Below are 72089 nucleotides of genomic sequence, written 5' to 3'. Positions count from 1 at the left end.
ATTCCCTCCCCCTCCCTCCATCCCACACTTCTTTGGTGATTTACTTTGATATATTTGTTTATGTACCTCCTGCATTTTAAAGAGGCTCCGTCCTCCAGTATTACATACCCTCTGATTGATCACATTAGTTGCTTCACTATAGGGCCCTTTCTATAGCTCAACCTCTTCCTGTTGCCCTTTTCCTCCTAGTTATTGCTGATTAAGAGAAGCGTCTGATTTATATTTTCTGCGATATTTCTCTGTGCATGCTGCGTTGCAAGTACCAATCCCACTCTTGATGGTCCCAGTAGTGGCCTGGCTACTCAGTGGACTGATCCAGACCTCGCTGGCTCACGCAGCGGCCTTGCCTCATGGGAGGACCCAGTTCTGGTCTCGCTGGCCCCTGAACCGGTCAAACCCCTAAGCTGGCTTTGGTACCAACCTTGGAGGCCGCAGGAGTGAACTTGCCTCACGCCAGGCTCCGATGCTGGCCATTGGCCCCTGCACCGGTCTAACCCCTTGGCAGGATTCCAATCCCGGCCTTGGAGGCCCCAACACTGGTAATGCCTCACGGCAGGCTCCGATGCCGGCCTCACTGGCCCCAGCACCGGCCTAACCCCTTGACAGGCTCTTAAACTGGCCTCAGAGGCCCCAGTACCGGCCTTGCCTCATGGCAGGCTCCGATGCCGGCCTCGCTGGCCCCAGCAGCGGCCTAACCCCTCGGCAGGCTCCGATCCCAGCCTCGGAGGCCCCAGCACTGGTCATGCCTCAAGGCAGGCTCCGATGCCGGCCTCGCTGGCCCCAGCACCGGCCTAACCCCTTGGCAGGCTCTTATCCTGGCCTCGGAGGCCCCAGTACTGGCCTTGCCTCACGGCAGGCTCCGATGCCGGCCTCGCTGGCCCCAGCACTGGCCTAACCCCTCGGCATGCTCCGATCCCGGCCTCGGAGGCCCCAGCACTGGTCATGCCTCACGGCAGGCTCCGATGCCGGCCTCGTTGGCCCCAGCACCGGCCTAACCCCTCGGCAAGCTCTTATCCTGGCCTCGGAGGCCCCAGTACCGGCCTTGCCTCAAGGCAGGCTCCGATGCCGGCCTCGCTGGCCCCAGCAGCGGCCTAACCCCTCGGCAGGCTCCGATCCCGGCCTCGGAGGCCCCAGCACTGGTCATGCCTCAAGGAAGGCTCCGATGCCGGCCTCGCTGGCCCCAGCACCGGCCTAACCCCTTGGCAGGCTCTTATCCTGGCCTCGGAGGCCCCAGTACTGGCCTTGCCTCACGGCAGGCTCCGATGCCGGCCTCGCTGGCCCCAGCACCGGCCTAACCCCTCGGCAGGCTCTTGTCCTGGCCTCGGAGGCCCCAGTACCGGCCTTGCCTCAAGGCAGGCTCCGATGCCGGCCTCGCTGGCCCCAGCAGCGGCCTAACCCCTCGGCAGGCTCCGATCCCGGCCTCGGAGGCCCCAGCACTGGTCATGCCTCAAGGAAGGCTCCGATGCCGGCCTCGCTGGCCCCAGCACCGGCCTAACCCCTTGGCAGGCTCTTATCCTGGCCTCGGAGGCCCCAGTACCGGCCTTGCCTCACGGCAGGCTCCGATGCCGGCCTCGCTGGCCCCAGCACCGGCCTAGCCCCTTGGCAGGCTCTTATCCTGGCCTCGGAGGCCCCAGTACCGGCCTTGCCTCACGGCAGGCTCCGATGCCGGCCTCGCTGACCCCAGCACCGGCCTAACCCCTCGGCATGCTCCGATCCCGGCCTCGGAGGCCCCAGCACTGGTCATGCCTCACGGCAGGCTCCGCTGCCGGCCTCGTTGGCCCCAGCACCGGCCTAACCCCTCGGCAAGCTCTTATCCTGGCCTCGGAGGCCCCAGTACCGGCCTTGCCTCACGGCAGGCTCCGATGCCGGCCTCGCTGGCCCCAGCACCGACCTAACCCCTCGGCAGGCTCTTATCCTGGCCTCGAGGCCCCAGTACCGGCCTTGCCTCAAGGCAGGCTCCGCTGCCGGCCTCGTTGGCCCCAGCAGCGGCCTAACCCCTCGGCATTTCCGATCCCGGCCTCGGAGGCCCCAGCACTGGTCATGCCTCAAGGCAGGCTCCGATGCCGGCCTCGCTGGCCCCAGCACCGGCCTAACCCCTCAGCAGGCTCTTATCCTGGCCTAGAGGCCCCAGTACCGGCCTTGCCTCAAGGCAGGCTCCGATGCCGGCCTCACTGGCCCCAGCACTGGCCTAACCCCTCGGCAGGCTCTTATCCAGGCCTCGGAGGCCCCAGTACCGGCCTTGCCTCACGGCAGGCTTTGATGCCGGCCTCGCTGGCCCCAGCAGCGGCCTAACCCCTCGGCAGGCTCCGATCCCAGCCTCGGATGCCCCAGCACTGGTCATGCCTCAAGGCAGGCTCCGATGCCGGCCTCGCTGGCCCCAGCACCGGCCTAGCCCCTTGGCAGGCTCTTATCCTGGCCTCGGAGGCCCCAGTACCGGCCTTGCCTCACGGCAGGCTCCGATGCCGGCCTCGCTGGCCCCAGCACCGGCCTAACCCCTCGGCATGCTCCGATCCCGGCCTCGGAGGCCCCAGCACTGGTCATGCCTCACGGCAGGCTCCGCTGCCGGCCTCGTTGGCCCCAGCACCGGCCTAACCCCTCGGCAAGCTCTTATCCTGGCCTCGGAGGCCCCAGTACCGGCCTTGCCTCACGGCAGGCTCCGATGCCGGCCTCGCTGACCCCAGCACCGGCCTAACCCCTCAGCAGGCTCTTATCCTGGCCTAGAGGCCCCAGTACCGGCCTTGCCTCAAGGCAGGCTCCGATGCCGGCCTCACTGGCCCCAGCACTGGCCTAACCCCTCGGCAGGCTCTTATCCAGGCCTCGGAGGCCCCAGTACCGGCCTTGCCTCACGGCAGGCTCCGATGCCGGCCTCGCTGGCCCCAGCAGCGGCCTAACCCCTCGGCAGGCTCCGATCCCAGCCTCGGAGGCCCCAGCACTGGTCATGCCTCAAGGCAGGCTCCGATGCCGGCCTCGCTGGCCCCAGCACCGGCCTAGCCCCTTGGCAGGCTCTTATCCTGGCCTCGGAGGCCCCAGTACCGGCCTTGCCTCACGGCAGGCTCCGATGCCGGCCTCGCTGGCCCCAGCACCGGCCTAACCCCTCGGCATGCTCCGATCCCGGCCTCGGAGGCCCCAGCACTGGTCATGCCTCACGGCAGGCTCTGCTGCCGGCCTCGTTGGCCCCAGCACAGGCCTAACCCCTCGGCAAGCTCTTATCCTGGCCTCGGAGGCCCCAGTACCGGCCGTGCCTCACGGCAGGCTCCGATGCCGGCCTCGCTGGCCCCAGCACCGGCCTAACCCCTCGGCAGGCTCTTATCCTGGCCTCGAGGCCCCAGTACCGGCCTTGCCTCAAGGCAGGCTCCGATGCCGACCTCGCTGGCCCCAGCACCGGCCTATCCCCTCAGCAGGCTCTTATCCTGGCCTCGGAGGCCCCAGTACCGGCCTTGCCTCACGGCAGGCTCCGATGCCGGCCTCACTGGCCCCAGCAGCGGCCTAACCCCTCGGCAGGCTCCGATCCCGGCCTCAGAGGCCCCAGTACCGGCCTTGCCTCAAGGCAGGCTCCGATGCCGGCCTCGCTGGCCCCAGCAGCGGCCTAACCCCTCGGCAGGCTCCGATCCCGGCCTCGGAGGCCCCAGCACTGGTCATGCCTCAAGGCAGGCTCCGATGCCGGCCTCGCTGGCCCCAGCACCGGCCTAACCCCTCAGCAGGCTCTTATCCTGGCCTCGGAGGCCCCAGCACCGGCCTAACCCCTCGGCAGGCTCTTATCCTGGCCTCGGAGGCCCAAGTACCGGCCTTGCCTCATGGCAGGCTCTGATGCCAGCCTCGCTGGCCCCAGCACCGGCCTAACCCCTCAGCAGGCTCCGGTCCCATCCTCGGGGGCCCCAACACTGGCCTTGCCTCACGGCAGGCTCCGATGCCGGCCTCGCTGACCCCAGCATCGGCCTAACCCCTCAGCATGTTCCGGACCCGACCTCGGAGGCCCTAGCACAAGCCTTGCATCATGGCAGGCTCCAATGCCGGCCTCGCTGGCCCCAGCATCGGTCTAACCCCTCTGCAGGTTACAATCCCGCCACGGAGGCCTCAGTAGTGGCCCTGCCTCACAGCAAGCTCCGATGTCGGCCACTGGCCCCGGCGCCCGCCTAACCCCTCAGCAGGTTCCGATCACTGTCTCTGTGGTTAGTATTTCAAAGGTTCCAGTTGTAATGTATCAGATCTCTGCCTCCCCCGAATATTGGCCACTGGCATTGCCACTGCCTCCACCGTTTCAAATCCTTCCCAGGCTCTTTTTCCACTCTGAATGTTGTCCAGTGTTCCTAAGCATGCGTGATGGTAGCATTCGACATTTGGTGTAATTTCTCCAAAAAAATAAAGTTGGTAAGATCCGGTTTCTGCTTCTCCTGAATACAAGTCTCTACCACCATTGCGAAGAATTCTTTCAACACCGCATTTCTCCTTGGTCTCCGCTAAACTCTCTCCTTATATGTGATGTCTGAGATTCTTAACAATATAGAGAAATAGCAGTCCTCTTTCACGGCGAATTTTTCCATAAGTTCCAGTGCATTTAGATAAGTTTTGTCTGCATCTCCAGTGTCCTGGCATCCATAACGGCTTTCTTACCACCTCTCCGATATTTTTCTTTATCTTTTTCTGTTCTGGGCCCGGTTTCTCCAGGGGTCTGGCGTGCTACTCGCAGTTCGGCCGGGACCCAGAGTCCCGCGATCCGGGCCCCAGCTGGCGTGCCCTGTGCTAGACCCCCGCCCAGAACCCAGCGTCTTACTGGGCCTTGTTTCTCCAGGGGTCTGGCGTGCTACTCGCAGTTCGGCCTGGGGCCCAGAGTCCCGCGACCCGGGCCCCATCTGGCGTGCCCAGCCCGCGACCCCTGCCCAGAACCCAGCGTCTTACTGGGTCTGGTTTCTCCAGGGGTCTGGCGTGCTACGCGCAGTTCGGCAGGGGCCCAGAGTCCCGCGACCCGGGCCCCATCTGGCGTGCCCAGCCCGCGACCCCCGCCCAGAACCCAGCGTCTTACTGGGCCTTGTTTCTCCAGGGGTCTGGCGTGCTACTCGCAGTTCGGCCTGGGGCCCAGAGTCCCGCGACCCGGGCCCCATCTGGCGTGCCCAGCCCGCGACCCCTGCCCAGAACCCAGCGTCTTACTGGGTCTGGTTTCTCCAGGGGTCTGGCGTGCTACGCGCAGTTCGGCAGGGGCCCAGAGTCCCGCGACCCGGGCCCCATCTGGCGTGCCCAGCCCGCGACCCCCGCCCAGAACCCAGCGTCTTACTGGGTCCGGTTTCTCCAGGGGTCTGGCGTGCTACGCGCAGTTCGGCAGGGGCCCAGAGTCCCGCGACCCGGGCCCCATTAGGCGTGCCCCGCCCGCGACCCCCGCCCAGAACCCAGCGTCTTACTGGGCCTGGTTTCTCCAGGGGTCTGGCGTGCTACGCGCAGTTCGGCCCGGGGCCCAGGGTCCCGCGACCCAGGCCCCGGCTTTTGTGCGCCGCGCGCGACCCCTGCCCAGAACCCAGCGTCTTACTGGGCCTGGTTTCTCCAGGGATCTGGCGTGCTACGCGCAGTTCGGCAGGGGCCCAGAGTCCCGCGACCCGGGCCCCATTAGGCGTGCCCAGCCCGCGACCCCAGCCCAGAACCCAGCGTCTTACTTGGCCTGGTTTCTCCAGGGGTCTGGCGTGCTACGCGCAGTTCGGTCTGGGGCCCAGAGTCCCGCGACCCGGGCCCCATCTGGCGTGCCCAGCCCGCGACCCCCGCCCAGAACCCAGCGTCTTACTGGGTCTGGTTTCTCCAGGGGTCTGGCGTGCTACGCGCAGTTCGGCAGGGGCCCAGAGTCCCGCGACCCGGGCCCCATCTGGCGTGCCCAGCCCGCGACCCCTGCCCAGAACCCAGCGTCTTACTGGGCCTGGTTTCTCCAGGGGTCTGGCGTGCTACGCGCAGTTCGGCAGGGGCCCAGAGTCCCGCGACCCGGGCCCCTACTAGTGTAATAATTTGGAGTGGCGAGAAGTTACATTTCTATGTCCCCCAATTTTTTCTCCTATAATGGAAAAATTGAAAATTCAAATAATTTCAAAGCACCAGAATACATGAATGTTAATTTATTAAAAGCTTTGCCACTGGTAAATTGCTTGACAGATTATTTTCTAAGGATATATAATTAACTACATTATGGTGTTGTTAAGTCAGTTTATCTGTATTTATCACTCTGAAAAGAGCTCCATTTCTAACAAAAATAGCAGACAATATAACCTCAAACCCCTCTACTATAAATGTTGAGGGAAAAAAAATTATTTGTTTCCATGTTGATGTAAAAAGCTTCAAGAGAATATAGTTCCATCCTAACATACTTCTTGAGGCCATCACTGAGTTAAGGCCTTGCCAAGGTAAATTGAATTCAAAATGATGACAGGCCTTTCCAAGGAAAGATGAGGAAAGTGAATTGTTCCACTTTAGGCAGAGAAGAAAGAGGCAGTCACCACCAGGCAGGTGTATTAGTCATGATTCTCCAATAGAAGATAGGTAGAGATCCTTTGCCTGTTTCTGATCTTAGACAAACAGCCCCCCCACACACACAGCAGTACTGAGAATTGAACCCAGGAGCATTATAACACTGAGCTACATCCCCAGACCTTTTTAAAATTTTAGTTTGAAATGGGGTCTTGCTAAATTGTTCAGGCTGGCCCTAAACTTGTGATTCTTCTGCCTCAACCTCCGAAATAGTTGGGTTTACAGGTGTGCACTACTATACCTGGCTCCTGTTTTAAAACAATTAACTAAGTAGTTAGGTACGAGTTTTTAATACTTACAAGGTCGAGAAAACTGACTATTACAGTATTTTGTAGATAATTTTTCTGTTGAAGATTTCTCTTATTCTTAATTTGCTGAGTTTTTAATCAGGAATGGATTACTATCAAGTACTTTTTCTGTCTCTTTAGATGATCACGATTATTGATGGTAAATTACATCAAGGACTGAATCTTGAGCTAACTTTGCATTCTGGAGTTTAACTCTACCTAGTCATGGTGTATTATATCTTTTATGCATTGCTTGCTTTGTTTTCTCATATTTTATTGATGAGCTTTGTTTCGATGTACCTGAGAGATATTGACTTACCTTTCCTATATTGATAATGCCTTTCTTGTAATATCTCATTTTTTTTAAAATAAGGGAAATATTGGTCACAATATTATTACTTATCCCTTTAAAGTCTGTAAGGGCTATTGGTGATATCTCCTTTTCATTCCTGATATTGGTGGTTAGTATCATCTCTATTTTATTTTACTGGTCTTTTAAAATGATCAGGTTTTGCTTCTACTTTTACTGTTGTTTTTCTGATTTCTATTTTTCTAAAAAATCTCCTGGCCAGGTGTGGCGGCGCACGCTTGTAATCTCTGCGCTTGGGAGGCAGAGACAGGAGGATCGCACAGGTTCGAAGCCAGCCTCACTGGCTTAAGAGACCTTGCTTCCAAATAAAAATATAAAAAATAGGTGTCTGGAAGTGTAACCCAGAGGTGGAAGGGTTTCCAGGAACCCCAGTACCACCAAAAAAAAAAAAAAAAAAAAAAAATCTCCTGCTTTTCATTATTTTATTCCCTCTGCTATGTGTTTTTGATACTTTTTTTTTTAATTTTTTTTTTACTGTACTCACTACATTGCCCAGACTGGTCTCAAACATCCTCCGGTCTCAGCCTCCTGAGGTGTGCACAATGCCAGGCTCCTTTCTCTGGTTTTAACTGGAGCTTATGTCACTTTCTTATCAAGCACAATTTGATGCTATTACTTTTCTTTGACACTGCGTTAGCTACATGTCATAAATTATGGCACACTGTGATTAGTTTAAAGTAATTTCCATTGCAATATTTCCCTTCCCCCATTAGTTATTTAGAAGAGTCCCTCATTTAACTTTTAAGTATTGGAGGACTGTACAGATACAGTTATGTAATTGTTTCTCATTTAATTTCATCATGGTCAGAAACCATAAAGTACACAAATATAAAATATATGATTAAAATTCTTAGAAATTTATTAAGAGTTGTTTTATAAAATAGAAATGGTCGATCTTGGACAATATTCCATGTCCATTCAGCATTTGGGAGGCTGAGACCGGAGGATGTGGTTATCTTTGGCAGTGGAGTATGCGTGGGTGCCTAGAAACTGGAAAAGAGGTCCTAGAGGACTTGGGAAGGGGGCTAGTAATGTTCTGCTTCTTGATTTAGTTGCTGGCCACACAGGTGTTTGTCTGCTTTGTAAAGAATTATCAAGCTATATATTTATGATTGAGCAATTTTTGGTATGCATACCAACTAACAATAAGCTTAAAAAGATATACTTACTGAGATCCCAACGACATAACAAAACACACAAAAAGAAAGGCATGTTTTGAAAAAAAAATTGATGTTCTAGGAAAAAAAAGCACAAGTCTTGGAAATAAACATGATAATTAAATAGTAAATAAGCCGGGCACAGTGGCGCACGCTTGTAATCCCAGCATCTGGGAAGCTGAGACAGGAGGATTGTGGTTCATGGACAGTCTCAGCTACTTAGTGAGGCCCTTTGCAACTCAGTGAGACCCTGTTTGAAAATAAAGAATAAAAAATAGGGCAGGGGGTGTAGTTTGAAGGTAGAATGCCCCTGGGTTCCATCCCCAGTACTGAAAAGAAAAAAAGAAAGAAAGAAAGAAAGAAAGAAAGAAAGAAAGAAAGAAAAAGAAAATAGCAGGAAGAATTCTTCATTTGAAAAAATGTTTGAGGAAATTTCCCAGAATATAGCATGCAGGGATAAAAAGATAGAAAATATGGAAGACACATAGAACAAAACATTATGAGAGGATTACTAGCTGGAAGAAGATGTGATATGTAGAGAAACAAAGGATGGAAATTTCCCAGGATTGGTGAACAAGATGACAATCCAAATTCACGAGGGATGAGTTTCTGAGCAGAGCAGACACAAATGGCCTGCTCCTGGAAACCTACCCCTTGGCTTCTGAAAAGGTTCTTAGGCTAGCCTGCCTCCTTTGTTTTACAGGTGCAGTGGCACAGGCACATAAGACAGGAGGATCACAGTTAGGGGGCCAGTGCACGGTATCTTAGCTTTTTATTACATATATACATATGGGATGGGAGTATAGTTCAACAGTAGAATGTTCCTGGGTTTGCTCCCACTGCCACCGAAGAAGAGAAAAGAGAACAACGAAAAAAGATGGGCTGAGGTCCAAAAATTTAGTCAACTTGCCTGGGATCAAAGAGCTGATTAAAAGAGAGCAGAAACAATCTTAAAATGTATTTGAAAAATAATGACAAAGTCAGGCATGGTGCCTATAATTCCAGTACTTGGGAGGCCGAGACAGGATTGGGGGTTCGAATCTAGCCTTAGCAACTTAATGAGGCCCTCCACCACTCAGTGAGCCCCTGTTTCAAAATAGGGTTGGGGATGCAGCCCCTGGGCCCAATCCCCAGTGTAAGTGTGTGTGTGTGTGTGTGTGTGTGTGTGTGTGTGTGTGTGTAGGACCAGAGCAAAACAATTTCCTCTATATAACTTCAGTTCCTCTGCTGGTAACACCACTTGTAATAGCAATCTGAGGGTATTCTTTTCACAGATTTTAATTCAGAAGTTGACAGATGAGAGCATTACTAATCAAATGCCATGTAATAAGTGCCCAACAAATGGTATTAAATAAGTGATTAGGGCAATTAGGGCTGCTCACATAGACCTTAAGAAAAAGAGCTTCAAGACAGTCATTCTATTTACGTTTTAAGTACAAGGCCAACTAACAATAAGCTTAAAAAGATATACTTACTGAGATCCCAACGACATAACACATAAGTACAAGGAATTATTTCAGTGCTTAAACTTCCTACCTATTATCTACCTCTATTAAATGTTTCAATATTTTGAGCTTTTGAACTGTATCTTTTCTATTATATACATCATAATATAAGGTAAATTACTTTCTCTGAAACAGAATAATCCATCGGCTCATGCACCTCTAAATGCCTACTGTAAGTGTGATACAAATTTCAAACTAGTCAGCATGAAATGAACTGAAGGCCTATTAGAAAGCACCATTTTCTCATATGAATCATTTCTGATATAAATCAGTGGCTTGTCTTCATTCAAGTATTTAAGGAAAAGATCTAGATAGGAAAATGTGAATTTAGTCATTATTAAACATTTTGCAATTTTGAATTTGTGGAGAGCAAATTTCTATTATTTTAAAGCTCATGGATTTTAAGACCCTTAATAAAGTAATTCTATAACAACTTTTGAAAACCTTAGGTTAAGACAGTATTTTCCAGTCATACAAAGGCTTAAAAGTGTCAAAAGGAAGTGATTTGGTATGTTCCAGGTTGAAACATTTCCGGGAATTTCAAATTTTTCTTTTGTATATAAGTAAAACAAATGTATTATGTCAAGAATATATTAGACACAAATATTTAATATTTTGATTAAACTGAAAAGAAGTTGGTACTTACGTAACAGACTCTTATGAGAAAAATAATTTTTTGTGGATGAATTCTGAACTTTCAAAGCACCTTATATTAGTTTCAACTGCTTATGAAAGTTGAGAATATTTTAGCTGGGCGTGGTGGCGCACGCTCGTAATCCCAGCATTTGGGAGGCTGAGACCAGAGGATCGCGGTTCCCGGACAGCCTCAGCTACTTAGTGAGGCCCTCTGCAACTCAGTGAGACCCTGTTTCAAAATAAAGAATAAAAAAATTGGGCAGGGGGTGTGGCTCGGAGGTCAAATGCCCCTGGGTTCCGTCCCCAGACCCACAAAAAAAAAAAAAAAAAAAAAAATTGAGAATATTTTAAGGTTTCACTGTTTCAAACACTCACACATCTGACAAGAGCAAAAGGCAAGGAATTACTGAAATAAGTCAGAAAACTTAGATAGCAAATATGAAAACAACTAAAACAAAAAAGAGCATGAAAAATACTGCCATCAAGCATTTTTGCATACACAACTCATGTAGACGTATAAAGAAACCATTAAAATATTTATTTATATAAATGAACAAAGTTTACAGATCCATCCCACAACAGCAGACTCAGAAACTTTGATTTGTCTCTTACACTTACTAAAACAGTGACAACATATAAAACCCCACACAAATGGGGACACTGTGAAATGGTACAACTCTTTGGGAACGCAGGAAGGCAGAAGTAAACCATACAGGTGTTCACAACATTTCATTTAACAATCCCACTCCAAGAATGTTATCCTAAAAAAAAATTACCTAAGGATTCCATATGAAAATGCTTTAAATAACGAGAAGTAGATTACTAAAATAATCATTATCAAAACTAAATACAAAAATAATGAGAAGTAGATTATTAAAATAATCATTACCAAAACTAAATACAAATAGATAATATGAAATGAAAAACCATTGATACAAAACTGTGGGTGCCTGATGGGTGTGCTGGTGCACACCTGTAATCCCGGCCAGTAGAGAAGCCGAGGCAGGAGGAAGGAGGGCTGGAAGTTTGAGGCCAGCCTCAGCAACTTAGTGAGACCCAGTCTCCAAATAAAAGCTAAAAAGGGCTGTGGATGTAGCTCAGTAGTAGAGTGCTCCTGGGCTCAACCCCCAGAACTGGGGGATGAAAAATAAAAGTATAGATGCCTTAAGACTGTAATTATGTAAACAAAAAAAGGAAAAGTAGTATTATAGAAATTACAAATCTGAAGTCAACATGTTAGGATAGTAAGGATAATTGGTAATTTTTCCTTTTGGCAAAATTTTCTGTAATGTTTTCAATATAAAAGAAAAGGACTGGCTATCTTTTTTTTTTTTTTTTTTTGGTACTGGGGGTGGAACCGAGGGGCTTTTCTACCTCCGGGTTATACTTTCAGACCTATTTTATACGTTATTTGGAAACAGGATCTCACTAAGTTGCTGAGAGCCTCACTAAGTAGCTGAGGCTGGCTTCGAACCTGTCTCAGCCTCCCAAGCGTAGGAATTACAAGCCTGTGTCACCATGCCTGGCTCTGGCTATCATTTTTTAAAGTTATCTTTCTTTTCAAATGGCACTGGGGATCAAATGTAAGTGGTAAGTGTGTTCTATCTCTGGGCTACATTCTAGCCTTAAATTTTTTTTTTTTTTTTTTTAATTTTAAAACAGGGTCTCATTAAGTTGCCGCAGGCTGGTCTCAAACCTGTGATCCTCCTGCCTCAGCTTCTCAAGTACTGGGATTACAGACGTGCAGCATCACGCCCAGCTTACATGGCAATTGCTCAGTTGAAAAAAGAAAAAAAAAGAAAAAAGAGCAGGAATACCTAATCTGTGATCTAAAACCTACATATCCCTCTATATGGACTTGGGCAATAAACGAAGACACACTGCAGCTGTTCCATAGCCACTGGCAGAGGAAGCCACTGCCGCTTTTGGTTGACACAAATTGCAGGGCACTAAACATGAATGAATAAAGCAGAAAACTTTCCATGTGTAAGTTTATGTATTTGGTATTTTATGATTATTATTGCATCATGATATCAATACTCTATCTTTGTCTCAAACTAAGAATTAGTCTTAATATTTTCATTGCAAATGTCTCTAATCTGAAAACGCTCTACTAAATTATCTAATGTTTACATTATGTTTACATTAAACACAAATAAAACCACTTTAGTTTACATACTTTAAATTTTTGAGTTAGATGTTGCAAGCAACTACCTTTAAAAAGAAAGAAATCCCTAAAAATGTAAAAATTCATATTTTATGAAATTTTTAATCAGTCTTCCTTTTGAAACCATATTTGAGCGTAAACTGAAGAGGGATTTGGATGTTTCTACAGACTAGCTGCATAATACATTACATCTCCATAACAAAAAGATGAAGCACTCATTACATGAAATTTACTCTTTTGCAATGTGGCTACATTTTCAAAATTATGGTAAAGAGGCATAGGGAACTTTCCAAAGATATTTGCATGAAAATATTTGAGAATCACTGTTTTTAAATATTTAGAGCAGAAGAGATTAGCTGGAAATGCAGGGCAGCAATCTTCCTGTCTATAAATATCACTTGAAAGAGCAAACAGCTAAAGAAATGATGTCACAAGGATTAACGCCCTATAAAGAGATATAAATAAATGCTAAGGAATAGAGACATTTTAATTTAAGACACATTCTTTAGCTCAAAATTTAAAAACCAGGTTATTTAGTAACTTGGTACAACAAAGTGATGGGCTGGGTTAATGCAACTACCAAGAAAACACCTCAGGGCTGCCCCAAATATCACGCCACGGGAGCGGTCTTTTGCTCTAATGGTAGAACAGACATGAAATTAACTCAATACTAGTCTTTTTAAATCCTGTTAGTTATAGCAGCAATCACCTAGTTCACTTACAACTATTTATTATAAAAATTCATTCATTTCCAAGATCTAAGCAAACATAGCTATTACTAGATGAATGTCATCTTTTTAACAAAATGTCTTTAATAATACAAACTCTCCAAAATGCAAGAAAGAGTTCAACAATGGCCATTTTGAACACAGTTGAAGATTGTCAAGATGACGGAGCCACCTGGAAGTCTAAATAAAAGCAAAATAACACTAAATTATGTTCACTGTTGTGAAACTAAAGAAACACGTGGCTCAGGTTTGTTTTTCTTTCCTCAGAAAATATGTTCAACTTTTTTCACAAGGAAAGCTTTATGAAAGATCAAATTCAGAAAAGTTAATTTTCCTGAATTCAATCAAATTCACATGGTAACACCATAAAAATATTTTAAAAGGACAATCAGTAGTACAGCAAAGAACTGAATAAGTGCAGGGCCATTTATAATGTACAATAAATCAACTCTATGCTCTAGAAACTCTAAGTGATGGTCATTTTTCTTCATGCAAAAAAGAAAAAAGGCTAGGAATAGAGTTGTCTCCTGCACATGGCCTGCGACTCTGCTTTTACCCACAGGGTTCAACTTCAACCAGGACATGATGCTCCCTGGCCCGCCTTAACAGGTCTTCATTGCATCATCTTCACCCTTTGTCTCATTTAGAGTTATATGTTCGCAGCTCAGAACCTGCTCGTTAGACTCCTCGGGTTTTGACTTTTTAGGTGCCAACTCTGCGGGAAGAAGAGATGCGCAGTGCTCGAGGGACCGCGCAATGTCACCAATAGTCCATTTGTCTTCGGGAAGGGCGTGTTCTTCTAGTGTAAATGGCCCCTGTTTGGTTCGAGTCAGCTCTAGCACATTGGCACAGGAAGAGAGTTCTAAGGCAACAAAAGGGAAACACCCAGAAGTGGTTCAGTATTTCATAACCTCTGATGTTTCAAAAGACAGACTGTAACCCAAACCTCTCAAAACCACCCCAAACGTTATCATGAATAATCCAATACAAGAACCAAGATCCTTGAGACAAGTAAATAAAGGACCAGGTAACATTTAGTAACTCATACACTGCTTTAAAATCTACAAAGAACTTGCACACATCTTTCTTATTTAATTCATGAGGCAACGTCATGAGGTAAATCCTACCCTTGCTTGCAGATGAGATCCGACCTATCCAGTGTCATAACTGCAGGGAAATAAAGTCAAAACTGCAACTTTCTGGTTGTTTGTAAAGCTGTGGCTTCTAGTTTTTAGTAGCCAGGCATGGTTACATGTCTGTAATACCATACATAGGAGGCTGAGATGATTGCAGGTTCAAAACCAGTCTCAGCAAATTAGGGGTATAGCTTGGAGGTAAAATGCCTGTGGGTTCAATCCTCAGTACCACCAAAAAAGAAGAAGAAGAAGAAGAAGAAGAAGAAGAAGAAGAAGAAGAAGAAGGAGAAGGAGAAGGAGAAGGAGAAGGAGAAGGAGAAGGAGAAGGAGAAGGAGAAGGAGAAGGAGAAGGAGAAGGAGAAGGAGAAGGAGAAGGAGAAGGAGAAGGAGAAGGAGAAGGAGAAGGAGGAGAAGGAGGAAGAAGAAGAAGAAGAAGAAGAAGAGGAAGAGGAAGAAGAAGAAGAAGAAGAAGAAGAAGAAGAAGAAGAAGAAGAAGAAGAAGAAGAAGAAGAAGAAGAAGCAGCTTATCTGTTTCAATGAAAATACATGTCTGGGGATGGAACTTAGGGGCATTCTACCTCCAAGCTACACCCCCAGCCCTACTTTTTTTTAATTCTTTATTTTTGAAACAGAATGTCACTGAGTTGCAAAGGACCTAACTAAGTAGCTGAGGCTGGCTGTGGACCTGGATCCTCTTGTCTCAGTCTCCCAAATGCTGGGATTACAAACATGAGCCACCACGTCCAATGTGAAAACACACTTCAGAAGGATTTTAAAAGATTTTTTTTTTCTGGTCCCTGCTTTGAGTTAAAATGCTTTCTACTTGCATCCATTATTTCTGTCTTCATTTTCTGTTTCTCTCTCTCTTCTTTCCCCTCACAAGTCCCTCGCTGCAGCTGCTGAGAATGATAATTGCATGCTATAAACCAACAATGCTTCTAAAGCTGAAGGCAACAAGAGTTTTAGTTCCTCGGGCCAGTACTCTGAAATATGAAAAACTGAAAATTCCTTTTTCCCATCAAAAAGGAATATTACTTTCTAAATGATAATTCATAATTCATTTTTTTTCTGCTTACCTTTGCCAATGTCACTGACCAAGCTTCTGATATAAAAACCTCCTCCACATTCAACATCTGGAATGTTAACAGTGACATGGTAAATTGCTAAGCTCCTATGAAATCCACTTTACATAGAAATGATGCCCCTAAACAAATGTAAAAATGCACTATGCAAACAATTGAGTGATAAAAAATTTATGCACTGAAACATAAATTATTCATCCAGTAGCATATGTGTTTGTAAGATTGAAAAGTCAAAGTGTGGAGAAAGCAAACAGCAGAAACTCACGAACACATTTTAAATTAACTGGCGAGTCATACCGCATTAATACCTCAGCCTCGTTAATCTAATGGGTTTTAAGGAGTTAGAAATCTCCGTTTTGCTATCATGAGCTCTATAGGTTGAAACATATTTTCAGGTCTGTACACCTCATTCATTTATTAAGTTTTAAACGGTTAGAAATCTCAACTTTGCAACCATGAACTGTAGGGTTTTTTTTTTAAATAGTTTCAGAGTTGCACATTAAAAAAAAAAAATGCAACCAGCCAACTAACCAGAAATCCTGTTAACAATGACAAGAATTATGTTTGGAGAGTTCAGAGTAATTTAAATGTTCTCTTAGGAAAATTTTTAAAAAAATCATAAAGTAAAATTAGACAATGTCCTAGAACTGACTGCATATCTAATCATCTTCTCAGTACAGCATTACGTAAGTTTACTGGTTGAAAGCAGTGGTCTGCTGTATTTTACAATCAACAAGGCATTGTGGGAAGAACTGTCACTCTTCCACACAAATGGGCCTGTTTCTAGTCTTATCGTGCAAATAAAGCCATTTGGGGAATTAATCAAAATCTACCACCTTGAGGTTTTAATTTATTTTTTCTTTTCATCAGCTAAGGGTTGGGGGACACTGATGAGATTTTAAAGAGCACTAGATGTGCAAACATTTTGTATTATCTTTGATTTTTGCCAAAAGACAGCCTTGTGGCCTATTCTACTCTTCAGCCAACAAAAAATTTAGGATTTAAATGTGATAAAACATTTTGGAGTTTTTCTTACTTTCATAAATAATATTCCCTCAGCTAAACCAGCCGCTGCACTTCACTGAAGGGAGCAAAACACTTTTCGGTGTATTTTTTCACTTCTCTAAAATAATTTAGAATCAGGAAACTTTAAGCGAAGGAGTGGTTTCTTTTGTAATTGTACAAAACCACATTCTACACATTAAGGCACACTGAATAGTAATGCCAGTGAGAAAAACCAAGGAAGTTTAGGAAGAAAGGTTTGGGGAAATTATTCCTAGAGGGAATCCTAGGCAGTGTGCAGTGTGCACTGAACGGAATGACCAGTTTCTGAGCCTGCGGATTACGGGCGGTAGCTTCCCTTTGCACATTCAAGGCTTCACCTACAACTTGCTGCTGCCGGAAACAACCTAAAAATTCTAAACAACAGAATCAAGCTTTTTGGCTTTTTAATTTATTTCAAAAATGGATTGTCCATTTAAACAGCCTGAATTAAAATGCGACCACATGCCCAATGATACATTTCTGCCTTACCCATTTTTTCATGTTTTCAGGATCTTTAATAATAACTTATAGGTAACAATGAGGGGGGATTGATCCACCTTTAACACTTTTGTCAAAAATTAAAAATATTTTGCTAAAGGATACAATACTTCATTAAAGGACGCTAAAAAGATAAATTAACATCTCTAAAGCCAAATGTATTGGGTACTAGCCAAAGTGGAAGGAAAAGCATCCGTAAGATAAAATCTAAAATTCGAAAACCTTAAAAATACATATTCTTTTCTCCATAGAGAGCCACAGATGTAGGACATATTACGTCCAACTTTGTAGGCAGATAACATCTTTTTTTTTTTTTTTTTGTGGTGGTGGTACTTGGGGGTGGAACCCAGAGGCTTTCTACCTCCGGGCTATACTCCCAGACCTTTTTTATATTTTATTTGGAAACAGGGTCTCACTAGGTTGCTGAGAGCCTCATTCTGTAGCTGAGGCTGGCTTCAAACCCATACGATCCTTCTGTCTCAGCCTCCCAAGCGCGGGGATTACAAGCGTGCGCCACCACGCCCGGCTAGATAACATTTTATAACACATGAAAAACCGGGCCTCATTAAAATGACATTTCTGAACCTTCATGTAGCTGGAGGCATCTCATTAAATGACAAAGCCACTCAATATAAAACAAAGGTACACATAAATAGTCTCAAATTTCTCCATCTTACCTAAAGTGAAAAATGGTGGCTGGAATTTCTGCAGGGATATCCTGTACACAGTAACGGGCCTGGCAGGCTTTGCTTCCACCACTTCGCCTCTCTTCATTAAAGTTGAAAGTCTCTGCCCATCTTTCTTTAACGCAGAATAGCTTGCAAGATAGGAGAGGGAGAGAGGACGGGAATGAGAGAGGAAGACTTGAGGGAGACTGAGAGAATGAGAGGGTTCTAGAGGAAGGGAGAGAAAGAAAGGTGACGAGTAGCCCTTTAAGCTGAAACCCTTCCAAAAACGGAACTGGCCTCTTCATGCGCTCCAGAACGCTGGGGCTAAAGTTCCTGACTATCTTTGAGGATAAGACCAGCCGCCCTAGCCTTCAATGAGGAGCGCATTAACTGTCTTCCTGAAGAGGGCTGCTCTGTCTTCTCACTGGTCCTCGTCCTGTGTTAAGGGCACAAGGAACGCAGAAGTAACTTCTGGTCATAATGATCTCAGCTACAACTCCTTCATTTCCATTATAAAAAACACTTCATTTAGATAAAAGTTATCAAAGTTTCTAAAAGCTAATGAACAAATAATCAACCTAATGTATTTTAGCTTGGCGTGATAACATTTTATTAGATCACAAAATTCTCAGGTAATCACTAAAAATCTAAAACAGTTCTTAGATAGAAATAAAAGTTTAATTTAGCTTAACGACGATCCAAAGGGGATTGAACCTGCGGGCATTCCACCTCTGAGCTACACCCCTAGACCTCTCTAGTTTTGTTTTGCTAGGTTGCTAGGAGTCTTGCTAGGTTCCCGAGGCTGGTCTTAAACCTGAGATCCTCCTGTCTCAGCCTCCCAAGTACTTGAATTACAGGTAAGCATCACCATGCCTAGTTGCTATAAATTTTAAACCTTTACATTTGAGAAAAAATCATGAAGAAACATTTTATCCACAGATAGTTCAGGGATGTTAGAAAAAATCATAAGATTTCAAAATACAAAATAATTACTAAATTCTAAAACAATTGTCAGTAACTTATCCTGACACATTCTAGTAGTCATTCAGCCATTAAAAAATCAAAAACAAAAACAAAGTGATTTACCTGAAATGTAACGTGCCTACCAATATAGCTCTGCGGTGAGGTTTGTATCAGCACAAACGGCAAATTTACAAGTTGAAATCCCAAGTACTAACACGATGGCATCAGGAGGTGAGGCTTTTGAATGGTGACTGGATCAAGAGCAGAGCCCCAGCGGGAATCAGTGCCTTTTAAGAGGCTCCAGAGAGTGGCTTACCCTGCGGCCATGTGAGAAGGCCAGGAGAAGGTGCCACCTATGGGAAAGCTGGCCCTGCAGCAACAGAGGTGGCCAGGGCCTCCTCTTGGGCCTCTCAGCCTGCAGAACTGTGAGAAACTCCACTACGCATAAGTACCCAGCTTCCAGTACTTTGTTACACTGGCCTGAATGAACGAAGATGAGGAACAGAGATGGGCTGATATTTTAAGTAAGTTTCACTTGCAATTAAGAAAGATTCTAGGCCCAAGAGGAATGGGCCTAATGCCTGAGAATGGTGAGCAATAGGACTCTGAGTCACAGCTCTGCAGCCCTTAACACGGTCCTTCACAGCCAATTGGGGAAAGTGACATTTCTGGGCTGCTAAACTGCCCTGATGGCTGCAGAATCAGGAAGCGGGTAAGAACGGAATAGCACAGATGTGGACTGTGGTGACGCCCAGGAGCAGGGACCATGGTGGGCTTCACACCTGTTCTAAATCACGCCCACCGCTTGCTTCAGCAGAGGCTAAGGCAGATCTAAAACCTGCCTCGCCGCAGAACAGAAGGGAGCCCGTTTTATTTTCATTAGATGGTGTTAGGCAGTGAAACAATTAAACATTTAGTCAAGTTTAATAACTGAACTTACAGAGGGGGCACCTGCATTATATTCCCCGTAAATTTCTGTAGAATGTCTTCAATATCTTCTTGTGTTATTTTATCTGTCAAAAAATGAACAACAAAAAGCGATACTAACACAGCAGCCGAGGGGCATGTGTTACTTGTACAGCAACAGCTCCGAGAATGCACTTCAACAGTTTTTCCAGTGACGCACATATTACAGTGTTATGGCTTGTAGGCTAAGCTCTACCTAGTTAAGAAGAATAAAATACATACTGATGAGATAAAATGGCAAAAGAGCTTTTATTTATTTGTTGTATTTATTTTTGTGGTCCTAGGCATTAAAGCTAAGCATATTCTACCCCTGCACTACACTCCAGCCCTTTTTTTTTTTAATTTATTTTTTTTCCGGTACTGGGGATGGAACCCAGGGACATTCTACCTTGGGGCTACACCCCAGTCCTATTTTTTTATTCTTTATTTTGAAACAGGGTCTCACTGAGTTGCAAAGGGCCTCGCTAAGCAGTAGCTGAGGCTGTCCTCGAACGGTGATCCCCCTGTCTCAGCCTCCCAAATGCTGGGATTACAAGCGTGCACCACCATGCCTGCTCCAGCCCTTCTTTTTAAGTTTTTATTTTGAAGCAAGGCCTTGCTAAGTCGCTGATTCTGGCTGCGAACCTGTGATCTTCTTGTCTCAGCCTCCTAAGTACTGGGATTGCAGGTGTGCACCACATACCCGGCTTATATTATAATTAAGACTAAATTTCCTTTGCTTTAATATTACTCCAGTCAAATGACCCACTCATCCTATATGCAGTTAGCTGGTTCAGAAGATGGCCTTTGGAACACCTGAGGAAAACACAGGCAGCCAAAGAAATGTCCTACAGTGATCAGTAAAAAGGCAACCAGAGGGCAGCAGCAAAAGACGACCCATAGGCCGGGCGTGGTGGCACATGCTTGTAATCCCAGCATTTGGGAGGCTGAGACAGAAGGATCGCGGTTCGCGGACAGCCTCAGCTACTTAGTGAGGCCCTCTGCAACTGTGAGACTCGGTTTCAAAATAAAGAATAAAAAACAGGGCAGGGGGTGTAGCCCGAAGGTCGAAATGCCCCTGGGTAGCAGCCCCAGACCTGCAAAAAAAAAAAAAAAAACACTACCCATAAATTCAAGTTTCTCTAGGCACCAAGTATTGTCAGTAACTTAATGTGGTGCTGAAGATCATTAAATATTATCCACATTTTAAGTTTTACTTGGTAAGATTGCCATTCTATAATTTTAAAAATTGAAAACCATGAGATACAAATTAAATATTTCAGATTTTCATACTTACAGTTGTCTTTACATTTCATATTCAAAAATAAACTAAATCTTAGAAATATTCTACAACTTATTCAGGTCATAGTTAATGGAAAGAAATTACAGTGCTTTTATAGAAAATGTATTTAAACTTTTTTTCTGGTATATGTACTTTTTATTTGAGTCAAACAATATTAAACAATAATTAATTAGTGTGCTTTGAACTATTTTCATTTTTTTGAACTATTTTCTTATGGTTATAACACCATAAGAAAAATTAAATAACAGCATAAAATACTGTGCCCAGATTTCAGTGCCAAGCCCAACAAGACAATCTTAACCTCAGTGTGACCTGGAGTCTTATAAGCTGAACACAAGCAAAAGACTAGAGTCTACAAGACTTAGTGAAGAACTATAGAACTCAAAGGGATTTTCCAAAGCTGGCCCAGTGGCGTGCGCCTGCAATCCCAGCTACAGGAGGCCAAAGCAGGAGAATTACAAGTTCAAGGTAAGCCTGGACAACTTAGTGAGACCCTGCCCCAAGATAAAAAATAAAGAGAACTGGGGATACAGCTCAGTGGCAAAGTACAATTGGGATCAATTCCCGGGACCACAAAAATAAATGAATGAATAAAATAATTTCTCTAGAGCTAGGCAACTCTAAAATTGCCTATCTCAGATGCAAGCATTGTTCATACTGTTTCTCAACAGATATGTCTCATAATATGGATGAGGAATTTTCCACGAAAAGTTTTTATTCTACTGCAACATTAAAACATAATTACTAGCCAGGCATGGTGGTGCATACCTGTAATCCCAGTACTTAGGAGGCTGACACAGGAGGATTACAGGTTCAAAGCTAGCCTCCGCCACTTAGACTCTCAGCAACTTGGTGAGACCCCATCTCAAAATAAAAAACAAAGATAGGGCTGGGGGTATAACTCAAAGGTAGAATGTTCCTGGGCTCAAACCACACACACACACACACACACACACACACACACACACACACGGCATAATTACAAAATTAATTGGTTGTATCTTAGTTATGCAGATTTTAAGATTTCCAAACCTAGGCAGTCAATGCTACCACCATGCTACTAGCACTTGCTGAAAGAAATGCCACCGTTGATAAAACTGCAGGAGTTCACAAAGCAAGAGCAGCCGCTCTCCTTCCGCTACGCTCATCTCTACTGGCGTCCCTGCAAACGCGCCCACCGTCCTCCTGCTCTGCTGGCTTGCTTTCACTGATGCCCCACACAAGATGACAAGACGAGTTCTTTCTCATCTTCCTTCTGTCCCACGGTCCCTTTCTCTGACTTCACGTTTCAGGAATTTATTGTGTGCTGCTCATTCTGTAATTAATCATATAGGGGTTTTAACAGTGTTTTAAGGTATTATCTCACTAATGAAATTCTGAGCTTCTCAAAGTCAAAGACAGTTTTTTTTTCAGATAACATACATTATTAAGACAGCCTAGATATTGTTGCTGAAATTTAATTTGCTAAAAAAATAATAGACTCTCATGGTTGAAGGGCATTTAAAAGTCACCTAGGCCAATCATTCATCTGATGTTTGAATTGCCAGACAGAAAGCTTACCTAGCAAGTTATAATAAACTCTAAGCTTGTGATACAGGAGGATGTAGTGAAAAATCTAGGTTATATCTAAAACACAATATTAAAGCTGCGCGTGGTGGCGCACGCTTATAATCCCAGTGCTAGGGGGGTTGAGACAGGAGGATCGCACAGGTTCAAAGCCAGCCTCAGCTACTTAGTGAGGCTCTCAGCAACTTAGTGAGACCCTGTTTCCATATAAAATGGGTCTGGGAGTGTAGCCCGGAGGTAGAAAAGCCCCTGGGTTCCACCCTCAGTAACACACACACACACACACACACACACACACACAATAATAATAATAATAATAATAATAATAATAAATAAAGCTCAATATTAGTCCAATACAAAAATAACAACTGTCCCTATAACATTACATTAACAATTCTACATACAAAAGATTTAAAAAGAAATCCTTCACAGAAATGTACAATAACTTGCCAAAAGAAGTACATTTGGTAAAAGATAGATACAATTCAAGGGTCTCAGAAACTAATTATTCTTTGTTTAGTAAATTAATATGCCATCAATATGACAGAGTTCACTTGAACTTATTATTTTTGGGGGGGATGTTACTGGAGATTGAACCCAGGGGCATTCTACCTCCAGGCTATACTCCTAGCTCTTTTTACTTTTTATGTTAAAGAGGGTCTCACTAGGTTGCTGAGGACCTGGCAAAATTGCTGAGGCCAGTCTCCAACCTGCGATCCTCCTTATACTAGGATTGTATGCATGTGCCACAGCGCCTGGCCTGAAATTATTTTTAAAGTAATTCTCATAAAATTCATATATGTATATATAGCTGGGCATGGGGGTACATACTTGTAATTCCAGTACTTCAGAGACTGAGGCGGGAGGACTACAGATTAGAGACCATTCTCAGCACTCTAGTGAAACCCTGTTTCAAAAACAAAGAAATAAAAAGGGCTACAGATATAGCTTAAGTAGAATGCTCCTGGGTCCCCAGTACCACAGACACACAGACACACAGACACAGACACAGACACACACACACACACGATCCTCATATATATAAAGTGTGTGTGTGTGGGGGGGGTTCTGGGGACGGAATCTGGGGGCATTCTACCTCCAAGCTATACCTCCAGCCTTATTTTTTTATTCTTTATTTTGAAACAGGGTCTCACTGAGTTGCAAAGAGCCTCACTAAGTAGCTGAGGCAGACCGCAATCCTCCCATCTCAGCCTCCCAAATGATGGGATTACAAACGTGGGCCACCAAGCCAGGCTTTGAAGATCTTGTTACACATTGTTACTTATTGGATTTTCCCAGCAAACTCATAACATGATAGTGTTAAAAACAGTATGATAAACAATATTCAACCTCAAAAGAGTAACTGTTACTAGACACGTCCTGCCACCATAAGCAGCTGTCACATTGGATCAAATACACTGAGAAACTGGGTTCTAACACCAGACAGCAGGTAAACAAGCAAGGTAAGTGCCATGAAAGTCGCTTTTCCCTGTGCACAGAGAGGGGAATCCCAAGCAAAGTATCCCCATCGGGCTGAACAGAGAGCAGATTCCATGCGGCAGTGGCAGACAGATTTTGAGGAAATTACACAGGAGCCCCTCAGATCTGGCCAAATTCTAAGTTGCACATACATACAGTGAGCCTCTACAAAATTAAACAAATTACTTCCAAAGTGCCTACAAAGCTGGGAGATGTCTAAATCGGAACCAGGCAAAATGGAGAAACTAGGCTGAACACTTAGAATATTCAAGAGACCCCAGAAAAGTCAAGCTTTTAGGAGTAGGGCTCATCTAGACTGAGGAATAGTCTACTTTAGACCCATCCTAAGAAAGAATCTATACAAAAGCAACTAGAATTAGTAAATGAGCAAGGTTGAGAAACACAAGATCAATAGATAAAAGTCACCTCTACTGATCAGGTGTGGTGGCGCACGCTTGTAATCCCAGGACTTGGGCGGCTGAGACTAGAAGACTGCAGGTTCACCACCAGCGTTAGCTGCTTAGTGAGGCCCTCCACAACTTAGTGAGACCCTGATTCAAAATAAAGAATAAAACAGAGCTGAGGATATAGCTTGGAAGTAGACCAACCCTGGGCTCAATCCCCAGTATAAAAAAAAATAATAATAACCTCTACTTCCATATACTAACAATGAGCAATCAGAAATTAAAATATGCATGTATTATTTAATTATACATGTATAATTAAATTATACAAAATATGTATAATGTTTGCACACTGAAAACCACAAAAATACGGCTACAAAAATTAAAGATCTAAATAAACAGAGACATCTTGTCCCATGGGCTAGAAGACTCAATATTTTCAAGATGTCAATTCTCTTCAAATTGGTCTGTAGAATCAACTAACTCTCAAAAGCTCAGAAGGCTGTGTGTGTGTGTGTGTGTGTGTGTGTGTGTGTGTGTGTGTACGTGCACACACAGAAACTGATGAGCTGACTCAAAAATTCATTTAAAAATGCAAAGAACCTCAAAGAGCAAAAACAACTATGAAAAATAACAATTTGAAAGGGCCATCAGTCCTTGACTTGAAGACTTATTATAAAGTATAAAATCAAGGCAGCGTGATATGGGCATAAAAATGGGTAAATGGACCACGGAATCAATAGTCCAGAGATAACGGAAGCACATATAGACAACTGGTGCTTGACGGAGGCACCAGAGCAAGTAGAGAAAGGATAACCCTTTAAACAGTGTTGCTGAAGCAGGGCGTGGTGGCACACTCCTGCAATCCCAGTACTCAGGAGACTGGGATGGTAGGATCCTATGTTTAAGGCTGGCCTCAGCAATTCAGTGAGACCCTGTTTTAAAATGAAAAATAAAAGAGCTAGGTTTAATCCTCAGTATCAAAATAAATAAATATCCTGAAAAAAATCAAATATCCATTTGTATAAAAAAAGAACTCGAATCTATAACTGAGATTATATAAAAAATTAATTCAAAATAGAGAGATGGTAGTGGAACATCACAGATGCGCTTATCCTTGGGTGATTTAGGAAGAGTCATTTGGTCTGTCCTTACAACTTTTCTCTAAGTTGAATATTATTTCAAAATAAAAAAGATCATAAAGAAATATTATGACCTTTATATCAATTAAGTCTGAAACTAGTCAAAGTTGACAAATTCAGAGAGGAAACATTACCTATAATGATATAAAAAATAAACATAGTACGTTTGATAGCTAGCAAAAAATCCATATTTTAAAACTTTCCTTAACAAAGAAAATTCCAGAATTGATGTCTAACAGTAAATGCAAGCAAAAATTAGAAAAATAATGTCAATTGGACACAAAGTTTTCCAGAGAATAGAAAAAAAAATGATAAGACTCCTTAAACCACTGCACAAGGTCAGCATAACCTTGGTATCAAAACTAGTCAAGGATATTAAGAGAAAGAAAAAAATAAATACAGGGTAATTTTACTCATAAAGACAGATACAGAAATCCTAAGCTTAAAGCCAGGCATGGTGACACATGCTTGTAATCCCAGTACTTGGAAGGTTGAGACAGGAAGATTGCAGGTTAGAAGCCGGCCTCGACAACTTAGCGAGGCCTTCCGCAACTGAGTAAGACCCTGTTTCCAAATAAGAAATAAAATTGAGCTGGGGGTTTATCTCAGAGGTAAAATGCCTCTAGGCTCAATTCCCAGTGACACACACACAAAGAAAGAATCATAAGCTAAATAAATATTAACAAACCAAATCCAACCATTTCTATAAAGGATATGTATTATGACCAAGTTATATCTATTACAGAAATGTAAAGTTAATATTTGTATAAGGAGAAAAAATTAGTTTTAGAAACAAATCTGATAAAATTTAGTATGTGCTCATGATTTTTGTTTGTTTTTGCGTGGTACTGGGAATTGAACTCAAGGGCATTCGACATCTGAGCTATACCCCTAGCCCTATTTTGTTTTTATTTTTCAAACAGGGTCTTGCTAGGCTGATAAGAATCTCACTACTTGCTGAGGCTGTCCTCCAACCTGCGACCCTCCTGTCTCAGCCTCCCAAGTACTGGGATCACAGGTGTGCGTTACCAAGCACAGCTGTGCTCATGATTTAAAAACAAAATACTGATACATGTAACACCAGAGATAAATCTCACAAATCTAAGTGGAAGAATCCAGATACAAAAGAATGCATGCATGTAAGAATGCTCACTGTGATGTTGGGAGTTAGAATAGCAGTTACCTTTAGAAAAGAAAGGAAGGGTGTTTAGTCCTATAGAACATAAGATGTATTCTTACAACTGTTTCTTTTTCTTTTTTTATTATTCTTATTTCTTTCATTTATTGATTCATTCAGTGTGTGTGTGTGTGTGTGTGTGTGTGTGTGTGTGTGTGTGTGTTATTGGGGACTGAACCCAGGGATATTCTACCTCTGAGCTATATCCCCAGCTCAATTTTTAATTTTTATTTAGAAAGAGGGTCTCACTAAATTGTGGATCACCTCACTAAGTAGCTGAGGCTGGCTGTAAACATGGGATCCTCCTGTCTCAGCTTCCTAAGTATTAGGATTACACCCACGAGCCACCATGCCTGGCTGCACTCATTGATATTTTGGTACTGAGGATTAAACCCAGAACCTTGCACAAGCACTCTGGGTAGGCACTGTATCTCTGAGCTCTATCCACGGCCCCAGTATCTTCTATTTTTCAACTAGGGGATATTTACTTTGTGATAATTCATTGAGCTGACACCTTATCTGTTGTTCACTTTTATTTGCATAATACTTTAAATACAAAAATTTAGGCACAAGCAAATGTTATCATAAAAATAATGATACATAGCTACATACCTGCCCAACTATGGAGTATGTCCTATTTGTTTAAATCACAATTTGAGACTCAATTAAAGCCTTCAGGTTCCTGTACCATAAACCCCTAAAGTGTGGGCAGCCAAAACACACGTCTGAGAGCAGGCGCTCCCACTAGTACAGTAGCTAGGTCCACGTGGAAAGACCTTGGTAACATCCTAGCTCAGAATCTCCACGTAGGGCGGAGGACCGGCTTGAGATGCGATGTCACTTCTTCAGTTCTTGACGCACAGGCCACTGGAGGGGTAGGGAGAGCCCCGCCCACTGCAGGAGCGGGCAGCCTTCCCTAGAGGCTTGGCCCGTCTAGCCTGGGCCGCAGCACAGCGTCCGAGCTCAGAGAACGGATGGGCACAGTGGAGCCAGGCGTCTCAGAGACTCCAGCAGCAGGGCCACAGCCTGAGCCTAGCTGTGGATGGGCCAGGCAGCTGCAGACGGGCTGGCAGGCCTGCAGCATCTTTGCTGGGAATGCCTGCGGCCTGCCTCCTCTATTCTTACTGAAAATGTTTTATTCCATAGGCCACATATTATACCAAGAATACAGTGGAAAGCAAAGAAGAAATGGTTTCAGACAAACCGCCTTAAGGTTTAACGCAAGAACTCATGTTTGCTAGCAGTGAAAACTGCTATAACTGTAGGAAGAACTGAGGGTTTCATGAGAGGGAATAAAAGGCAAGGTCTTGTTAACACGGTTTGGACTTGGAGTCCACTTAAGCCAGAAACTCGTTTTCTTATTCCTCTCAGCTAACTTTCAGCCATCTGATATAAAACAAGGCAAAAGAACTTGACTTTCACTCGCATTGACTGCCTCGGTTACTCAGTCAGACGTCGACTGTTCCGGTGGGTCGATTAAGCACCACACACTCAGTTGTCACGATGGCTGGGTCGGCTGGTGGCACCAGTGGCCTTTAATGGGCGCCAGCCATGCCGGGATCGGGGAACACAATGAAGAGCTGCCCTGACTTCTGGATGTCTGCCAGACACCCATGTGGGTGACAGCCTCAGGCTAGAACTGTGCATCGAAACACAAAGTATTTTTTTGTCCAGTTTCATATAGGCTGATTTCTCCAGTAATAACTCATGAACACAACACACCTATGTAAGTCACCTCTGGACCTGTGGCCCTCACAGTGATTTATGTATCACTGTAAACATCTGACTACTTTGTGAAGATTATTTATATATCACTGTACCTGTTTTATTATAAGCTACCTTTACTCTTTATACTTCATTTGCGGCATTACATTGATTGTGTGTGTGTGTGTGTGTGTGTGTATGTACGTGGTACTAGGGATTAAACCCAGGGGTAGTCTACCTCAGCTACATCCCCAGCCCTATTTTATTTTTTTTATTTTGAAAAAGGATCTCCTAAGTTACTGAGGCTGGCCTCAAACCTGCGATCCTCCTGTCTCAGCTTCCCAAGTACTGGGATTGCAGGCAGCTAATTAAAAATACATTTATATATATGAAAATTAATATTTTATATATAACCTACCTCTATGTGTGTGTGTGTGTGCGCGCACACATACGTATGTTAGAATAGTAATAAAGGCAGCCGGGCGTGGTGGCACACGCTTGTAATCCCCGCGCTTGGGAGGCGGAGACAGGAGGATCGCGCAGGTTCAAAGCCAGCCGCGCACACTGGCTTAGGAGACCCTGTTTCAAAAATATAAAATAGGTCTGGGAGTGTAGCCCGGAGGTAGAAGGGCTTCCAGGAACCCCAGTACCACCAAAAAAAAAAAAAAAAAAAAGAATAGTAATAAAGGCATATAAAATACTGGTCACAAGTAGCAGAATTGGATTTTGGCCAGGTGTGGTAATGCACACTTGTAATCCCAGCATTTGGGAGGCTGAGACTAGAGGATCACAGTTTGCAGACAGCCTCAGCTACTTGGTGAGGCCCTCTGCAACTTAGTGAGACCCTGTTTCAAAATAAAGAATAAAAAGGGCAGTGGTATAGCTCAGAGGTTGAATGCCCCTGGGTTCCATCCCCAGACCCGTCCCCCCCAAAAAAAATTGGTTTTTCGAGTCAGGAACATAGGTAAAAATTCTCCATCAGACAGCAAATTCCTTAATGACACAAGCTAGATCTTTTCTTTTTCTTTTTCTTTTTTTTTTTTTTTGGTGTGGGTCTGGGGGTGGAACCCAGGGGCATTCGACCTCCGAGCTACACCTCCTGCCCTATTTTTTATTCTTTATTTTGAAACAGGGCCTCACTAAGTAGCTGAGGCTGTCTGCGAACCGTGATCCTCTGGTCTCAGCCTCCCTAACGCTGGGATTACAAGCGTGCGCCACCACGTCCGGCTCACAACTAGATCTTAAATTTATTTATCTTCCCCTCACTATCTGCTATAGCAGCCTTGACAGACAGCAAATATTTGATGATTTTACTGACAGCATAAGGAAAAATTACGCTAATCTGCAAAAAAGCAGCTGAGCTCTATTTTCTGGGACTGCAGACATTATTTGATAAACTGTATTAAACTCTCCAGCTCAGGACCTAAAGAAAGTTACTTCATTTTTCTGTGATTTATTATAATGAGATTATTTTAACAAACTGAGCTTTCTTTAAGGTAAATAAAGTTACAAATAATCCAATGCAGAGTGAGATTTTTATAATTCCCAAATGCTTAAGGAAAAGAATAAAGAGGATATTTAAGTTACTTTTGTCAGCCTGGTATTCTTATATTCCTTACTCAAGGAACTGGAAAAGCATATAACCAGTCTTAAAACCCAAAAACCTACATGGTGGTTAACAATTTCCTCACTCTCCCCATCCAATCAACAAGTCTCACCAACTTCAATTACTAACCACTGTTCTAATCTGAAAGTTTCTGTCTCTACCACCACAGTCATAGAGACAAGCTGCTATCATCTCTGCCAGGCAAGCTGCACACCACCACAAGGTTGGTCTTATTATTATCACTTGGGACATAAGGAAACTGAAACGTGGAGATTAAGGCATTGTCAATGTTACATAGCTTGAAAAGGGCAGAATTAGAAGTTAAACCTAGATTTGCTTAGTTTAGTGCTTGGAATACCTCACCAACCTGCATCCCATTCTAAGTTATACTACCCTGGACCGTTATTCTGAATATTAGCCACTCTCCTTATTTTTACTTAGCACATGGAGAAAGCTTAATTACACACGTACTGCCAATATAATGAATATACTCTAGAAATCTCTGATAGCTTCTTATTGCCCTCTGCCTCTTTAATCTTAAAATTCTTCTTGAAGGTTATAGCTGAGTTTCTATTAAATGAGAATCTGCTATTATTTGCTCATACTGATAATTTCAAAGATAATTCAACACCTATTTTTTAAGAGACTTAGAAATAAATGAAGGCAAACAAAATATTGGTCAGAGGTTTTCACTATGACTTTTCACTATGCTGTTTGATTATTTGAGCACAATATCAAACTACTTATCGATATTAACAAGATAAGTGAAGCCATTATGAACAGAAACAAAGGCTGGTCTGCTACTGGGGCAATTTGTAATATATAACAGATCAACACAAAACATAGGGATGCCACATGCTAGACAGCCTCCAGCCAAATTAAGAAGCAATTACATTAATCATGGGGGAAGAACCCAGGATGCCTACAAGTAACTCACATTGGTGACACAATAATGTAGGTGAACTGGCTGAGGAAACCCAGCCGCTGCATTATAAATAGCAGGAGCGCCGTGAGAGTTGCTAGGAGACCAATTCGTTTATCTATTCTTTCTTAAAGTAGTGAAAGAAGGAATGGCAGAAAAATTAAAGAAGGCCCCTGTGAGTTCTGCTCTGCTTTAGAGAAGTAGCTCTTCCTGTCATTCTTTTTAATCCCAAAGCACAGGAACATGATAGATTCAAGGTACTAAACTTGACATATTTATTTCAGTAGTAATTATTTTTAAAATATTTTAAAAGGCAAACATGGGTAAAGTCTACCAAGATGGTATCTCTGTTTTACTTCTCATTTACTAAAAAATATTCTTTAACCTAGCTACAAATGTTTTGGCAAGGGAGTTAATTGAAATAATTCTGAACGTTACAAAAATTCGCTATAGGTTAAAAAAGGCAATATTAAAGTCTTTACTCATAAACTCTTATCAAATAAGCACCAATGTGATTAACAATGTCCAATATTCTTAACTTACAGATGTGTACTGAAAACTAAAATCACTAAAAATCAGGTGTGATAATGCACACTTCAACCCCGGCCTCTTTGGGAGGCTCAGGCAGGAGGATTTCAAGTATGAGGACAGCCTCAACAACTCTGGGAGACCCTGCCTCATAAGAAAAACAGAAAACACTGGAGAGGTAGCTCAGTACTTGCCTAGCATGTACAAAGTCCTGGTTCAATCCCCAGTACCACAAAAAACAAAGTAAAATCACTAAAAATATCAAGCAAGAGATTTATTTCTGAATTCTGTATTCACTGAACCTTCCTCTAAAGGTTAAAAAGGACTGTTTAAGAAGAACATCATACCATAGGGCTTCTCTTCTGTCACTTTCCCTGTAGAATCTAGGGTGTCGGTGGCTCGCCCCAGTTCTCCAATGGCAATATACCTCTAGAGGAAGGGAGACGAGAGAAAAGCTGTCATGCACGCCTCGAAGTTTACACGGAATATTACTACCAACCTGATACAAAACGAAGGCAAGCTCGCCCACTCACACTGTTGGTTATTTCCGATATGTGGGAAGCATCTGTGTAAATAGAGGAACATTCACACACATTCCACACCAGCCCACCTGAGAAAGAAAAACCCTATTTCATTGATAATTATGGCTTGCAAATATATTGTTATATAAAAATGTCTCAAATCACTTTTATCCTGGACAGTCTTTTTTTTTTTAAAGAAAACCTTTAAATATATTTGGCCCTCTATATTCAAGGGTTCTGCATCTGCAAAGTCAACCAACCAGAGATGGAACTGGTCTCTTCCCAAACTGCGTCTATACTGAACAAGCACAAACTTCATGCCGGAATTCCCTAAACAATGCATTATATATAATTTACATTACAGTAAGTATTGAAAGTAATCTAGAGATAGTTTAAAGTATACAGGAGGATGTGTTTAAGTTATATGCATATCTTATGCATTTCACATAAGGGTCTTGAGCATTTGTGGAGTCGGGTGCCCTGGAGGCCCTGAAAGCAACTCTCCACAAATACCAGGGGCAACTGTACCCACGAGTGGGGGGATGGCATGACAAACGGTGATATGACCACAAGATTCAATAATTTTATCATACGTACAATTAAATTCATTTTACATACACCAATGTGTGACTTCTTATATGAAATAAGAGCAAAACTAGCACAGTGGGGCTAGTGCTCTTAACTCTTACATGTGTTTTCTCAATAAAGAGAAAGGGCTACGAAATGTCCTCGAAGGAAAAGTCACTTCTCAGAACTGATCATTATGCACAAATGAAGGATTAGATCATTCTTGACTAAGGATCGTCTTACTTCTCGTCTCAGGGCACACTTGTAGTCATACATTCTTTTCACGATTCTCTTTTGGTCAAATTCCAGTTTTATTTGAAACATCACATGAAGTGGGGAGAAAAGTACAAGGACTATTATTTCCCACTGGAAAGAATCTATATTTATGTGAGCACTTTTTAAAGGGAAAGCTCAAAGTGTTCTGCAGAAATATAACTTTATTATGACAAGCTTATTATGCTAGGGAAGGGACTTGAGGCAAAAATGAGAAAAATGCTAAAAGTTTTAAATTCCGAAAATATGCAGATATTCTAGCAGTCTACAGCCTTTGGCGAGATCAAAGGCTGTAGATGTTCATATTCCACAGCTTGAAGTTAAAAAAAAAAAACAAATACAATAACAAAAGAACATTTCAATGCATTTGAATTAATTCTTTAAAAATTTCATTAGAGTCAGGTATGGTGGCGCACACTTGTAATCCCGGTACTTGGGAGGCTGAGACAAGAGGATCACAGGTTCGCAGCCAGCCTCAGCCGCTTAGCGAGGCCCTCTACAACCAGTGAGACCCTGTTTCAAAATAAAGAATAAAAATAGGGCTGGGGATGTAGCTTGGAGGTAGAATGCCCCTGGGTTCAATCCCCCGTACCAAAAAAAAAAAAAAATTTTTTTTCATTAGAACTGACAAAGCTCCTTGTAACTAAACTTTCAGCCTCATCAACTGAGACGTCCATGGCTGCTTCTGTATCTTGAAACTATCAACCTCAGAAAGCACAGAGCAGAGAGGAGCTGAGCAGGAGGCGGGGCAGGAGCAGAGGAGCAGAGGAGCTGAGCTGATAGCACCACAGGTGGCCAGCGGCTCCTTGTCTTAAGATGGGGGAGAACAGTGAGTACCCCTGAGAAGACACAAGGGTCAGAACAAGAGGTGCTGGCTGTGGTGAGCGATGGGTAACAGTGCTAGCGAGCATCATTACCATAGAAAGAAAGGCCAAAGAAGATGCAGCATGAGGTGCAGTAACAGTGGTCCGCGACTCACCTGGTTACAGTGAGTTCCCAGGAGAAACAGTAAAGACATGAAAAACTGTGATGTTTTTCCCATCTAAAAGTCTCTCAAGTTTTTCTTAAGAAAAACAATGCGATCTTGTACATGGTGCCTTGAATGTATGTGCACCATTCTGCTCTGTAACAAGTTTGTGCTTCAGGCCTTAAACACGCTTGCCAAGCAGCCAGTGCCCACTTTAGCCTCTGGATTCTGTGCGCCCCATGCCTGGCACAGGCTACTTTCACAGACGTGAGCCTCGCCTTTTCTCTAAGGATCAGACCTTATTCGACTTTCAAAGCCATCCTGTTAATTCACCCCCAATTCCCAATGGCCCCCCAAAAAACACAACCCAAAGTAGGTTGTCTTGACACAGATTTCATACATAAAAAGGAGAAGGCCTATATCAAATCCACAAATTCCATCATGTTCCTTAAGGACTATGATTGTACAAAGTATTGTTCTATGTGCTGTGACACACAAACACAAACCAGCGAGGGTGAGGTGCCTTGGGCCCTTAGGAGATCACAATATAAGAGGGTACGGCAAGCTGGGCGTGGCGGCGCATGCTTGTAATCCCAGCACTCGGGAGGCTGAGGCAGGAGGTGCGCGGTTCATGGCCAGCCTCAGCTACTTAGTGAGGCCCTCTGCAACTCAGTGAGACCCTGTTTCAAAATAAAGAATAAAATATAGAGAGTGTAGCTCAGAGGTCGAATGCCCCTGGGTTCCATCCCCAGACCACCCCCCCCAAAATTAAAACAATTAAAGGGTAATATAGCAATAAAGCCAACTTCTGCAGAGGGGAACGCGCCTGGTGAAGACCACAGATGACAAGCACTGCTCCCAGCGGCTCGTCTTGCTCAACTCTCAGCCCACACCGCCCAGCACATAATTATCCATACGTGTCTACTGTCTTCCAAGCATTTTCATATGTTGATTCTTGCCTTCTCAATTTATAAATCTGTTAACAGGATTTTGTGCTGTTGTTCTATTGTCTTCTTTACCAGATGGAAAAACAGTGGCAGCCCAATAAAAATTGTTGATAGAATTATGTTCATGCTGGGGAAGTTGTGATGTGTGTAATTCTTTATATTTCACCATCCAGATTCTATCTGCCAAGTTTTAAACCATTCCAGGTTCTGCAGCTATCTTGTACTGGGTATATGCTAGATTCTTTTTAGGAAAGAGAATATTTAAACCAGCAGTTGTCAAGCATTTTGGTCGTGCAACTCTGTCACAATTAAAACTTGCTGAGGTACAGTCTCGCTGAGTTGCAAAGGGCCTTGCTAAGTAGCCGAGGCTGCCCCCAGTGCTGGGGTTACAAGCAGGCGCCACCACGCCCAGTGAGGAAGAACATTTTTAAAAATTTACCTACAGCCGGGCGTGGTGGCGCACGCTTGTAATCCCCGCGCTTGGGAGGCGGAGACAGGAGGATCGCGCAGGTTCGAAGCCAGCCGCGCTGGCATAAGAGACCCTGTTTCAAAAATATAAAATAGGTCTGGGAGTGTAGCCCGGAGGTAGAAGGGCTTCCAGGAACCCCAGTACCACCAAAAAAAAAAAAAAAAAAAATTTACCTACCCATTCTGTAGGCTTTCTCTTTAGGTTCTTGATGGTTCCCTTTGATGAGCAGAAACTTTTTAGTTTGATGCCATCTACTTGTTAATTCTTGCTTTAATTTCCTGTGCTTTGGAGGTCCTGTTGAGAAAGTTACTGTCTGTGCCTATATGTCAGAGTGTTGAGCCTATGCCCTCCTCTAATAACTTCACAGTCTCTGTGACGAAGACTACATTGTGTGTATTTCCCTATGGGGAATACACACAATGGAAGCCTACTCACCAAGTCTTTGATCCATCTCGAGTTGATTCCTGTGCATGCTGAGAGGTAAGGATTTAGTTCCATCTTTCTACAAATGGATAGCCAGTCCTCCCAGCACCATTTGTTGAAAAGGCTGTCTTTTCTCCAGAGTATGAGTTTGGCCCCTTTGTTAAAGATCAATTGACTAAGTGTGTGGGTTTGTTTCTGTATCTTCTATTCTTTCCCATTGGTCTATATGCCTGTTGTTCCAATACCATGCTGTTTTAACTACTGTTGCTCTGTAGTATAATTTGAAGTCAGCGATTGTGATGCCTCCTGCATGTTTTTTTTATTGCTAAGAATTGCTTTGGCTATTCTGGATCTTTTCTTTCTCCATATAAAATTTATGACTCATTTTTCTAGGTCTATGAAGAATGTCCCTGGTATTTTGATAGAAATTGCATTAAATCTGTAGATCATTTTTGGCAGGATGGTTATTTTGATGATATTTATTCTGCCTATCCATGAGCAAGAGAGATCTTTCCATCTTCCCAGGTCTTCTTCAATTTCTTTCTTTAATGTTTTATAGTTTTCATTGTAGAGGTCTTTTACATCTTTGGTTAGGTTTATTCCTTAGTATTTTATTGGTTCTGAGGTTATTGTGAATGCAATTGTTTTCTTTATTTCTTTCACTGTGAATTCATTGTTAACACAAAGAAAAGGGACTGATTTCTTTAGGTTGATTTTGTATCCTACAACTTTGCTGAATTGGTTAATCAGCTCCAGTAGTCTTTTGGTTGAGTTCATTGGGTCCTCTAGAGAAAGGATCATGTCATCTGCAAACAAGAATAATTTAAATTCCTCTTTTCCTATTTGAATTCCTTTGATATCCTTCTCTGGTCTTATTGCTGTGGCAAGAGTCTTGAGGACTATATTGAAAAGGAGTGGTGATAGTGGGCATCCTAAGATCTTTACCAGCCACCACTCTGATAGAGGGCTAATATCAAGAATATACAAAGAGCTCAAAAGACTCTACAAGAGCAAAACAAATAACCCAATCAAGAAATGGACAAAATGAATTGAATAGACACTTCACAAAAGAAGAGCTATAAATGGCGGATAGATACATGAAAAAATGTTCTACATCATTAGCCATCAGGGAGATGCAAATCAAAACTATGCTGAGATTCATCTAACCCCAATCAGAGTGGCAAGCGTAAAGAAGTCAAATAACAAATGCTGGTGAGGATGTGGAGAAACAGGAATTCTTTTACACTGTTGGTGGGAGTGAAAACTAATTCAGCCATTATGGAGATCAGTGTGGAGATTCCTCAGAAAACTGGGAATGGATCCACTATATGATCCAGCTCTACCACTCCTGGGTATCTTTCCAAAGGGGGTGAAATCAGAGAACTACAGTAATATATGCATACCCATGTTCATAGCAGCACAATTTATAATAGCCAAAATATGGAAACAATCTAGCTCTTCATTAACAGATGAATGGATTGCAAACTTATGGGAAATACACACAATGGAATCCTACTCAGCAATAAAGAACAAAATCATGTCATTTACAAGAAGATGGAAAGACCTGGAGAGCATAATGCTAATTGAGATCGGCCAAGCACAGAAAGAGAAGGGACATGTTTTATCTAATATGCCCACACTAGAGAGGTATAAGGGATACCAGAGGGACTCCAGACAATGGAGGGGAAACCTCAGCAAAGCTAGAAAGGAAGGGTAGGAGAGGAAGAGGGCTGAGGTTAATTAACTGGAGGGGCTACATTCAAATATGTGTATAAGTGTTAATGTAGCATGGCCAACTTGGACACTCATTGCTGGGCGGGAGGAAGGGGCAGTGGGGGAGGGAGGGCACCAAGCACTGTGTAAATGTATGCCATTTTCAATAAGATCCACATAAAAATAGAAAAAAAATTAAAAACACACCAAACCACATACACGCGGCTTTGATGTCTTCATTAAGAAGGGGCAGCTCTTTACAATTCCTAAGTGTAAGGCTTTCAAAATTTTCACTGTGGTACTTATGAAGTATTTGAATATTAATAGAGGATTTAAAAAGGTACAAATTATACTAACCTCTAGAGAAGACCGATTAGAATGCTGAAATCCTAAAGAATCAGCTAAGTTTCATAGATGCATTAATAGAAAAGTACTTCAGAGTTCTCATGACTGGTTAACCTAAACATGCCAGTGTTTTTGTTTTTGTTTTTGTTTTGGCAGTACTGGGGATGGGACCCAGGGGCATTCTACCAGAGCTACATCTCCAGTCCTATTTTTTTATTCTTTTATTTTGAAACAGGGTCTCACTGAGTTGCAAAGTAATAGCTGAGGTTGTCCTCAAACTGAGATCTTCCTGTCTCCGCCTCCCAAATGCTGGGATTACAAGCATGCACCACCACACCAGCTTCCTACTTTATTTTTTATTGGAAAGAGTCTCACTAAGTTATTGAGAGGCTTGCCAAATTGCTGAGGCTAGCTTCAAAGCTGCCATCCTCCTGTCTCTGCCTCCAAGTACTGGGATTACAAGTGTGTGCCACCATGCCTGGATCGGGGTAGGAAACTTTGTATATTCCAATGATAACACTTGTTCAGTTGTTGGAAGCAATATAGAGCTGCCTGCAGGTCCCATTATGGCTTTCCACTACATAGATATGAAAAACCCTCACACTTGGACAATGCTAATTGGATTCAAGTTTTCATGGGAGGATATCAACTCTTCCATCTGCTCACCTGGCTTCAAAAACAACTATAAGTAACTAAAAATCAATATAGAAATCTATCCATTTTATTTTCACTCATGCAAAGTTTGCTTTCTACTCAATAAAACATGGTTCTAATAGAAAAAAATTTTTTTTCCCCTGACAGATTTGTCAAGGAAAACCAAAGCCAATGCGAAAGTGTCCCCTCTGACTTCTGGTATCCCTAGGCATGCATGCCACTCTCTGACCACGGGCATTCATATTTCAGTTAGAAAAGAGCAGAGCTAGGCATTATCAAAAAATTAGCAGTATTTTTTCTTCTTCTACTAGGTTGTTTCAATCACATAGAAGTTAAAATTTTTAATTAAGTTGATTCATTCAATTGCTCAGTGATTACTTGACTAGACTTAAAACCAAGCCACACATGAGTATTCAGAAGTCAACAGCTTTTATTACTTTGTTATATGGATGAAATATAAGAATAAATGCTATATCCCATATAATATTTGTTTGTCAAAGTTGGCTTAAATTTGCTTTTTAAAGTTAAGTTTAAATAAAATAAATGCATGAAATGTTTGCGCTAATACAATAAAAATACAAAAATCTAATAAAAATAGCAATCCAAGACCTCATCAAAGGTTATCACTTCAAAGTACAATATCTGTTATCCAGGTTTTGCAGAATAACTGGCTCAAAGAAAGTATAATTTAGGGAAGATGGTAGTGGGATTAATGCCTTTTTTAAGGTGATCTATACATTATACTTAGCTCAATTTAGGCCAAGCAACATATTAGTCTAACCTCTGAGAATCAACTTCCCTAAGTTACAATTTATGCAAATCTACTTCTTCATCTGTTGTAAACTATTTTTGAGAACCATAATCTGTCATTCAATATCCCTTATTGTACAAAATTCTTTCTCACTTTAAGCCCAGAGAAACTCTGTCTCTTCCTTAGAGAACTAGCATGCTTTCTCTTTCTGAATAAGTGTTATATTCTCCCCATAGCACCAGAAATCACACATAGGAATGAAACAGGAAAAAATGAAATTAACTGTACTCAAGGTTTCCAACAGAACTTGCTTGGGTAAAATTGATGTATCTACAGGTCAGGAAGATGAAGAAATCTAACAGGCTTGGAATGCAGGGGAGAAAGGATGTGGTGACAGATGAAATACTCAGCAATACTCACACGACTGAGTAGTGTCTGCACAGAAGGCACCGACTAAAGAAAATGTAGATGTTTTTTTACACACGTTATACACATAAACCCAAAAGCGCATATTGTGGAAAAAATGAGGTTCAAGAGAAACATGATCATTGTTCAAACAAAGGCTACTGTAAGACAGAAGGCAAGCTAATGAGGACCCCTAGGCAGGGACTCGTCTTAACCTTTAAACTCTGACCTGAATTACTCAGGAGGCTGGAATAGTCTCTGGTCTTCACAGACAGAAGCAAAATAATCTGATGGCCTAAAAACTTTATTTAAAAGGCTAGCACTCCACCACTAATTGGTAGTCACTGTAGGAAGTGGCACTATGCTAAGAGAAATTCTCAAGATATTTATTGATTCTGCAGAAAAATTGTTAGTCCATGTTCAATGAGCAATGCCTCCAATTAGGACTTGCTGGTGAGGGAAGGAATTATCATAATAAATACTGAAATCTACCATGCAAAAATGAAATATGTATACTCTTGAAGCACCTGCACCCAACATACACTACAAGTGTCATTTTTTTAGGAATACTGTAAAAATTTTTTTAGGAATAAGTAAAAATTCATCTGTAGAGCTAGAAAGTGAAAACAGAGTGAACATTAGGTCAGTCCTAAGTTAGAAGGCTACTTTCACCTATATTTTTAAAATGAAATAGAAGGAAAAACAGCAAAAGTACATCATATACAGGGATAAAGTTGTTTAATGAAACTTGGCTGATTTTTAAATATATATGTGTATACAGGGTCGTAATATAAAATGAATTTTGGCTATGGGTCTTGGTCAAAAAAAAACAAACTTTGAGTCACTAGATAAGATGATCTCTAAGACTTTCCCTAGTCCTAAAAACAAACAAGGAAAAACTATTAGAGCAATATTCGTTAATAGTTTTTAACTACTTTTGAAAAAAAAAGTCATTCTTCAACATACTTAAAGGTAAAATTTAAATGACTGAATGCTTTCAAAAAATACATAATATGGCCAGGCGTGGTGGCGCACGCTTGTAATCCCCGCGCTTGGGAGGCTGAGCCAGGAGGATCGCACAGGTTCGAAGCCAGCCTCAGCTACTTAGTGAGGCTCTCGGCAACTCAGTGAGACCCTGTTTCCAAACAAAGTATAAAATAGGTCTGGGAGTATAGCCCAGAGTAGAAAAGCTCATGGGTTCCATCCCCAGTACCACACCAAAATAAAATATAATAATAACAGTACAAAGATAAAAATGTAATACATAAACAGCTAGCAAGACAATGATGCCTATTTTTGAAATGTAAAACACTCAAGAACTATGTTTCTATAGCAAGATGTACTTGGGATATTCTATTTATGTACAGTCATACAAGGACACCCGATTTCACTGTATGACAGCTTTCTTAGATGAATAGCAAAACAGGTTGGTAACAATTTAAAACCACAGCCAGTGATATATGTACATTTTCAGAGATAATATTTCTGCAAATATGCCTGGAATTTACAAGTAGAATACTTCAGTAACATATAATATGTTGTATGGGTCATGGTTTGGGGAAAAGGGTGAATAACAAATATTTCAATGAACTCAACAGAATTTATCCTGGGGAAACAAACCCAGAGTCCTTAATATAAGTATATCTTTGTGTTTTTAATATAACAGGGACTTGTTTTCTGTAGGGATTTTAGAAAACACCAACAAATATAAAAAATGAAAATAAAAATCATCCATATATTGCTGCTATTTTGGAGTTAAGAAATAAACATTAAGCAACTGGCAATAAACCTGTATGAAAAGCAGATTCTAAACTCTGTCAAGGGAAACACAAATGCTTCCATTCTAACGCAAGTTTTGTGTTCTGTGATTTTTTTTTTTTTTTTTTTTTTGTGGTACTGGGGTTCCTGGAAGCCGGTCTATCTCCGGGCTACACTCCCAGACCTATTTTATTTTTGGAAACAGGGTCTCCTTAGCCAGCGCGGCTGGCTTCGAACCTGCGCGATCCTCCTGTCTCTGCCTCCCAAGTGCAGGGATTACAAGCGTGCGCCACCACGCCCGGCCTGTGTTCTGTGATTTTTTCAACACCGATATTTTTAAGATTAAAGAGCGAGCCACACTGAAATTTTTCATTTATCTAAGACACTCAGATCCTTCAACTAAAAGGGTTTATGCCCAGTGGTAAGTCCAAGGATTTCAGAAAATGAAGGCATGTTTAGCTCACTTAGCACCTTGACACTGCCCTAACACTAATTACACTTTACAAAAGTCACCAATCAGTCTGCGATGAACTGGAAAGTCTTTTAAATAATCTTTGGCTACTGATTTTTTTTTAAGGAACAATGAAGACAAAAATCAATTTACCAACTCCTGATACCACTTTTAGAGCATGGGTTTCAAAACAAATAACAAGCCGGGCGTGGTGGCGCACGCTTGTAATGCCCGAGCTTGGGAGGTGGAGACAGGAGGATCGCGCAGGTTTGAAGCCAGCCGTGCTAGCTTAAGAGACCCTGTTTCCAAATAAAAATATTAAATAGGTCTGGGAGTGTAGCTCGGAGGTAGAAGGGTTCCATCCCCAGTACCACCAAATTAAAAAATAAAAATAAAAATAATAATAATAATAATAATATAGTAGTAATAGTAACAATAATAACAATAACAATAACAATAACAATAATAATAATAATAATAATAATAATAATAATAATAAACAAGCTTGTCCAGGAACCTGTTGACATTCTTCTCTCCCAACTGGTGTATTAATCTTCCTTCCCGGGCACTTCCACTGGCCTCGAGCTCCAGCCGCTATAACCACGCCTAACAGCTAATTAAATCACCCATATTATTCTCTTTTAGAGCTGGAAAACACTACTACCTGTTCCTAGGGAGGCCAACCACTGTGACACCCAACTGCTCCGCCGCCGTGCCTTCCACCAGCCCACGGCCTGAAACAGTCCCTAGGTTTCCAGCCTCTCTTGCCTCTGAATCTTCCTCTTTCTCTCAAGTACTTAAAAAAGTACTTTTGAATCTAGTTGAAGCTACTTTCACAGATAAACAATAAAACTTATATTGGCACCAGTCTATTCTTTAGTAAGCATTTGATAACTACTGAGCAAAGCAGGTTTTTGTTAAAAAGCCCATGGTTTACAAAGTGAAATTGTTTTTATAAAAATTCCAAGGTTAAAATAGTTGGCCAATAAATTCATTATCTATAAGATCCCATTCATTTAAGAAACAATTATGTTTTAAAAATCTAAGATGTGTGTATGTGTGTGTGTGTGTGTGTGTGTGTGTGTGTGTGTATTTTGTACTGGGGATGGAACCCATGGGCTTTCTACCTCCGGGCTACACTCCCAGACCTATTTTTATATTTTATTTGGAAACAGGCTCTCATTAAGTTGCTGAGAGCCTCACTAGGTAGCTGAGGCTGGCTTCGAACCTGCATGATCCTCCTGTCTCAGCCTCCCAAGTACTGGGATTACAAACATGGACCACCACACCCAGCTATCTAAACAATAAATTTTTTAAATCCTAGGCACTGCAAATTTTGCTTCTCTAATATGTTTTCAATTCAATAGTTCAATCTCAGTTATGCTTCTAGCCACTAACAGGAATGATCCTTTCCATGAAATTTATAGTTTGTTTTTTAATTGATAAAATTCAGTGTGTAGTCATTAAGAAAAAGTGAGAGGAAAAAGAAAAAAATATTCCAGTATTCTTACCTTGGACCCTGACAACATACTGGTCAACATTTTTGTTCCCCTTCCAATTCCAACCACTACAAATCAAAGAAAAAAATATTATGACACTCTATTCCGAAAACCAGGTTTTTAAATTGCCTACATGTTTTGGACATAATTTCCTGGCCTGTGTAACATGAAGTTGGAAAGAGTATATATTTAACATAATTGGAGGGCTCTTATTACTCCAATCAGTTGAAGGTCATGCAACTAGATGGGAAAGAAACCTTTTCTGCCAATTCTCAAAGCATTATCCACTACAGAAACCTCAACCCAGCCAATTAGATAAAGTTGTTTTAGAACAAACTCAAAGGACTTGGTGGGTTTTCTATGGAGCACCAAAGAAAAGCACGGTACAATTAGCCACGTTCAAGGGGTATGATGAAATCTTGACAGAATTCATTACTAGACAAAGCGAAAGCCATCATCATAGCTAATGAACCATTTAAAAGATGATTAGTGCTTGGCAGCATACAATCAAAAGAGACATATAACAAATCAACTCAACACAAAGGAAAACGCAGGCCGAAACGAGGGCAGAGGCAATGCGTTTCAACACAGGACAACTATTAAGTACAAGGGCCTACCTTCTCTCCAACTTCAAACATTATTTATCCTTACAACAACACATTTCACCAGGTGGCTTGAATTAATCATTCTTCCCTTAACAGCAGACACATTTCTATAAGAACTGGTGCGTTTGCCATCAACGAGTATGATCGTGTATAAGAACACAATTTAACCACACAATTCGGAATTTGGAAGAAACAAGAAGAGACGACTGGTAAATTTTTAAAAATCATCAATATTTATAGCAGACATCATCCATTGAGTTTATCATGCATCTAGCTCTATTCTTTTTTTTACATCCATTCAAGTTTCACTGCCTTTCATTATCTCTAATTCTTGTAACGATCCTACAAAGTTATATGATGATCCCTTTTTTACAGACGAGGAAAACGAGGCAGAGAGACTAGGACTTTGCACAGCACTCACAACTAACACACGGTGCAGTTAAGATTCAAGCCAGCTGGACGTGGTGGCACGCACTTGTACTCCCAGGGCTTGGGAGGCTGAGACAAGAGGATTACAGGTTCCAAAGCCAGCCTCCGCAACTTATTTGGGAACGAGGACTCACTAAGTTGCAACTAAGTGAGACCTTGTTTTCAAATAAGAAATAAAATTAGGCCCGGGTGTAGCTTGGAGGTAGAATGCCTCTGGGTTCCATCCCTAGTGCCCCCCAAAATTAGAAATTAGAAAGAAAGAAATTCAAGCCAAACTACTTGCCTCTTCACTCCCCCAGCACCTTCCTCACCGAGGCTTGCGTCCCACCACCACCAGCCTAACCCCCTGTGACCTCGACTGTTCTACATCCTACCCCTTCCTTTCCCAAATCATACCACTTCATAACCGCATTTTGTTGAAACCCCATTTCCCACACTACGAAGCCCCCACAACCCTTAATCGGGTTCCAACTGCTGGAGTACCAACTCTTCAGGACTCAAATCCATCCTTCAAAGCCCAGCTCAAACCCCAACACATTCATAAAGTCTACTCCAAATCCCGGCTACACTTGACCCTTCGCATCGATCCTTCATGTCCAGAGTTAGGTTAGTTCCAGAACTAAGATACAGAGCTGCCTGCCTGCCTTCAGTATGCTGTCAAGGCACACCACCCTTCACACGGCAGGACTTGTTGCTATGCTTCGCTCAAGCATTCAGAGTTGTGAACACACCTGGAGCGACAAGCATGTTCTACAGAAGGAACTGCACAATTCATCCTAAAATGAAAGAAACACTGGATTTATCAACCAGAGGAGATAAAAAGCAGGCTGACATGTTTGACTTCATCATGGTTGAAATGCTGAACTGATAATGGGATATGAATTTGTGGGGGGGGGTACTGGGATTTAAACTCAGGGGCAGCCTACCTCCAGGGTATACCCCCAATCCTATTTTTTTTTTTTTTAATTTGGAAACAGGGTCTCGAGCCTCAACCTGCAATCCTCCTGTCTCAGTCTCCCAAATACTGGGATTACAAGCGTGTGCCACCATGTCCAGCTCTGAATTAACTGATCCAGAATGATGAAATTTAAAGGAAGACATCTTAGATTTCCCTTATTTTATATCTAAGAAAGATCAAGTCTCATGAAAGTTAGGAGATTAACGAAAGTAAAATTTGGTAATATATAAGTGGTATGTTGAAAATTATGTAGAGTTGGGACCCAGCCAACCAGCAACCCAGCAGCTTTTCATTCAAGGATTGAATAAAAATTCAGTGAATAGATTCCTGAACAGAAATTTTACTTAATTTAGATTTCCTCCTTTGATCATTCAAAATTCTACTCAGTACTTGTTATAGAGGCACAGAGATAAATATGACCGGGTTTTAATGCTAGTAAGAGAGACAGATATTAACAAAAAGTAAGAGATCAGGTGGCACATGCTTGTAATCCTAGTAGTTGGGGGCTAAGACAATGGATCATAGGCTTGAGGCCAACCTCAGCAAACTAGGCCTGTTTCAAAATAAAAAGTAGGGCTGGGGATATAGCTCTGAGGCAGGACGCCCCAGATTTAATCCCTAGTAACACACACACACACACACACACACACACACACACACACACGAGAGAGAGAGAGAGAGAGAGAGAGAGAGAGAGAGAGAGAAAGAGAAAGCGCGCGCACGTGCAGAATGGACAAAGTTTTACATCAGCAACAAATAAAAGTGGGCGGCTTTCAACTTGGCAGAACCTGGAAAGGTCATTAAGGTGACAAAAGAAATGATCAGTTTGTATGAAAAGAAAAGCCTACTCTGAAAGCAGGTGCTTAGAGGTGGCTCAGGGTTTTGGGCAATTTCACAATTACTACCCTTTCTCTAACTTTCACATTTTCTGTGTTCATTCAAGTGATATATATAGTCCCCAAACCAATCTAGTGTCCTAGATCCCTTTTCTAAAATCATAAAGGTACAACTGTTTATGGTGACAGCCACTTAAGGACTATCCGTGCACTTCCAAAGCTTCTACCCTACCACCATTTATCCAATCCTTTTACTTTACCTCCCACCTTAATCTTTCCAATTCTAGGAGCCCAGCTTGATAATCCAAACAAAGAAAAGGTCCTAAGATGCTCCTCGCAAAATCAGTTCCATTAACAAAATTCTGATGATAACTTCGATGACTTCAGGTGGGGAAATGGTTAAATAAATTGTTTTTACTTTTATACATCCATTAAAAATAATGTTTACAAAAAGTTTTAATTAACATAAAAATGTTTAAGTTATAATAAGTAAAAAAATACAGAATTTTAGAAATACATGAGTAGACCTCAATTTTTTAGATCTGCATAGAAAAAAAGCTAAGAGAAAATTAGCAAAAATGTTTAACAGTGATTATTGGCAGGTGAAAAAAATAAATAATTTTTACTTTTAATTTTGCTTTTTTATTTCCAAAATGTCTTTTTTGTACTTTTAAAATCTCTACAGTTAAAAAACATTTTTAAAGCAGTATATCAAAATTTAGTTTTCATCTTAAGTGATATATGATGAAATGGAAGTTTCTTTTGAGACTGCAAAAAATAATCAACTCAGTGGCTTAAAACAATATAAACGTTTTCCTTTTTCTGAGCTACACCCCCAGCCCTATTTTTATTCTTTATTTTGAAGTAGAGTCTCACTGAGTAGCTGAGGCTGGCTGTGAACCACAATCCTCCTGTCTCAGCCTCCCGAATGCTGGGATTACAAGTGTGAGCCACCACACTCCGCAATATAAACTTAACATACAGTTCTAGAGGTCAGAGTCTGAAATGGTCTTCATAAGGCTAAGAGAATTATTATTTTTTTATTATTTTTATTTTTGAAACAGCGTCTCACTGAGTTGCTGAGTTGCAGAGTTCACAATCCTCAGGTCTTGGCCTCCTGAATGCTGGGATTACAAGCATGCGCCACCACGCCCAGCTAAAGAATTACCAAGTGCTACTTATGTGGAAATAAGTCCAGGGACTGGCGTGGCTGCGCTCTTTCCTGGAGTCCCCAGGGGAGAACCCTTCTTGGCGGATCCCTAGGGGGATTTTCTTGTCTTCTCCAGCTTCTACTGCTCACACTCTTTAGCTTACAATCTCCTTTATTTTCCAAAGCCAGCAACCACATGACAGTAACTCTGCTTCCATAGCCACATCTCTGACTCTCTGCTGCCTCCTTTTCCACTTCTAAAGACCCTCTGATTACATTGGGCCACCTGGAAATTCCAGGATGATCTCTTTAAATCATCTGATTAGCAATATTAGTTCCATTTGCAACCTTGATTCTCCCTTGGGTTGTAACCCAACATATTCATAAGTTCTTAAGGCGAGGATATGAACATTTTTTAGGGGGCTATGATTTTGCCTGCCACAGCATTTTGGAACATTTTACAAGCTCTCTTGTAACTTTGTTATAGGACAGAATTATAAACCTGAATTCAGATTATACTCTTAAATTGTCAACTAAATTCTTAAATCTGTATCATTAAACATTACAAAGGAAAAAAGTGATAAAAACAATATAAAATATAAAAAGTAAAAGCATACTTTTATACAAGTCCAGTTTTGTTTTTAAAAAGGCATTTATAGAGCATTTCACAGGGAAAAGTGTAAAACATTTTAATAAATCTTTGAGAGTTATGACAAATATATCCAGACAAGTAATGAATTTCCCAGGATGTGTATAGTTAAATAGCCACTAGTCGGTATAAAAACCCACTGCTGACTCCAGTCCAGTGCTTACTTCATCATACAATCAAAATCAAAATCAACTTCTCCCAAGTTTCCATAATAGCCAGACAACAAATATTGCTTTTTAAACTTTATTTCTCATTGGAAACCACAAACAGAAAAAAAAATACATATATATTTGACATATGAACATGTTATGTCATCAGAGAAGTTCCTCTGGGACAAATGAAGCCTGAAAATACAAAATTATTTCCAATACAATTCTCACACATACAAATCTCAACCCCTTATTAATACTAAAATGGAAGCTTCGACAAGATCTCTCAGACTCAGGATAATACACTATTTCATTCACTGCTTCTAGTATCACTAATACTGCTTTTAGTATCACTATTTGCTGCTTTTAATATCATTATTTACTGCTTTTAATATCACTATTTTCTGTATACCAATGAGGAACAACTACCAGAAATTAATATAGTTGGTCTAATCAGCAGCAGATCTTATCCTTTCTTTTCTTGTCTTTTTGGTGCCGTGCCTTGGAAAATGGTAGAGTAGAATGGCTAGATCAAACAGGCTTGATTCCAGAGCCAACTACAATCCACTCGGAGAGGTGACCTGGAAGGCTAAACTGAGAACTGGGAAGCCACTTGTGAGATTGGTGCAAGGACTGCCGTGGCTCCTGGTAAATCCTGCAATGGGCAGAGGGCACAGAGGCAGGAGAGGCGGCACTGGTCCCTCAAGCCAGGGCAGAGGCTTTGGAACTGAGCTGTCCCACTCCAGTGCTGACACTCACTATGACAATGGGCTTGTTACTCTATCTCTCTGAATCTTTGTTTCTTTTTCTGGAAAATAGGAATAATAATAATAATAATAATAATAATAATAATAATAATAATTTCTACTTTATAGGTCATAATAAGAATTAAAGTGTATAACTTCTGAATGCCCTAGGTCAACACCTCTTACATAGTAAATGTTCAGTAACTGAGATCATTAGTTATTATAAGAAAAATAATTTTTGGGGGGGTGGTACTGGGGTTTCTGGAAGCCCTTCTACCTCCAGGCTACACTCCCAGACCTATTTTTATATTTTTATTTGGAAACAGGGTCTCTTAAGCCAGCGCGGTTGGCTTCGAACCTGCATGATCCTCCTGTCTCAGCCTCCCAAGCGCGGGGATTACAAGCGTGCGCCACCATGCCCAGCAGAAAAAAATGATTTTAAATTGTCAGAATATGACTGTTCAAGTTCTTTAATGCAGGAAAATGGCCTTTTTTCATTACTCTTCCCATTTTAACCTCAAGTAAAGATACTTATGCCACCATGATTAAATAAAGTCTATAATTTCAGGAAATGCAAAATCATATATTGTTTGTAACTTTCTTGAAAATTATCATTTTGTTCACCAGTTTTACCTTTTTCTTTTTTTAAGAAGCACTCATTGTCTTTGGACAGGTCAAGGTAGGGTTTGTTGTTATCCTTTTCTATCTAATATTAATTGTAATAAAATGGGTTGGAGACTGAACCATAATATTTTACAAATCATGAGTCACAACCCATGAGTGCACCATGGAATCAATTCAATGGGTTATGATCAATATTTAAACACAATATCAAATAAAACAGAACATGTAAAAAGATGTCATTTCACAAAAAGTTATTTACAGCATGGGGGGAAGTTGATGGGAGGTCCCAACGTATATATTCCTATAACTATAGACGCAGTTACAAAGTAACTTTTCATAGTATACCCTACCTAGCCTATCGGTACACACCTTAGCAGCCCATAAAAAAGTTCTTCAGAACTTCTATAAGATTAGGAAAAAAAGAAAGAAGATAGAATAAAAAAAAGATGGATATTTCCCCCTCAGTCAGTTCTACCAGTTTTTCTTCTAACAGCAGCAAAATAGTCAACAGATAGGTCTCCAGGTAAAGATGGCTTCCCCTCAACCACTCTTGGGTGTAGGCCCTAGAGAAAGCTGACCTCAGAGATTAGATATAGGCAGAAAAAAGAGCTGCACACCTTGTCTGTAGTCCCCTTGACCATCGCACACTCAAAAAAAAAAAAAAATGGCTAAGATTTATAATTCATGTAGTAACATACCACTAGATCATGGGGGGGAAAGACTGGAAAGACCCATAAGCAGGCTACCTGATTTTCTTTCCCTTTTATGAGAAAAAAAAAAAAAAAACACTTCCGCTTGTTCCTTTCTCCAACAATGAAAACAGCAGTAACGTGTGCAATGCCTCTCTCACGGAAGCGCATCAGAAACTCAGTGCACAAATTATTGAAGGGCCAGGGGACGGTCACCCGGGCACCCTCTGCCTTTGTGGTGGGAAATTCCTGGAAGGAAACCAGAAGTTTACGCAAACAACTGAGAGCAAACCATCCTTATCAGATAGGGAAGGGTGGGAATACTCCCCAAATCCAAAGACCAGCCGAGGTCAAGCTTTACAAGCAGGCCTCTCTCAAGACAGCAATTTCAGGCCCGCTGTGTTAACTGTTTTCTGCACAGATACAGCCCTTTTCTCCAAGTTCTCTCCACGCAAAAGAGTGGCAGCTTCCAATAACCTTGCGTACTTTGTACCACTAACGGGCTTCTTTAGCAGACAACACCATAATCCAGTAGAACTGAAGCATTCCAAAGTAGGCTGCAATGGCGGGGCTTTGGCCAATGTAATTTGCATTCAACCAATCTTAGTTTCTGACTTTAAGGGACAGTCCCATTAAATATTCTTCAAATCTCTTACCCAAAACTCCTCGGGCTGCACTGTCTAGAGTTCCTCCATGACCAATTTTCAAAGTCTGCTTTTTCCTCTTGGTCCATTCTGGAGAAGGCATTCCAGCTTCTGAAAGAAAATGGGATAAAACAATAATATTAACTACCAAGACAAGAGAAGTAAAACCTCCATAAATAGGGGGCGATGGGATGGCATATCCAAAACAGGTGTTATGCAAACTTAACATATGAAGACTATGACCACATCACTACAAAGAAAAGATTTTTAAATGTACACACTCCCTCAATTACAAAAAAAAAAAAAATAGTATTCCAAACTTAGGTGTCTAGAAATTACAATGATAAAATATAAGAAAAAATGTTTTTAAAAAGTGGGTAAAGAAGATAACCCACAAAAATCTAGTGAATTCCTGGTAGTAGTGGGCTGTTAGAGAATGAGGAAAAGAAGTTGATTTTTACACAGAAGGTAGTTTTAGGCAAGTGCTGTACCCCTGACGTACATCACCTATAGTGAGCTAGTTTTAAAAGTCCACATTGGAGGCTGAGACAGGAGGATAGCAGGTTCAAAGTCAGCCTCAGCAAGTTAGTAAGGCTCTCAGTGACTTTTTGAGACCCTATTTCCACATAAAAAAACAAAAAATTTAAAAATATAGGGCTGGAAGCCGGGCGTGGTGGCGCACGCTTGTAATCCCCGCGCTTGGGAGGCGGAGACAGGAGGATCACGCAGGTTCGAAGCCAGCCGCGCTGGCGTAAGAGACCCTGTTTCAAAAATATAAAAATAGGTCTGGGAGTGTAGCCCGGAGGTAGAAGGGCTTCCAGGAACCCCAGTACCACCACCAAAAAAAAAAAAAAAAAAAAAAAAAATAGGGCTGGAGATGTAACTCAGAGGTAGAATGCCACCAGTGTTCAATCCCCACAACAAACGCACGTGCGCACACACACACACACACACACACATACACATAGACACACACACACATTCTCATTTAGAAATTTTCATTTCTAAATCTCTTCCACTTGCTGGTGTTCTTCACTGGTATCTCCGACTACTGGATGTTGTGAGTACATCTCATTTGGGACTACTTCTAAGGACAGTGAGGTCTCAGACTACCTTCCTCTGCTGTCACCCTTTCCGAATCTAAACTTCCAGTTCATTAATAAAGCTAACTGCAAGAAAAGGTAATGTGGGAAACAGGTAATGGTTTGCCTCTTAACCTCTGAAAGCATTCAGATTTCTTTTTAACCCCAGCTTATCTCATCTTCCTGTCATAAAGATAAAGAGAAATAGTGCCAGGAAGTGCTTTGGAAAGTACAAAGCACTGTAAGTATGATGCTGTTGGTGGCATTAATAATAAACTGAGAGAATACTGGCTACTGGACGTCACACAAGAAGAGGAAAGAACAGGACAGCTGGAATGATCTCCATACAGGTCCCCTTCCCACCCCATCAAACCGAGGATCTAGAAAACAAAGCAAAAAGGAAATGAAAAAAACAAAAACAAAAAAACAATGGAGAATAGCCAGGCGTGGTGGTGCACGCTTGTAATCCCAGCACTTGGGAGGCTGAGACAGATGGATCCTGCAGTTTCGAAGCCAGCCCCAGCAACTTAGTGAGGCTCTCAACATCATAGTGAGACCCTGTTTACAAATAAAATATTAAAAATAAAAATAGGTCTAGGAGGCAGAAAGCCCCTGGGTTCCATCCCCAGTACCACAAAAAAAAGAGAGAGACAGTGGAAAAAAAAACAAGGGAAAATAAAGCAATCTCGGAAGTGGAGATTAAGTGGCCAACAGGATATGCTGGGTTGCTCAGTATCAAGGTTATATGGCAGATAGACAAAATAAAATTTTACGCAGAAAGGAGACGCATTGCGAAGAGGAGGAAAATAATATTTTAAAATCTGGAATCTTCAGTTAAGAGAGCTTTGTTGTTTTTAAGAAGTCGGGCCCACACTTAAAATAGGATGGCTCAGGAAATTCCTGAGGCGTTTAAAACCCGAGAGCTTCATCCTCCAGGGAGATCCTCAAAAGTCACACTTTTTGTTAACAGAGCCCCACACTCCACAGCCCTATCTCAGCTCCCGACTCCTAGCCCCCCAAAATTATCATCTTTTGTGAACCAAAAAGCTTCAAAACAGGAGCCTGCCATCCCATGTGACCTGTCCACCCCTTCTCTAGTAAGCCCTAGAAAGTAGAGCTCTGAGGAGCTCAGGGGTAATCTTGGGCCGTGCTGACCCATTGGGGCCATTCTGGGCCATTTCGTGAAGCTCATGGACACTCTGGGCAATGTTTTGAGCTCTTGGTCTCTCTCCCCACGGCCGCTCTTGCACTCTCTTGAGATGGCCCAAGTTTCCCTTGAAAGTGTATCCTTACTTTGCTTAAATTAGAACCTCCACCTTCATCTCTTGACTGGTGCAGTTGAAATTCTTTTTGCCACAGAAGCCAAGAACCCACGGAAGTTATTATGTTGTTAATGACAAACGCATAACCCCCGCCTTACTGAGTCAAATCTTAGTGTTACTCTGATTACAACATCCCTGTGTTTGGAGGAGCCCAGCTGTCTGCTTTGACATAAACCTCTCAACTTGGGCCTGGCTTTCCAACCCTTCACTGTTTCCTTACAATGCATCATAGATCTCTCATCTATGAATTTACTGAAATCTTTGGGGGGAACTCTGCATTTGATACTCCTTGGAGTACAAAGACAGCAAAAAATTACTGTCTTTTTCTGTGCCTAAATTTACCTCTCTTTGTACCAGTATTAGGAAGAGGCTTCAATTGTATTAATTTACCAGTATTGGGAAAGATTTTCAATTTTCAAAATATATCTTTGGTAGTAAAAAAAAGCCGGAGCTTCAGGAAAAGGGCTGCAGGATTCTAGGCACCGAGGGGGACTAGCAAGACAACAGAGAGAGTCCCAGGGCCTTTTTTTATCATAAAGATATTTCCCAAGGATGTGGAAGGATGCCATAAACCTTCAGGAAATCCCAGACGTTGATAATCATGGGAGGATGCCATAAACCTTCCAGAGATACTAGAATCCAGTGAGCAACTTAACACATTTTGGAGTGTAACAATAGGCGTAGGGGTCTGTGCCAGAGCCAGAGCTGCCCTCTCTTGCCCAGAGGGGGCAGATCTAGTCGGGTCAAAAGACTAGTTATAAGAATATTCTGTGTCTTGGAATCTTCGGTGACTTGTTTTGGGTCATCCCACTATGTCACTCTGTGGTGTAGTGCTTTACTCTAAGCTCTAGCATTCGTTCCCTCTTTCTAATGGTGCCATGACAGTTACAACCTGTATTTCTATCTCTGTAATAATAAACTCATTTAAGTTTGCAGTGAGTCCGGACTAGTGTATATCGATCCTAAGTCCAGGACAAGGACCCGTGGTTACGGGAATAGTTTCCAGGAGCCTAACGGAGGTCCCCGGGAACAGTTCCCCAAACCATAACAGTTCAAAACCGTAACAGTTCTAATTTGCTAACCTACTATCTATATTGGAATTTGGTTCATTCTACTGAACAAAATATTCATGTGTGAATATTTATGAAGGTCCTTTCTAATATTTTTCAGGTCTTGAAGGATTCAGACAGAGAAGATTGGAGATAATAGTTTGGCAGGAATCAATGTAAAGCACGCAATGTTAAAGGCCATGACCACTGACTGTGCTTCAAACAGTGCTTGTCAAATCGGCCGGCCTCAAAATGTATCTTAAAGAACTTTCCCAGGAAGCCGGGAGTGATGGTCCACACTTGTAATCCCAGCATTTGGGAGGCTGAGACAGGAGGATCACAGTTCACAGACAGCCTCAGCTACTTAGCAAGGCCCTTTGCAACTCAGTGAGACCCTGTTTCAAAATAAAGAATAAAAAATAGGGCTGGGAGTGTAGCTCAGCGGTAGAATGCCCCAGGTTCCATCCCCAGTATTGAAAAAACAAAAAACCAAGCAGGGTGTGGTGGCGCACACTGTAATCCCCACGCTTGGCAGGCTGAGAAAGGAGGATCGCACAGGTTCGAAGCCAGCCTCAGCTACTTAGTGAGACCCTGTTTCCAAATAAAGTATAAAATAGGTCTGGGAGTATAGCCCAGAAGTAGAAAGCCCCTGGGTTCCTCCCCCAGTACCACACTCACACAAAAAAACTTCCCCAGGTAATTCTGACAGTCAGTTAGAATGGGTAGCCCTACTAACTGGGTAGTTAGGTAGCCCTATTCAAATAAATATAGAATAGGCCAATCACAAGCATTATAGAAATGGGCAGTAATGAGATTTAGCAGCATCTGAATGAATGGTTTCCTGAAAATGACCTAATAACAGCTTTGAAACAATCAGTTTTAACCAAGTTTCAATAAGAAACTTCAGTTCTTGAAGGTAGATTAGCCAGAGGGTCAGGGTATGAGTTTGATTCTGTCAGAAACTTGTCTGAGAGAAGGAATAGTAATCATTACCTTAGGATCAAAAAAGCCAAAATTAGCTAACAAAGCAGGCCGAAGGAAAGCAGCAATTCTATGAAGGAAAAAAGGTTCTTTAATGACACCACAACACTTATCCCTAGTATAATTCCCTGCTTCAATGCCCCCTATGTGAACCATCCTTATAGACAACAAGTAAAATTTAACAAAAGAATGAGCAGGTGTAACACTAGAATGAAACATCCGTTAAGAATTTACCTATTTGCCAATACACCTGTAAATCTTTATTGTGTCAATCATAATTAACAAACTTCCTACCAAGATAATTTGATTTTGCATTTTAAAAAATCTGTTGTTTGCAAGGGGATACTAAGCAGTGTAAGAAGGTTCCTGGACTGGTCTAATGGCAAGACAGGCTAGGACCAAATTCTGAAGTGCCTTAACCTTAATAATTTTACCACTAAAGGCTGCAGAAATTATTAGCCTGTGTGCTCAGTTACCAGAATAGACAGTGTCTTTCATCGTTAGGACTCCGTTAGACAGCACAGATCTAGTTTAGTGTGGGTGTCCAATAAAACTAAGTTTCTTTGATACTACTATAGAAAATGATCTATTGGGCTGATAAGTCATAGACTACTTCAGGCTTTTCTAATATTTTCCCAGTGTATATGAACAGACAATGCCCTAAGAAATGTTATATTCTGTGTGCTTCAAAACATGGTCTATAGGTGCCTTACACTAGACTCCTGAGAGTAACTGTTAGAAATATGATTTCTTAAAAATTCTCTAGACCATCACTCTGGGAAGGCAGAAATTTGGAACCTGCATCTGCATAAAAAACTTTTAAATAATTCTTATACCTACTAAAATGTAAAAAAAACAAAAATTGTACTGTCTTGCTTAAGTATATCTACTTTACTAACTAACTATTTTTTTATGGTGGTTGAACTGTGATCTTCCTGTCTCAGCCTCCCAAGTGCTGGGATTACAGGCCTGAGTCACCACATCTGGCTTCTAATACATTTTAAAGAATGCAACTTTGAGATTGGACATGATGGCCCCAGGCTTGTAACCCCAGCATTTGGGAGGCTGAGACAGAAGGATCCAGGCTCACGGCCAACCTCAGCTACTTAGTGAGGCCCTCCACAACCTAGTGAGCTCGAAGGTAGAATACCCCTGGGTCCCATCGCCAGTACCTAAATAAAAAAAAAAAAAAGGAAAAAAAGGAAAAAAAGAATGCAGCTTTGGGGTCCAGAGCCAGAGCTTTCTTTGGGTGGAACGAAGCAAAGCTTAGAACCAAGCAAAGCTCCTGAAGGATCAAATTACCAAAAAAAAAAAAAAAAAAAAAATTGGTCCTGCGTACTCTACGGCAGAGATTTGTCGTGTATGACGGTTGTTTTACTTTTCCTCCCTGGAGAAGGACGGCAGTGTTGTCAAGAGTTCACAGTATTTCAGGTCCAAGCCCGAGATGCCCCAGATTTCCGTGCAGAGCTAATTCAGTGCTCCTTACCCTGCGCCTTCCTTTTTCTCTTAAGCCACAAGCATCGCAAGCAGCTCAGTCCCCTCGGACCGCTCGGCCTGTTCCCCACCCGGGCTGCAGTACCTGCCAGCAGCTTCTCCTTCAACCGATTCAGCAGCTCGGCTGAAGTGGGCCCTTTGGGCTTGTGCACCGCGAACACGCCGCTGAGGGACAGCAGCTTAGTGGCCATGGCGGTCTTGGCGACCCTGGCTTCGGATCCCGTCCTGGCCGCAGCCGCGACTGCAGCCGTGGCTGCCGACGTCGCCGCCGTGGCTTCCACTGTCGCCGGAGTTTCAGGGACTGGGGTTGTGTCTGCTTTCAAAGGCGACGTAGACACTAGAGCCAATTCAGCAGCTGCCATGCTTATACAGCCCAGACCTCAGAGCTACCGGGAGACGCGCGCTGATGACGCACAGGAGCGCGCCTGGCAGCGTCCTTCTCCCAGCTGTGCGAGCCCGAGGGATTGTGGGAATTGTAGTCCACGGCTTCCGGTACCCGCCCAGGGATTGCCGCGCTGTCTCCAGTATTCTGTAATCCTTTCTCCTTTCTTCCTGTGATTTGGAGACGTGATTTGGAGTTGCAGCTAAGTACCGATCCCAAACACAACGTTTGTACATTTTAGATGAGGGATATCTTCATATCCAGCCGGTACTCCCCTTTCATAACTGAAAGGACCCAACATCCAAGAATAGAAAACATCCTGAATTTTACTAATGCTTGTGACTATATCCACGGCTGCCTTGCCTCACGGTTTCGTGAGATTTATTGTGCCCTTGAGTTCACGGTTTAGAATTTAAATACACTCTCGGGTAATCCCAGAATAAAAATTAAAACAAACCTTAATGTAACCTATGTGTCACTGCTGTATCCTAAATGTAGGTGTGTAAATAAATATTTGGGAATCAATGAATGAATATTCTTCAATCTCCATCCCCAAAATAAAACAACCTGTAGGCTAAGGCACTGATAAATCACTTGGGCTTATTTTGTTACTTCTTGTGCACCCTCGTTCCTCTCTATCCACCCACGCCCCACTGCAATTCTTAGAAGTCTAAAATTTTAATCCTAACTCTTCTGGAGATTGCATTCCGTAGACACTTTGCTTGGATATGAAAGAGTACTGTTGAAACTCACAAAATTAAACTTCGTTCAATTTGAGACCATCTCTCTCTCTCTCCAAGGTATTCGATCCCCAACAAAGTTGAAGAATATTAGTTCACTCCTAGCACAGACTCAATGGAGAAAAAAAAAATTTCACTTGATTTGGCTCCATATACATTCAATAGTATTATGAATAGTGTGAGACAGATAAATTTGTCTTTATTATTTTCCCGTGTTTTCCTACTCCCACCTTTTCTCCTCATCATTCTCTTGGACATGAATATTTAGTGTGGTAATGATTCCTCTTAGCTGCTCAGAACCAGAGGATTCTTCTTTCAGTGGAGTCTCGTCAGACCTCAATTCTCCTCACGCTGCAGTGTGACATGTGTGGACTGCTGTCAATCAGCGAAATTGATCTGAGCCTTGGTGTCCAGGGTTTCTACTAGGGATCAACACCTGTGTGACTGACCTTAGGTACTCAGTCTATTTCCTAGGGGTCACACTGAAACAGTGACAGCCCAAGACCAAGACATACAATAGCATTCTTACCAGGCAGAATGTCCCAAAGGCTCTTAAGTTGTCTCCCAAGGGCCAGAAGAGGACCAATCTTCTTTGTTAAATGCATTCAAGTAGACCAAATGTACTGGGTTTACTTTACTGCGCAGTAAACAAGCTGGCAATGGAACCTGAGCCTTATCCCCCTTTTCCAAAGCCTTCTATAACCTCTGCCAAAATTCTTGAAGGAACAATAGAGAGTTAGTTCTGAAATTACTCCAGAAGACATACTTTAGCTAAATATTATTTTGCTGTTCAAAAGAAATTGAAGGTAGGTGCAACAAACTACAAATCATTAACCAGTCAAGATTCTAGAATAAGTGCCTAATAAGAAAGTTACTGTATAAAAAGGTAGTGGCGATCAAAAAAGCCAGAATGGTTTATTAATTCAACAAACATTTGTCAAGACTCTATTTTGTGTAAGGCAGTGGAAGTAAACAATCTTAATTTTTGTTTTCACAGAACCTGGAATTCAGCCCTAATGCATAGAGTTTCTACTATGTGCCATGTGTAAATAAAAGGAAGTTTCCTACCCTCAGAACTCCTTTTAAGCAAATTAGGTTGTACTAATTCAGCACCTCTTGATCAATTCACAAGACTGAAATGTGAAAGAAATCAGTAGCCCTTATTTATTTGTATTTAAGCAAGCTTTGACAAGTTTTATTATGATATTCTTTAGAGCAAGACAGTGAAATGTAGGTGTTGTAAGGAAAAGAAGATGGAATCATTTTTGAAGAAGGATGATTCTTACTGGATTCATGTCACTCAAAAGAGAGATTTCTAGGGTTGTGTAACAGGTAGCCTCTGGGACGCTGCCCTGACCAAAGTTTAGAGCATCATTAAGTTGGATGAAGATTTGGAAGGTATGCTTACATCATTTGCCATTGAGAAGAAAGTTAAGAAAAGAGAGGAGATGCATTTGAAGATGGAAAGAGCTTCCAAAAAAATATGTGCCATGGGTAGTGATTACCATGACCATTCATTGAACCCACATGTAATCCATTTTAGCACCTTGAGAAATATTATCATATTGAAAAGATGAGCAACTTGAGATCCAAAAAGGAATAAGCAGATTGCTGAAAGTCCAATAAATAATAAGTGGCAGTGAGATTTGTTGGGACCCAGGATTACCTGTGTGCAAGGTCCATAATCTTAGCCAGTATCCATAAAGATAGGTTGGAGAGCTAGTTTGAGTTTAAGTAAATTTTCACAGAGATGGACATTAAGTCTTGGAATATGAATACTAAAAAGCTAATTATTGAAGGCAGTTCCTAGAAAACATAATTTAGAATCAACCTAAATGAAACAGTTTTGGATTCAGTCTAGAATGGGCTGTGAGAGTTTTATGTAAATATAAAGGGGCAACCAGAACAGCTAATATAATCTTGGAAGTGATGGGAGAGTTATCATGTCTACTTGGGGATGGTATTATCAGGTACTGATAACATATCTCCTTTGCTCAATATTTTTTATTTTAGGTCTTTCACTGTCTGAAGATTTCTTGTCCTTTGTCTCCTCAGTTTGATAACAAGACAATATGATGAACTATCCCCAGGAAAGTATTTTGTGAACCAAGTGAAACTGCTACTTTTTTGTCAAAACATTTGAACATCAGCCATTTCAATCTAATATTAACATGTGATAGTAGTTTGATGTATTATTCCTCTAGGGGTATTTGCATTTTAGCCAAGAGACAGTGGTCTAGACTAAGAGAGAGGATACTTGACCTTATGAACATGGAAGCATTCTGGTGTTTGCCAAACCACACACTGTGCCCAGCCTACATTTTCATGACAATGTGTTCCATTAAGCTGCACCAATACTCCCTTCTGCCATTGTCAACTCAGTTTCATTCAAAGAAATCGACATTCCAATCTCTGCTGACTCAGAGATAGGAAGGCAAGTTCACTCCCAGCACATTCATTAGCTCACACAACACAACTCCACCATCAAACACCATACAACATGCTTCCATATTTATACATTAAAAGAGGCCATATGCCCTCCTCCCCCAACCTAGGAGCTCAGAGTAAAGCAAATGGGAAAAATTTAAAGAGCCAAGAGCTGGAAAAAAAGAGACACAGTACAGAAAGGTCTGGGATGATAAACAAATTTTACAATGGGTAGAATAAGAATACTTGAGGGGACTTCCGGGAAGATGGCGACAGAGAAAAGCGGGGCTTAAGAGCCCCGCTAACAACCAATCTCCATTACCACAAAATCAGCGCCTTTCATAGCCAGAAAACACCATCACCAGAGAAACAAAAAAATCACCAGGCTCCAGAGAGAAAGCGGTCTGAAAACAGAGCTCAGAGCCACAGAGGAGATACACCGGCCTCACACCCGAGGATGCGGCAGCAGCGCCATACTGCCGGCGGCAGCGGCGAGTTCACTGGACGGCTACAGCAAGCCGAGGTGAGCCGCTGTGGAACAGCCAGGTGGGATTTTTCAGCGCAGGGAGCATCTAAAGCTCCCAGGGGCTGAGCTCAGCACACACTGCAGGGACTCAGAGTAGAACTCAAAAACAAGAAGAAATAAGCCAGCCTCATGTCCGAGGACGTAGCAGCGGCGCCATATTGCCACCAGCGGCAGCAGCAGCGAATTCACCGAGTCCAGTACAGCTACATCTGTGAACTCAAGAACAGTGAGTCAAATTGCGGGCAACAGAGGAGAAATCCCAGTACTGTACTCCCTGGGACTTGACCCAATGGCGGAGTGGTGGTGGCAGATATATCACACCATAGGAGAACGTGCAACCTGGCACCCCCCACATAGTTTAAAGCAGCCTCTATCGACTCCCTGGGTCGGAGACTCTGTGATACAACCCAGGAAAGGTGCTTCGAAAAGAATTCAGAGAGAGCCAAAAAGAGATAAAGGATGCAATTAATGGAGTAAAGGCCTCAATTCAAAGCACAAACAACCGATTAGACAACATGGAGAACAGAATCTCGCTCTTAGAAGATGCTCATTCCAAAAATGAACGCATAGTTTCTAATCTAGAAAAAAAGATCCAACAGCAGGAATCTGACATTGAAGAAATATGGGCCCATTTTAAGAGAGCTAACTTAAGAATAATTGGAATAGAGGAGGGAAAAGAAAGTGAAACCAAAGGGATCAACAATCTCTTCAAGGAAGTAATAGAAAATTTTCCAAACATAGGGCAAGAGGTTGATACACAGGTCCAGGAAACTTATAGAACTCCCTTTAGACAGGATCGAAGAAGAGGATCCCCACGTCACATAATTGTCAAAATGACCAATGTGGAAGCCAAGCAGAGAATCTTAAAGGCAACAAAAACAAAGGGCCAAGTGACATTCAGAGGCAAACCAATTAGAATCACTCCAGACTTCCCAAACCAAGTCATGAGAGCCAGAAGGGCTTGGAGTAACATATTCTAAACTCTGAAAGAAAACAACTTCCAGCCAAAAATTTCCTACCCAGCAAAAATTTCTATCAAATTAGATGGAGAAATAAGAAGCTTCCATGACAAACAGAAACTGAAGGAATTTATGTCTTCAAAACCAGCGCTAGAGAAAATACTCAAAGAGATTAACTACAAAGAAGAAATAGGTAACACACACCAGAACCAGAGAAACAAGAGTTTCCATCCATCAGTCAACTAAGATTGGTTATCTGTGTAGATTCATTATTTATGTTAGTCTTTTACCTATCTCTAAATGGTATTGTTTGCCTTTATTGTTGTTAATTTTTAGATGTCTAGTTGGAATATTAATATACCTTCAGATATAGCATTTGAAAATATTTTATTCAATTCTATTAGTAACTTTTAACTCTGTTTACATTGTCTTTGGATATACAATTTTTTTTTATTTTTTAGGGAGTTGTATACTCTTCTGTTGCCTGTGCCATTGAAATCATATCCAAGAAATCACTGCCAATTTCAATGTTGTGAGGTTTTATGACCCAGATTTTCTTCTAAAAGTTTATAGTCTTAAGATTTATATTTAGGTCTTTTATCTATTTTGAGTTAATACTTGTATATGGGATTAGGTAAGGGTCCAATTTTATTCTTTTCCATGTAATTATTATTTTTCAACAATATTTAGTTAAAAGATTATTATTTCCATCACCAAATGTTCGTGGAAACCTTGTCAAAAATAACTTGACAATATAGGGAAGAATTTAGCTCTAGGCTTGTATTTAACTCCAATGGTTTATATATCTGCCTTTAGAACAGTACTACACTGTTTCAATTATTGTAGCTTTATATGGTTTGAAATCAGAAAATATATATCTTCTAGCTTTGTTCTTTTTCAAGATCGTTTTGGGTATCTAGAATCCATATTCCATATTAGGATAGATTTTTTTCTGAAAAATAAATATATAAATATATGATAGTTTCACCCAAAAAAATAGAAAAAAATATTCTCTGGTAAGAAAGAAAGCAAAAAGAAATATTGAAATGTTATCTTTAAGTCATCAAAAGCTTGGTATCAGACAAATGAAACTGTTATGTGAGATTATCATTTTTAATTTTGGATAAGTTGCTATAATACTAGATGTCAACCACTAAGCCAAGCATGGGAAGGAGGGATGGGGAGAGAATGGGGTGGGGATCAGGTGGGGGCTGACTGGGTGATGTGTGCATGTATGTCTACAAAAGCTTGTATCCCACTATGATGTATGAATACAGTGCACCAATAAAAATAAATAAATAAATAAAATAAAAGGCAACAACAACAACAACAACAAAATAATACTTGAATTTTTTGCTTTTGAAAGCCATAAAGCAATTCCTGTATTTACTCCTGAGCTCTCAGAACATTCACTCGAAGATCGTAAGATTCTCAACAAAGTACACAATGCTATCAAGGGACGGTCAAGACAGTCAATAAAGTCTGAAATTCAACAGACATATACAATTATAGCTATTGAAGTTATATTAAATTGCATTAATTGTATACATATTTACAGTGTAATGGAGCCCCACTATTGGGCACCAAAACTGTTAACTGTTGTGGCCCCACTTTTGGGCGCAGAAACTGTAACAGTATGAGATGGAGAGTTGCCCATGGGTTCTTGTTCTTAGCTAATATAGAAAAAATAGCCAGACCTATACTGCTTTAATCAAATTTTATGATTACAAAGGTAGAAAGAAGGGACAGAATTATAAAGCACTACATCAGAGGAACGTAGTGGAGTGTCTTGAAAATAACACACTGAAGTTTTGAATATAGAACAGTTTTTATAAAGATTCATTATCTCCTATCTTGCTTAAAGAATAGTCTTCCTGACCCAACACAGGTGTGGGCCCGCCCCTCATCTCTGATGCAAGTCTTTGTTAAGACCAAGATGTGTTACTTGGTTAACAAAATCAGGGGTCACATGGTATCTGTCCCCCTTGACAAAGGCCTGTACCATCCTCCCACATCCTTTGGGAGTTTTTTTCTATCTGCTAGGAGTTATTTATTATGTAAACTTGTCTTTAAAATATGAAGGCCCTGGGGTACAACTCTTTTGTGTACTTGGTAATCACTTTTGATGAGGGGAACTCTGCTTCCCCTCTGCCTGAGTGCCTGCCCAGCACCCAGGCTCTAACTACTTTTTACATTTTGAAATTAATACCAAAGCAATTTTCCAATACCAGCACATTCTCTATCATACAGTGTAGTATAAATTACATAGATATGCATGTAGATGATTATATATGTTAGGTCACAAATACAACAGAATAGACTATTTACATTGGTCAAATGCTGTCTTTTAACACTGCCAAAATGACACAGTAGATCTGAGTGTTTGGGGTTAACATTTATTTTTGTATTCATTCGTATAACAAATGCTTAGTATGTACCTGCCAGTTGATGGGTACATAAAACAACTTTCATATGAACTACGGTACTGCTGTCAAAGGATCGTTTTTATCAAGAGCTTGGAAAAAGTGCTATCAGGACCTATTTTTAAGTAGGCTCTGACGAGTTAGAATATTTAAAACCATTCTATATTCGCATTCCAGATTGTCTTCATTGATTAATCCACACTCTCATAAGCCAGGGAAATGTCATTCCACGACTTCAGTTTTCTTTAAACGCTTAATAATGTTCTCCACTTGAGGAAGGCTCTAAGTCTGGCCTCAGAGACAGAGGTGATGGATGGTTCCCATTACCAGGTTGAATGAAAAGCCTCTTATTTAGCATGGACTGTGCCCAGAGGCTAACGGAGGAGAAGGCTTTACCCTGCCATCCCTTATCTCAAAACTCCAGAAGGCTTCAACCTTTCTTATTACTGCTTAATTGAATTTAGAAAAGCATGATATTCCTCCTTAATATTTTACTTGTTTTTATGTAAGATTGATTTTTAGGAGGGTGTGGTGGACAGGATGGAGGAGGCTTGGATATGTTCCTCCTAATCTGTGATTTCATATCTGTTCCACAGTTGAACAAACATCTGAATGTTTTGCCCAGTTTGGAAAATAAAAACATGTTCTCATTTTTGGAGCCAAGGATATTTGCCTAAGTCTCTAGATTCTTGTGGTTAGCCTTAAGTATGAAAACACATTTCAAAAAAAAGGCAAAGCTCGCCTATGAATCCTAAAATTACTGTTTACTATTCTACATTGAATTGTACATGGTATATTATACATTTATTACTCTAGGAACTGTACAATAGGAATTGTAAGAATAAGCCAGACCTACACCTACATATATATATATATATATATATATATATATATATATATATATATATTTTTTTTTTTTTTGGTGGTACTGGGGTTCCTGGAAGCCCTTCTACCTCCGGGCTACACTCCCAGACCTATTTTATATTTTTGAAACAGGGTCTCTTATGCCAGCGCGGCTGGCTTCGAACCTGCGCGATCCTCCTGTCTCCGCCTCCCAAGCGCGGGGATTACAAGCGTGTGCCACCACGCCCGGCCTACACCTACATCTTACATTCATAATAAATGCTATTTTTTCTTTCTTATCTATTCTACTCTCCTACTTTGAACATGGACAACTGATGATTCTCCCCCACCCCCCAATAAAATTAGTTTTCCTTGACAGAGTTTTTTTGTGTGTGTGTGGTACTGGGGTTCCTGGAAGCCCTTCTACCTCCAGGCTATACTCCCAGACCTATTTTTATTTGGAAACAGGGTCTCCTAAGCCAGGGCGGCTGGCTTCGAACCAGGGCGATCCTCCTGTCTCCACCTCCCAAGCTTAGGGATTATAAGCGTGCGCCACCACGCCCGGCATCTTGACAGAGTTTTTACAGAAAATGAATACAATACTCTCTTCCTCTCTCTCTCTCTCTCTCTCTCTCTCTCTCTCTCTCTCTCTCTCTCTCTCTCTCTCGGTGGTACTGGAGATGGAACCCAGGGGTATTCTACCTCCAAGCTACACCTTCAGCCCATTTTTATTTTTATTTTAGGTTCAGATATGGTTCATACCTGGCTTGTGAATTGGCTGTGACTCTTTAGTCAATGTCTGAACTAATAGATATTAGCCATTCACTCAACAAATTTATCTTTGCTAATAACTATTCCAGGGGGACCTTCCATCTGAACCCACGCCCTGTGCATGTGCTCCCTCTCTCTCTCTCTCTCTCTCTCTCTCTCTCTCTCTCTCTCTCTCTCTCTCTCTCTCTCTCCTATCTCTATCTCTCTCTCTTTATAATAACACTGAGATCCTTTCGAAGCCAGCCGCGCTGGCTTAAGAGACCCTGTTTCTAAATTTTAAAAAGTATAAAAATAGGTCTGGGAGTGTAGCCCAGTGGTAGAAGGGTTTCCAGGAACCCCAGTACCACAATAATAATAATAATAATAATAATAATAATAATAATAATCACTGAGATCCTGCTGCGTAGTCTATAAAATAAGTATTATGAAGCTGGGCATAGTGTCGCACACCTTTAATCCCAGTACATAGAAGGCTGAGACTAGAGGACTACAGGCTCAGGGACGGCATTAGCAATGTAGCTGAGACTTTCAACAATCTAGCAAAACCTAGTTTTTTCAAAACAAAAACAAAATAAAAATAAAAAGGGTTGTGGGTATAGCTTAGAGGTAGAGTGCCCCTGGCTTCAATTCCCAGTACTGCAAAAATAAATAAATATTACATATTTGATGAGAAAGTTAGAATAGCTGTGGTATTCACGAAGCTGCCAATTTATACACTTCATCACAGAAGGACAGGCCCTTGTGAAGTTTTAGCCTAGATCCATTTCAGAGTTGACGTCCGGCACGCAGCATTAGTGTCTAAGATCTGCTGGTCACCATGGAGGCATGTTTCTTCACACCACAGAATGTGACAAAGAGGGATGCGGGGTAAGAGATCATGGGCTCCACTGTGTCCTTTCATCGAGAGATCCTTTGTTTTTAGATAACCGGCTTTGAAAGCAGCCATGTAGTCTTCCCCTCTCCTTGTCCCCACACCTGCAGAGGTTGTCAAGGCACCTGTATAACCTGCCGGAAGAGAATTATAATCTGCAGTGTGACTTCACCAGCCATTCATCTTCCTTCTGTTCCAGGGGTCTGAAAGGAGAACTCCCTAGAGCCTTTCTCCCTGGCCCATGAGTCATCTTGTAAGCTTCTGTAGTAACACAGAAAAGAGCAGCCGGTGGCTGGTCTCTGGGGGCAGGGCTGCTTGTTTTTTTAGAAATTTCCAGGAAGGATTCACTTTCATCACCAACAGGCAGAAAATCAACGCCATCAACTCCAGTGAAGGTGGCACTCGAAGGAGATGTGTCCACGAGGTAGGATACAGCTCTGGAAATAAGGAAATGGCACCGGCACTTGAAATCTCAACGATATTATCACACAGGATTTGAGGAAAGCATTCTTTTTAAAGCTTCCATAAAATAACATTTTCCGCCAGGAGCAGCATTTTATCACCAGTTGCGATAATTGACTCCTTCAATGCACAGCTTCTCTTAGGAGGCAGGAATAAGCCAATTCTGATTCCTGGGTCCTTAAATTGTCCCAGATGTTGCTTTCAGGGGCCAGATGATATGTCTTTATTCTGCCCAGAAAGAATCTTATCACCTCAGGTTATTCCTTGAAATACTCCACAGCTGAAGGCTAAAGGACAGGATTCTCAATCAATGTCATGGATAAATCACACCAGGAGAAAAGGTCTTCCGGGTCTGTCACGAACGAAGCCTTGCAATCAGAATTATTGGGAGGCTTATAATATGTTCACCATTTCTTTTTTCCCCCGGAGAAATAAAAATTAAAACACTCAGGAAATACTTTTCTTAATTTCTAACCTCATGGGTCACTGGTCACTAATTGGTCCATTCAATGTGCATCAAACACTCCTGTACCCAGGAAAACATTCCACGCTAGAGTGTTCCGGGGCAGGCGCACTGCCAAAGTGGCCCGATGCTATCAAGTGCCATGGTAACAGGCCCAGGAAAGAAAAATGATCTGTTCTGGACCTCATAGTGGTGTGCCTGGAAAAATCATATTGATAACTTATGGACATGATTTAAATATTACATTTCTTCAAATGAGCAAAACCAGTACTTCTCAAACACTCGTGGTAGACAATGTGTTCTTTTAAAATTGTAGACTGATACGTCTATAAAATGTAATAAAACTGAACTTAGAGCTGGGCATAGTGGTGAACACTTGTAATCCTAGTGCTCGGGAGACTGAGACAGGAGGATCACAGGTTCGAGACCAGCCTTAGCAACTTAGTGAGACATTCCACAATTTAGTGAGACCTTGTTTCAAAATAAAAATTTTTAAAATAGGGCTGGAGGTGTAGTTCAGAAGTAGAACGACCCTGGGTTTGATCCCTTGTACCACAAAAAGTTAAAAAAGCCCCCAATTTAGTGTCATGCTTTGTTGTTATTGTTGTTGTTGTTAAGTTGCTATAAGTGCTTATTCTGTTTTTTTTTTCTTTCTTTTTTTGGTAGTGGGAATTGAACCAGGGCATTCTACCCTGGTACTGGGCCTTCTTACCTCTGAGCTGTGCCCCCAGTCCTAATTTTTACTTTGAAACAGGGCCTCACCAAGTTGCCGAGGCTGGCCTTGAACCTGCAATCCTCCTGCCTCAGCCTGCCAAGTACTAGGATTACAGGTGTGCAACACCATGCTTGGCTTATTTTCAATTTCTATGTTGATTTCATCACAGACCAATAATAACACATGCGCTGACTATGGTGCTGCTCCATAGGTCAGACTTTAAGCACCAGGGACTGACCTGAGCTACTGCCTGAGCGCCTTATGTATCTTTATGTGCCTTAAGTGCTTAGCTTTGTACATTGTAATCAAACTGGACACAAACATTTTCAGGGTAATCTTTGGTCAGAAGAGGAAAACTTCCTTTGTGAGTGCAGGGGTAAATATCACCCAGCCCTGAGCTCATCTCCTTTCCAGGAATGGAATATTATTGTGGAATAAACACAGGTTTTGGATTCAGACCCAGATTGGAATTGGACCCAGGTTGGAATCTCAGGATATCGTGTACTAGCTGTTTGACAAGTTACTTAACCACTCTGAGCATTTTTTCCTAATCTGTGGTCACGATAACTTTCCCTCAACATTGTTATGGAGATTAAACACAATAGTGTATGAAGTATATCTGGCTTAAAGTAAATAAGCGACGAGTGGGGCTATCATCATTATAAGAGGTAACTTATTGAACTAGGGTTTCCCTCAGGCAGGTTGTGGGGGGGAAATACATCTTTTTCTTTGTATATGCCTCAGCTCCTAGCTCAGTTTCCAATCATCCATGCTTATGGGCATAAAGAGAAAGGGTCAGGGAAGGAAAGGAAGTGTGAAAGAAGGAAAGAAAAGAGAAAAGAAAGCAAAGACAAAAGGCAGTGTGGCCAGGGGTAAATCGAAGGTTTTTCTCCCTTTACTGATTTTCAGAAAGTGCTTCATTATGACTTGAAGAGATTGGAATGGATGAGATGCAAATTCCTTGATTAGCTGCCAATGAGGGATCAAAGTGGGGTCACGATTTCGTTGAGACTTGGACGCCACACTGCCATCATCAGACAAGCTAGCAAGTAGCACCCAGCAACATACCCAGGCTCGTGCCAGGTGGGTGGAGCTGCGTGACTTGGGAAATACCTATTAAGTTGGATGTGAAAAGGAGGTCCCACATCATCTTGATACTGTCTTGAAAACTAGAAGCTGTCCATGGTTTCAAAAAGAGACATATTAGCAGTTTTTTAAGAACAAAGCAAGTGTGTCGGTTCTTTCTACTATAGAGCGGTAAGTGGGCTCTCTTGATTCGAGAAGTTGATCTGCCGGAGCCAAGCTTGCTGTGCGGACTGCGGCGGGGTGAACACTCAGCAAGATTATTTATCACCTGCCACCATTCCGACTTGCGGATGGAGACTGCAGAGAGCTATTTCTTTTTGCCAGTGACGTCAGTTATTTCAGTGTGTGTTCTTAGAACGTGATATTTTCTCCAAAGTTGTTAACTGGCCCAGATGTGATAGGAAATGTTATTGGTCTTTGGCCTTTTGCTATTCCAGTAATAAAACCTGTAACTGTTCAGTGATTCATTTTAAGACTACAACTTTTTATTCACTCTTATGTAGGCAAGAACTGCCATCGGAGAAACTATGTTTTGCGCTCTTCCAAACAAAGAATCAGGTTTGGCCACTTTTGATCCTCCCTAAAAGTGTGTAACACAATCCTTTTTCTTACTTTTAAGGCAAAAAGCCTTTCTGTGATTTTTTTTTAAAAGTACTTAACTTGGTACTTTGAGTAAGAGAAAGATTTTAGCTTTTAACTGAGGTTAAAGTAAGATAGTCACCTAAAAGCAATAATAGAACTCTCTATAATATGAGAATACTTAGTATGGTAATTACTTCTCTGGATAGAATTAATAATGACCACTATTCTCTGAAGTCATTCTCTTTTATTTCTGGGGATGAGGAAAAGAAAATATGTAGACCTGCCAGTGCACTAAGGAATCGGTCTTCATTCCTACAAGGAATTCTAATTTCCATCATATTGAATTTAGGAAGTTCTTCAGCATCCTTAACTGTGAGTTTAAAAAAAAATTAATTCTTCCACTGGATAAACCTTTCTAAGTGAAATCCAAGAGGATGTTAAATCCTGGAAGCTCATTAGCTCAAAGGTATTTAATAAAGGCCTTTCCCCCGATGATGCATTAAACATTTGTAAGCATCAGAATTCCATGTGTGCCATTAGTAATATACAATGAAATGTCTCATCTTGCATATCTGCATAGTTCAGCCCATTATGACAGGAGAGAAGGCAGAGTCTGCCATTAGGAGAGTCAGACTGCCCAGGGGAAAACGAATGAGATACATTTTACAGTGCTTTGATTTCCTCCTAACTCGGTTGGGCTCCGATTCCTGGTTTAAATTTATAAGATGTATTATCATTCTCCTGACAATAAAAAATATGCTCATTTTTCAAGATGGAAAGCTCTAATTAAGAACTGAGAAAGAAATTACTGGGACACAACGGAATGCAGAGCTCTTAAGAGAGCTTTCAAAAATTATCAATATAAACACATGCGTATTTGTTCTGGCACGATATAAGAGAAAGAAATGATTCCTGTACTTATCTTTGTCTCTGACAAAGAAAGATGGAGATTTGGACTCACCCTGACATACACACACACCCTTCACAGTGAGTTGTTCCTTGATGAAAATCTCAGCACAGAACTTGGCTCTGCATTGAGACTGTGATGAGACCCAGATGTGTGCCTTAAATTGCTCAGGAAAGCAGCGTCCAGTGTGTAAAAGCACGTCTCAGTTTTTTAAGGATATCTGGAGACTCCCCATTGCCCCTTCCAAATGCGTCTCCAGTGACCCTCTCCTGACCTTTGGTCCAGAGTTAAGCCTTCAAAAATGAGATGGATTCAAAATTGTTTCACATCGTCCATCAGAGGACCCAAACAACTCTGCTTTTCTTTCTTATTGCATTCTACATCTGACACCTGGACCTGGCTGGTTCCTTGCCCCAGGAAGCTGAAATATCACCATAAAAGGTATACCTTTATTCATTTTGTGTGTGTGTGTGTGTGTGTGTGTTTTACTGAGGATTAAACTCAGGCCTTCTGCCTCTTTATTATTTATTATTTATTATTTATTATTATTTATTATACCCTTTTTATTTTTTGTTTTGAAACAGGATCTCCTGTCTCAGCCTCCCAAGTGCTATGGTTACAGGCATGGGCCACCACGCCTGGCCATTCTATGTTTTGCTAACGTCTTCAGGCAAGGCCAGGGTGGAATGAACTAGAGGCTGCCATACTTCTCTCCAAAGCTGACTGTCTCCCAGCCCTTCAACATGGGGAGCACTGGCCTTTCACTTCTCTCCCCTGCCACTTCCCCCACTCCACCCCATCAAAATTTTCGTTTGGCTTTTCATTTATACGATGGTTTGAGTAACTGACAGAACCCAGAACCAATGGCTCCTGCCCACCGTGTGCATCGGGATCGCATGGGGAGGAAAGGGTTGTGTGGCTGAGGGAACAAGAATTTTGATTTTGAAAAGGCTCCTGGGCTTCCTGACTAGGAATTATTGACCTTTCATTAGAATCTGCATTTTAATAGATTCAAAACCTGCATCTAAAGCTACTGTGATCAACCGAAGAATTTTTAGTAGGGATCAAAAGAAACTGAAGAAAGCTGAGAATTCCCAGGACAGAGTGGATTGAGGGCTTTGGCTCCAAATTCCTTGTCTATAACAATTACGTGTGTGTGTGTGTGTGTGTGTGTGTGTGTGTGTGTGTGTGTTATTGGAGATGGAACCCAAGGGCCTTCTACCTCCGGGATACACTCCCAGACCTATTTTGTATTTTATTTCAAAAC

At 41.9% G+C, this 72089-nt stretch overlaps 1 protein-coding gene across 1 annotated transcript; it reads right to left on the bottom strand.

The window, feature by feature from the left end:
* Nucleotides 1-13950: 13950 nt before the first annotated feature.
* Nucleotides 13951-57027, bottom strand: TRUB1 (TruB pseudouridine synthase family member 1; the record flags this gene model as incomplete). Its single annotated transcript, XM_080693622.1, has 8 exons — nt 13951-14210; nt 15561-15617; nt 17786-17925; nt 19680-19752; nt 31863-31944; nt 43271-43326; nt 50750-50848; nt 56751-57027. The coding sequence occupies 8 exons, from the start codon at nt 57025-57027 to the stop codon at nt 13951-13953; spliced, it is 1044 nt and encodes a 347-aa protein (XP_080549748.1).
* Nucleotides 57028-72089: the final 15062 nt, after the last annotated feature.

Source organism: Muscardinus avellanarius, assembly GCF_963383645.1.
Source record: "Muscardinus avellanarius genome assembly, chromosome: 4".
Classification (NCBI taxonomy): Eukaryota; Metazoa; Chordata; class Mammalia; order Rodentia; family Gliridae; genus Muscardinus; species Muscardinus avellanarius.
This window is presented reverse-complemented; position numbering and strand designations above follow the sequence as displayed.